Below are 72089 nucleotides of genomic sequence, written 5' to 3'. Positions count from 1 at the left end.
CCGGCCCCTCACCCCAGCCTGACCAATGGGTCCTGGTCAGAGCCAGGGTTACCTCCTTCCCCGGCAGCTGTCCTCCCAGCCTGGGAGGTGGCAGTCCAGGCCCGGTTTGTCCCAGCCCACCCAAAGAGCGGCTGCACCTTTCCAGTTCACTCCCCCCAGTTCCCCTCTTCTGGCCTCTGTCCTGACCTTTCCATCTTCCTGGAATGCTCATCCCTTCCCCTCTTCTGACTACCTCCTGGACCCTCAGGGACCACCTCCCCAAGGCCTCCCCACTCCCAGCCCAGGTCATGCAGTCCCCTGTGCCTGCCCCCACTGCACTTACTGCCCTGAAGCATCAAGTGACTGAGTCCCTAGGGACAGGGTTCTGGCCTGATTCACCCCCCAAGTGCCCCCAGGAGACAGGCCTGGCCCTGCGGAACCACTTGCTCACTGAGAGTGAGCTGGTGCCTAGAGGGCAGGATCAATACCAGTCTCTCATGCCAGATGGGGCCCAGGCTGCTCCACAGCCACACACAGAGTCTATGGCTCATTGAGAAGAAGCAGAGGTGGGGGTGATTCTCAGCCTCCCTCATTCTTCCATCTGCTCCAGAGGCTTAGCCCCAGGGCAGTCACAAAAGCAGCAGAGGAGTGAACCCAGGGCACAGGAACTGGGAGAATCCCTAAGAAACGGTCCTGCCCTCCCGCCCTGCCCCCACCTCGGGGGTAGTCAGCGCAGAGCCGGACCCATGGGGTCTGCTGGTGCCTGGGGCCCTGTGCTTTCACAACGACACATGGTGAAACAGCCGTCATGAAACGCCAGCACTTATATGAGGGCTCGCTGTGTTGCGGAGGCTGTCCTCAGTGCTTTGTATGGACTAACTCATTTCATCTTCCCAACGACCCTGAGACTAGGGGCTAGTGCCACTGCATTTCACAAATAAGGAAACCAAGGCACAGAATGGCTAAGTAGTTTGTCCAAAGTCACAGCAGAGCTAGGATTTGAACCATGTGGTGTGGCTAAAGAGCCTCCACCCCCATGACTGATACAGAACGAAACCAGTGTAGCCATCTCCTGGAGGTCCTTACTCAACAGGGACTTCCCAGTGCAGAAGCAGATGCCCAAGGGAGGACGTCAACTCCGGAGAAAAGGACCCAGAGTGTTTCCTGAATAGCACCCACTCTGTTATCTTTGCAGTGTTCCTGTGTATCAACCATATCCATGATTTGCCCTCATCTACTGCCTCATCGCTTACAAGTCATTAAAATATTCTGGTTTTTCCCCACCAGTTGTGATAACTGCTGAAAAGAAAGACCAGCAGACATTTGAAAGAAGAAGGCCTGGGTTCTGATGCCATCTCTGCTCCCTTTATGAGCTGTGTGACCCTGGCTGACTTACTGAACCTCTCTGAACCTCTCAGATACCTTTGTTCTGACAGCACTGAGCAGAATGTAGGCCGTGCTCTGTGCCCAGGCTAGCCAAGGAGGCAGACGAGGACCAAAACCATCACAGTGCCCTAAGTGACACATGAAGAAAGGAGCACTTGGGCTACATGAGAGGAGATCAGATATCTGCCTACCCGGGAGGAAAGATGTCCTCACTGAAGAAAACTGAGCGGTGACTTGGAAGGCAAATCGGGGATCACCAGGTGGGAAGGGCATGGAAACAGGTGGAGCAGGCTCAGCACAGGCAAGTGTGAAGCAGGCATGTCAGGAGAATGACCAGTGCTTCTCAGAGGAGCTCCTGTGTGGAGGGGTGGAATGGGTTGGGGAGTGAGGCAAGGACCATGAAAGCACTTTGTCATATGACAGCTGGAAAGACCCTTAGAGTGCATCCACCCAGGGGCTGCAAACTCAGATGGCTCTATGGCTCTGGCAGGTAATATAAATAAGTGTGGGACAGTAGGGATGGGTGGGGTGTGTGGCAGTTAAAGGGTAGGATCTGCCTAAAGATATCCAAATATTTTGACCCCATGAAATATGTCTACACATTGAACTTGAGTTTTTAACTCCTGCTCTGTTCTGTTCCTTTGTCATGACTGTTACAAAGACAGTTCATGGCCAGCTGAGTACCCCCTCCACAGCTATATTTATAATCCACAGGTCCTTAGATGTCTTCTCCTCTGGCCACATAGAGATCACACCATCATGCTCCAAGTCCTCCTCCCAAGGTCTCTCCCTCTGTCCTGCTCTCAGAATCTCATCTGCACTGGGACCCAGCTCAGTGCCCTGTGCTTCCTACCCCCTCTCCTGGGGCCGCTGAACCATCTGCTGCCCACTGCTCCCCTGCCCTAGGCCTAGACACGCTTGATGCCCCTCTGTTCTTGCTGCATCATCCCCACTGCAGAGTAGCTAAGACATGCAAGCTCTCTCTCCACTGATCCTCATACACCCAGATGGGCCCCACAGCTGGGCTGCTTGAGCCCCTGGCAGTTACAGCACTTTTTAACAACAGCCTCTTTCTTCCTGGGGTTTACACAAGTTGCTATGGTGACTAGGTCAACAGGTGAGGATGTAGGCAGGCTTCCAACTAACAGCCACCATAGTGTTTCCCTGAACAGTCTTTCTCTTGAGGAGCACTCTTCAACCTGTTAGAGTTTTCCTGGGTCCCTTTGCCATCTTGGAGGAGGGGGACTGGAGACCCAGCCCAGGCTCACTAGACACACACATAATGTCTGAACACCAGTGAAACAGCTGGTCTGCAGAACTCCTATGGAGATCAGTGATTGTAAACCGATACCTGGGAGAGAGATACCCAAATCTCCCACCTCCAGCCATCAGAGATACCCAAACCTGAGCTCCTTCTGCTACATGTTTATAATTGTAAAAAAATAATGCAAGACAATCATGGAAAATTTGGGAACATGTTTAAAATCACCCACAAATCTCCTTCCAGAGAAAAAGCACTGCAAACATTTGACATGGCTCCATCTTGCCCTTTTTTTCTAAGATTATGTAGAGATTTTTAAAAGAAACAAAGAGAGGAAAATATATATAGATAAAATAGTTGAAATATATGCATAGACAGTTGTATACCCTACTTTTTTCATTTGACATTCTATCGTAAGCATTTCTTATATCATTAGAATTCTTCACACTATTTTTAAATGATTCATAAAAATTTACCAAATGGATATACTGCAGTTTACCATTGTATCTTAATGGCAGGATATTAAAATTGAGTCTAATTTAATATTGCTATAAACAGCTTTGTCTCTTTCTCTGATCATTTACTTAGGATATGCTTCTAGAAATGGAAGTCTTAAGACAAAGACTGTAACTATTTTAAGACTTTCATAGACACTTGCCAAATGTCCTCTAAAAAATTGCTCTTCCATCACTTATGTTTGAGAATTCCTGTCCTGCCACATTCTGCATATTACACCATTAAAAAAAATAAATATATCTGTAATTTTTTTACACACGCACAATTGCAAGGCTTGGAGTTACAATTAACATAAATTGAAAAGCTCTGATTGTAAATGCAAGTTAGATTAAAAGGATGCTCTTTGCCTAGCCCTGGCATTGAGGACAAACAGGCCTCATGTTTGACGTCCTGGTCCACCCTGGGTGGTTGTCTCTGCCAGTAATGAGTTGGAGAGCCCATGGTTTTACACCCCACTGCTCTCTCTTACTCCCCCCACTGCTGGCCTAGTTGCTGACTGGGAGGTGGATAAATGGCTCCATTGGCTGCCCTTGTTCCAGAACCCACTTCCTAGCAATGCAAGGGAGCCGTTCGTCATTCTGCCACAGTGCTCGGCTCTGCCAGACATCTCATTCCACGTCCCCTGCCAAGAACGTGGGCCGGCTCAAATCCTGGGCTCCATGGAGCAATGGACAGAGCACCCAACCACAGCTGGAAGGCCCAGTGTGTAACTCGCTGTGTGACCCTGAGCCAGCTGCTGAGTTTCTCTGGGTCGTCATATCTAAAGGATGGAGCTGGACTCTACTATTGCCAAGGCCCCCACCTCCACTGTCTCTAGGTCCCATCTTGGTCCTGTGGATGGCCAGAGCCTGCCCGGCCCCTCCAGAGCCATAAATGAGCAGAGCTGAAATAATCGTCCTGGTCATGCGGAGGCAAGCAGTGCAGCGTGAGGATGGAGCACAGGCTGGAGACGTTGGAGACGATCAGAAGCTCCAAGACCACTTCTCTCTGTCCTGCCAAGAGCATGCAGATCTGGGGGGGACGTCAGCATGTGGAACAGTGCGACATAAAGAGAAAGAGCTGGAAGGCAGAGGAGGCTCCCAGCGCTGCGGTGACCCCAACGGTGGCTCCCTGTCATCATCAGAAAGGCGTGTCTCCATCAGCTGGAGAAGAGAACAGAGCCTGGCCTGCTGTCTTTTCTATGGGAACCTATGTTTGCAGATGTTCCTTTCCTGCTCTCTGTTTCCCAAAGAAAAGGAGTAGGCGAAGGGCTCAGAGGACGGGAGTGGGGTGTCTGCAGATTGAAGAAAGAGGAACAGCTAGCTTCAGAGACTTCTGGAAGGAGAAGAGAAGCTTTTGTTCTCTTTTCCCCTGTGCTCCTGGGTTTAAATGAAATGGCTGGCTGACTGATCAGCGGTGTCTCCTTAAAAGGACGGTAAACTAAGGGCTTTCAAACCAGTGCGTGGGTGTGCCTCCACCGTCTTGACGCCGAATGAAAAATGCAATTCTATTTATTTCATTGCTTTTTGAATCTGACTAGAGATTTGATTTTGTTCTAGTAAATTGCTGCTTGCAAGAGCCTCGGGTGCCAACACAGTTCCTGGAAATGAGGGATAAGGCTGCCTCACAGGAGACTCAGAAATAACCGGTGCTCTTCCAAGGGGTTTGTCCTGGGTAAGGACGAAAATCCCAGGGCCCTGAATGTGATTCCCAGTTTGGGGCTAATCTGTGGGATCCCAGACTCTGAACTCTGCCAACGCTGCTGGAGACGGGCAGTGGAGGGGACTGGTTCTGGTCACCATGCCATGGAAGGGCCCCTCTGTAGACGCTGAAGGACCGAGCTAGGACAAAAATAAGTACGTAAGACGAAAGTCCCCGGAAGCGGCATGTTGGTGGAATGGTAAACGTGTGCGCCAACCTCAGTTTATCTGTGCCCCAGAGGTGACCCTGTTGCAGCTGCCCCTCATGGCCCACTGCGGATGTGTCCCCCACCCCTCCACCAGGGGATCCCAGCCTGGCCCACCTCTTCTGGCACTGCCTCCGTCTTCCTTCTGGCCTTGTGTCCCTAGGAATATTGTACTGGGAGGGTTGGGTGATTGTCCCCGAGTCTGATGAGAGTGGCGTGGTGGGGGGAGGTAGAGGGAGGCAGGGGAGGACCCCCCGTGGTGTAGGCAGCAGGGGAGGGCCCACACAGCAGCTCCTAGGCCAGGCACTCCTGCTGGTCCCCAGGGGCCCCTCCTCCTCCCTGTCCCTGCAGCCATCTTCCTCTACCCTTCCCCGCTTGGGTGTGTCCACCCCCTTCCCTCTTCCCCAGGAGCTGAAACCCCTCCACGCAGAAAAAAAGCAAACCTCAGCACCCCAACCGTCTCAGCTGGTGTCTTGGAAACTTTGTAGCCTGAGAGCCTGAAAGCGGTGGCTTTTTCACATCACAAGGCAATGAGTTCTCCCTAACGGGAAGAGGGAGGCCTCAACTCGCCTCAGTGCTTCCTCAGCCCACGGTGTCCCTGGCTTTGTTCCAGTGGTGGATCTCACGGCCCCCAGAGGGCCCGGTGCCGCTACACCAGTGAGAGCATGCATTCTGTCAGCCCACAAATGGTTCCCAAGGGTCTACCACGTGCCAGGCACTGTGCTGGGAGCAGTGAGTGAGACAAAGATTGTTCCTGCTCTTGTGAGTGATAGACCTTAAATTAAATAATTACATCACTAATTCCTGCTGTGATAACTGTTACAGAGGAGAATGGAGCTCTGTGAGGGTGTATAAGACAGATCAATTTGCTTAGAGGCTCTGCAGAGGTTTCTCAGAGGAAATGACAGTTAAGCTGAAAATTGCAGGATCGGTAGAGACTGGCCAGAAGAAAAAGAAGAGTGTTCTAAGCAGAAGAAACTGCGTGTACTGAGGCCCTGAAGCTGGAGGCGGGGGCAGTGCACACAAGAAATTTTAGAAGGTTGATAGAGATGGCACGTGGTGAGCAGTGGGTCCATGGATGTAAGATGAGTCTGTCACATGCCAAGGGCCATGTGAGCAGGGCCACAGAGGCCACGTTAAGGATAACTGTCTTTCTCCTAAGGGTGGAAAAGTAAAACTAAAAGGTGGTCAGCAGGAAGGGATGTGAACAGTTTTCACCTACATGGAATAAAAATCTGATTCCTGATGAGTTACAGTACTGGGCTCCATTCTACCCTTCGGGGCCCCAGAATGGAAAGTACTCAGGGCGTGTGCTGAGCTCTGGCCGCCACTGTAAGGGCTTTCTGCCAGCAACCTGATGAGTGTTGTCTTTATGTCCATTTTATAGGAGGGACACCGAGAGATAATTTCCCACAATCTTGCAACTACAGCTGACCCTTGGACAATGCAAAGATCGAGGCACTGACCCCCATGCAGTCAAAAATCCAGGTACAACTTTTGATGCCCCAAAAACATAACTAACAGCCTACTGTTGACAGGAAGCCTTACCAACACCATAAATAATCAGTTAACACATATTTTGTTGTTACACGTATTATATACTGCAGTCTTACCAAAAAGCAAGCTAGAGAAAAGAAAATGTTTTTTCAAATTGTTGCAAACCTCCAAAGAATTTCCAATATATTTATTGAAAAGAAATCTGTGTGTAAGTGGACCCACACAATTCAAACCTGTGGGATGCCCGCCTGGGTCAGCTGCAGTGTGCAGGGGAAGGGGGAATGTGAATTCAGGCGGTCAGGTTCCAGGGTCGGAGCTGTGGCCGCCAGGGAACGGATAGGCCAGCACCCTCCTTAGTAGGATGGAGCTTCAAACAGTGGAAGACAGCCATTTGTCCCTTCTTTGGCAGAGAGAATGAAGGAGAGGGGAGGAGATTTAAGGAGCCATCTGCTCCCATTAAGTATTTTGCTTGAGACCCCTCGGCTGCTCTGACTCCACCACCCAGGCCTTTTCCCACATATCACACACTCTCAGTTGTCTCCTACTGAGTCCTCCCACCCAGTGTATGAGCTGTCCCTCCCAGCACGCGGCATCAGGGAGCCTCATCACCACTGCTCTGTCTCATGGAAGTAGTCCCTGTACAAAAGGGCCTTGGTGGGTATACACCAGAGAACACTGCCTTCAGCCATTAAATAGCCAAGGGCCCTGAAGTTCAGCCCGCCACACCTCCCGTCACACTGGTGACACATCTCTATCTGGGGCTCAAGGAGGTGGTGCAGACTGTCACATACTTTGCGAATCAGCACAGGCTGTGCAGAATCCTAGACAGGGTCCTGAAGCAGAGCTAGAAGAGGTGAGTGGGGGTCTACATCCCATAACCTAGCTGTGCGATCCTGGGTAAATCCCATCTCCTCTCTCCACTTTCCCATCTGAAAAATGGGGATGTTATATCTCTCTGCCCATCTCCCAGGATTGTGGGGGTGGGGGAGAGATAATAGTAAAGGAAAATGCCTGAAAAACTGAAAGTGGTGTCCAACTGAGATCTTTCTACATGGTTTCCCACTAGAATGGGCTACTGATGCTCTCAGGGAAATTGTTCAGCATGATTTGTTTCTGGTGAACCCATGTTGACTCCCTAGCTTCACTATTTGCTTGTTTCCCTACTTCCAACTCAGCTGTTTAGCTAAAGGTTGTCATCCAACTCACTAGCCTGGCGTCTTTAATCTACATTTCCACTTAGGTTCCCATTTCGAATTGCAGCATTTCAGAGTATTTCAGAGTGAGAAGAGATGCCACAGGGGAGGTCACTGCATCTCCCAGTGGGCCTTTACCACCCACCTCCAACTGTGAGTCAGAGGGGAGCCATCAGGAGCCGCACTTGGCCCAGTATCAAGCAGGTAGAGAGAGAACAATATCATGAGAGAGAACTGGTGTGTAGGGGGGAGTGACCAAGTCAGACAGGGCCTGGGTGTCTGATGAGGGCCACACGCAAATGTTCTCAGGAGAAGCAGAGGACCTGTCCAGGAAGACCCAAACACTGAAAAGCAGGCAGGGTTGCTACCCTCTGGAGTCCTGCCAGGGGACCCTGGGCTTCCTCACCACCCCACATGAGTCACAGGCACCTTAGAGATGTACCTCAGCCCCATCTGTATGGAGACCACCTCACCCTCTCCTTTCTGAGCCAACATTTTCAAAGCTCTTCAGAGGAAAGTCTCTTTCCTCTGTCTCCAGCCCCAGTCCTCTCCCCAGGCCAAGCATCTTGGCTGCTCCTGGTACTCAGGGGAGGCCTGCCTCAGCTGTCAGCGCTTGAACCCCTCCAACAGAAGCCTCTCCTGTGATGGCTGGTTGTGTTTTGAAGGGTGGAAGTGACTCCGTTATGGAAACAGCCCACAGCACGTCACCCAGCAATCAGACGTCCTGGGAATGACAGAATGGCAGCTCGTACCAGCTCTGCTCTCTTGTTACAGCCAGCATGTCTGAACCCTCCCAGAACTACGGTAAATGGGGAAATTGGCCTGCCTCAGAGGGCCGTGGAGCATGGCATTTGTGAGCCCTGCTGCAAGGGCCACACTGCCTGGGTTCCCATCCCAACACCACCATGTACCGGTTGTATGAAGGTAAGAAAGCAAATTTATCTGTGCCTCCATTTCCTTGTCTATAACATTGGAATCATAACAGCACTGAGGCAGCCTTCTGCTGTTGGGAGACCCCAGCCTCATGAGAAACAGGGCTGTCTGCCCTCATATTTATCTGAAGCAGCCGAGGGACTGGATCGTTGTTTTACAGTCAAGTTGAGTCAGAGAAGAGAATGCACATATATTTATTCTGAAATAGGAACAGACTTCATTGAAGAGTCCACTAAAGCCAGCAAAAAAGAGCAATGTGTTAGGTGTTTGGAAGAGGGGAAGAAAGGAAGCAGGAGGCAAGAGGCATTTTAATGTTCCTGGTAACTGATTTATAAATTCCGTGCAAGGCTCTGCACATTTGATTCTTTGCCGTGAAAGCAGCGTCTCCATTTCTCCATTTTATAGTCTTGGCGGGAAATGACCTTTTTCAGAGCCACCACTTAAAGCACTTAACAGGTCCATGGGGCATCCTGGGAGCAGGTGGATGGTAAGGGTCCCCGGGTCCCCTGGGGAGCAGTTTTGCCTCCCCCTGCTGAGCCAGGCACCCCTCTCCCCTCCTGTTCCACCTCTTACCCCTTCACCTCCTCAGCTCGAGTCTGAAAACTCCTTGAAACAGTGGTGGTCCTTGGCTTCTTGGGGGTCCCTGAACAATCAGAATATTGTTCTCCCTTTTGGGAAACAGCCTTTCAGGCCATGTTGTAGTTATTGTTTAATTTATACGCAAGGAATAAGCCCAAGCCAATGATAGATATTTGGAGGGCTTTTTGTTTATTATTCTTTCTGATGCTCCTTGGGTCTGAGTGATGGCAGATGAGTGGTTTTCCATAACCCTTTCCTGGAAGGGGTGCTTCCCTAAGCATGCTTCTCTTCTGAGTGGAGCGTAGACAGACCTGGCTCCAAACTCACTTTTGGGTACAGACTTCTCTGAGACTCAGTTTCCTGGTCTGTAAAATGGGGATAAGATTACCAGATGCCTCATAAAGTGAGTATTCCATAATTAGCCTCTGTGAGGAAGGCAAGGCCAGCACACCATGGTTGTCTCCATCATGGCTAGCTTGACCGAGGCTACACAGGGCTCCTGAGACTAGCCAGGCATCCGCCCTGTAGCTCAGCACTGCTCACAGTCAGGGTCCACCCATCTCATGCTGGGACCCAAGTCAGCATTTGTCCCAAGCCTGAGCATGAGGGAAGCCCGCTTCCCACCTGACTGCGGCTGGTGGTGCAGGAAGCACATGGATATCTATCCATAGGACCCCGGGTCTTACTAAAAACAAAAATAAATACAATGAAGACGAGCAATCCGCATGTCAGCATTACGTCCCCCGACCCTTCCTCTCTCCCCCTCTCATTCTCACTCTGAAAGGGTCATGGCATTGCTGTCAGAATCCAATCAGATAATGGCTATACAGGGGCCTTGTCACCTCTAAAGCACTTTTCAAATATTTACTTTTATGGAAGCATCCCAGAGCAGTTGTGAGTGGAAAAGCCTGGCTCCAACCCAATAAGAGTTGCTAACTTCTCTCATCTCCTCTCCACAGGGTAGCTTGGAGCTCCACCGCATGGGAAAAGACCATCAGGGGAGGCTGGAGCCGAAGCCCTGTCAGCATGGGACACAGCTGCTCGGCCGGGCTTGTCCTGTCCTTTCAGACTTGAATGAGATTGGCCCGAGCACAGAGTCCCTGAGTTCTCAGAGGCACAGGCTCTCCTGGTTACTTTCAACTCCTCAGTGTAGCTTCGAACCCCAGCTATGTTTAATCTCAAAAACAGCAGCTAACACATATGGAGCTGTTCAAAGTGCTTGGTGCATAGAGGACCGTTTACTTCTCACTACCCCTGTGAGGTAGGAATTACTATCCGCATTCTGTAGGTGATGGAACTGGGGCACAGACATTCAGCAACTTGCCCAAGAACTCAGAGCTAAGATTCTAACTGAGGAGGCAATCATGCGCCAGAGCCCACGCTCCTAACCTCTGGTATTTCTCTGTCTTGCTCACATTTCAACTCCCATGCCTACTCCCCTCCTCCTCCTCCTCCCTGACCCAGATGCAGAGCCCCACCTGCTTGGACCCCTAAACGATGCCCTCAGAAGACCTGGCCAAATGTTTGCTGGTGATGGAGAGCTTTCATGTTCCTAAAACCATGAAAGAACAACGCAGGGCCTCGACCCCTTCCCAAGTCATCGACATGTTCACTGTTGTGGGAATGCAAAACCACGCAGTCACTGTGGGAAACAGTAGGACAGGTCCTCAGAAAATGAAAACTAGAATTGCCATGTGATCCAGCAAGTCCACTTCTGGGCATATACACAGAATAGTTGAAAACAAGGTCTTATACACCCATGGTCACAGCAGCCTAATTCACAATAGGCAAGAGGGAGAAGCACCCCAAGTGTCCGTCGCTGGATGAGTGGGTAAAGAAAATGTGGTTCGTTCATTCAATGGAATATTATCAAGCCTTTAAGAGGAAGGAGATTCTGACTCATGATATAATGTGGATGAACCTGGAGGACATGATGCCAAGTGAAATAAGCCAGATGCAAAAGGAACACATACTGCATGACTCCACTAGTATGAGCTACCAAGAGTGATCATATTTAGAGAGAGAAAGCATAATGGTGGTTGCCAGGGCTAGGGGCGGCAAGACAGGAGTCAGTGTTTAATGGGTATGGAGATTTAGTTCTGCAAGGTGAACAGCTGATCTCCTGTTCAGCAACATGAATGAACCACTGGACTGTACTTAGAAACACTTAGCTGATAAATGTTATGTTATGTCATGTCATGTCATGTTATATTATGTTATGTTATGTGTATTTCACCACAATTAAAAACAAAACGGACAGGCGGAGCCAAGATGGCAGCGTGAGTAGAGTAGCAGAAATCTCCTCCCAAAACCACATATATCTATGAAAATATAACAAAGACAACTCTTCCTAAAATAGAGACCAGAGGACACAGGACAACATCCAGACCACATCCACACCTGCGAGAACCCAGCCCCTAACGAAGGGGGTAAGATACAAGCCCCAACCTGGCGTGACCCGAGTGCCCCTCCCCCCAGCTCCTGGCGGGAGGAGAGGACTCAGCAGGGAGGGAGAGGGAGCCCAGGACTGCTGAACACCCAGCCCAAGCCATCCGGACCAGAGCGCAGACACAGTGCATGCATGGGGTCCTGGATAATAGGGAAACAGGGCAACAAGACCGGTGAGCGGGTACCTGAGACCGGTGCCTGAGGACAAAGAAAATCGTGCGTTTTCTTTTTTTTTTAATTATTTATTTAATTTGTTTTTTTGTTTTTTTGTTGCTGTTGTTGTTTTGGTTTGGAGAGTGCTTTTTGGAAGTCTTAAAGGGGCAGAACAGGACACTTAGACCAGAGGCAGGGAATCTGGGGATCTCTGGGCACTCTAACCCCCTGGACAGCAGGGAGCAGAGAGGCCCCTTACGGAGATAAATAGCCTCCCGGCCACTCCCCCTCCAACGGGGCTCCACCATTTTGGAGCAGCAGCCCCAGCCAGGCCACGCCCACTGCACCAGCGGAGATAAACTCCATAGCAGGTGGGCAGGAAGCAGAAGCCCTGTCTGCACACAGGTGCCCAGCACAAGCCACTAGAGGTCACGATTCTCCCAGGAGAGGAAGGCCACAAACAACAAGAAGGAAAGCTCTTCCAGCCGTCACTCGTACCAGCTCTGCAAACTATCTCTATCACCATGAAAAAGTAAAAATACAGGCAGACAAAGATCACAGAGTCAACACCTGAGAAGGAGACAGACCTAACCAGTCTTCCTGAAAAAGAATTCAAAATAAAAACCATGAACATGCTGATGGAGATGCAGAGAAAAATGCAAGAGCAATGGGATGAAGTCCACAGGGAGATCACAGATGTCACGAAGGAGATCACAGAAGTGAAACGATCCCTGGAAGGATTTATAAGCAGAATGGATAAGATGCAAGAGGCCATTGAAGGAATAGAAACCAGAGAACAGGAACGTATAGAAGCTGACATAGAGAGAGATAAAAGGATCTCCAGGAACGAAACAGTACTAAGAGAACTATGTGACCAATCCAAAAGGAACAATATCCATATTATAGGGGTACCAGAAGAAGAAGAGAGAGGAAAAGGGATAGAGAGTGTCTTTGAAGAAATAATTGCTGAAAACTTCCCTAAACTGGGGGAGGAAATAATCAAACACACCACGGATATACACAGAACCCCCAACAGAAAGGATCCAAGGAGGACGACACCAAGACACATAATAATTAAAATGGCAAGGATCAAGGACAAGGAAAGAGTTTTTAAAGGCAGCTAGAGAGAAAAAGGTCACCTATAAAGGAAAACCCATCAGGCTATGATCAGACTACTCAACACAAACCCTACAGGCCAGAAGAGAATGGCATGATATATTTAATACAGTGAAACAGAAGGGCCTTGAACCAAGGATACTGTATCCAGCATGACTATCATTTAAATATGATGGCGGAATTAAACAATTCCCAGACAAGCAAAAGCTGAGGGAATTTGCTTCCAACAAACCACCTCTACAGAGCATCTTACAAGGACTGCTTTAGATGGGAGCACTCCTAAAAAGAGCACAGAATAAAACACACAACATATGAAGAATGGAGGAGGAGGAATAAGAAGGGATAGAAGAAAAGAATCTCCAGACAATGTATATAACAGGTCAATAAGCGAGCTAAGTTAGGCAGTAAAATACTAAAGAGGCTAACCTTGAACCTTTGGTAACCACGAATTTAAAGCCTGCAATGGGAATAAGTACATATCTCTCAAGAGTCACCCTAAATGTAAATGGACTGAATGCACCAATCAAAACACACAGAGTAATAGAATGGATAAAAAAGCAAGACCCATCTATATGCTGCTTACAAGAAACTCACCTCAAACCCAAAGACATGCACAGACTAAAAGTTGAAGGATGGAAAAACATATTTCAGGCAAACAACAGCGAGAAGAACGCAGAGGTTGCAGTACTAACATCAGACAAAATAGATTTCAAAACAAAGAAAGTAACAAAAGATAAACAAAGACACTACATAATGATAAAGGGCTCAGTCCAACAAGAGGATATAACCATTCTAAATATATATGCACCCAACACAGGAGCACCAGCATATGTGAAACAAATACTAACAGAACTAAAGAGGGAAATAGACTGCAATGTATTCATTTTAGGAGACTTCAACACACCACTCACCCCAAAGGATAGATCCACCAGGCAGAAAAGAAGTAAGGACACAGAGGCACTGAACAACACCCTAGAACAGATGGACCTAATAGACATCTATAGAACTCTACATACAAAAGTAACAGGATATACATTCATCTCAAGTGTACATGGAACATTCTCCAGAATAGACCACATACTAGCTCACAAAAAGAGCCTCAGTAAATTCCAAAATATTGAAATTCTACCAACCAATTTTTCAGACCACAAAGGTATAAAACTAGAAATAAATTCTACAAAGAAAACAAAAAGGCTCACAAACACATGGAGGCTTAACAACATTCTTCTAAATAATCAATGGATCAACGAACAAATCAAAATAGAGATCAAGGAATATAAAAAACAAATAACAACAACAAGACAAAGCCCCAACTTCTGTGGGACGCAGCGAAAGCAGTCTTAAGAGGAAAGTATATAGCAAGCCAGGCACACTTGAAGAAGGAAGAACAATCCCAAATGAATAGTCTAACATCACAATTATTAAAACTGGAAAAAGAAGAACAAATGAGGCCTAAAGTCAGCAGAAGGAGGGACATAATAAAGATCAGAGAAGAAATAAATCAAATTGGGAAGAATAAAACAATAGCAAAAATCAGTGAAACCAAGAGCTGGTTCTTTGAGAAAATAAACAAAATAGATAAGCCTCTAGCCCAACTTATTAAGAGAAAAAGAGAATAAACACAAATCAACAGAAACAGAAATCAGAATGGAAAAATCACAACAGACTCCACAGAAATACAAAGAATTATTAAAGACTACTATGAAAACCTATATGCCAACAAACTGGAAAATCTAGAAGAAATGGACAACTTCCTAGAAAAACACAACCTCCCAAGACTGACCAAGGAAGAAACACAAAAGTTAAACAAACCAATTACGAGAAAAGAAATTGAAAAGGTAATCAAAAAACTACCCAAGAACAAAACCCCCGGGCCGGATGGATTTACCTCAGAATTTTATCAGACACATAGAGAAGACATAATACCCATTCTCCTTAAAGTTTTCCAAAAAATAGAAGAGGAGGGAATACTCCCAAACTCTTTCTATGAAGCCAACATCACCCTAATACCAAAACCAGGCAAAGATCCCACCAAAAAAGAAAATTACAGACCAATATCCCTGATAAATGTAGATGCAAAAATACTCAATAAAATATTAGCAAACAAAATTCAACAGCATATCAAAAGGATCATACACCATGACCAAGTGGGTTTCATCCCAGGGATGCAAGGATGGTACAACATTCGAAAATCCATCAACATCAAACACCACATCAACAAAAAGAAAGACAAAAACCACATGATCATCTCCATAGATGCTGAAAAAGCATTTGACAAAATTCAACATCCATTCATGATAAAAACTCTCAGCAAAATGGGAATAGAGGGCAAGTACCTCAACATAATAAAGGCCATATATGATAAACCCACAGCCAGCATTATACTGAACAGCGAGAAGCTGAAAGCATTTCCTCTGAGATCGGGAACCAGACAGTGATGCCCACTCTCCCCACTGTTATTTAACATAGTACTGGAGGTCCTAGCCACGGCAATCAGACAAAACAAAGAAATACAAGGAATCCAGATTGGTAAAGAAGAAGTTAAACTGTCACTATTTGCAGATGACATGATATTGTACATAAAAAACCCTAAAGACTCCACTCCAAAACTACTAGAACTGATATCGGAATACAGCAAAGTTGCAGGATACAAAATTAACACATAGAAATCTGTAGCTTTCCTATACACTAACAATGAACCAATAGAAAGAGAAATCAGGAAAACAATTCCATTCACCATTGCATCAAAAAGAATAAAATACCTAGGAATAAACCTAACCAAAGAAGTGAAAGACCTATACCCTGAAAACTACAAGTCACTCTTAAGAGAAATTAAAGGGGACACTAACAAATGGAAACTCATCCCGTGCTCATGGCTAGGAAGAATTAATATCATCAAAATGGCCATCCTGCCCAAAGCAATGTACAGATTTGATGCAATCCCTCTCAAATTACCAGCAACATTCTTCAATGAATTGGAACAAATAATTCAAAAATTCATATGGAAACACCAAAGACCCCGAATAGCCAAAGCAATTCTGAAAAAGAAGAATAAAATAAGGGGGATCTCACTCCCCAACTTCAAGCTCTACTACAAAGCCATAGTAATCAAGACAATTTGGTACTGGCACAAGAACAGAGCCACAGACCAGTGGAACAGATTAGAGACTCCAGACATTAACCCAAACATATATGGTCAATTAATATTTGATAAAGGAGCCATGGACATACAATGGCAAAATGACAGTCTCTTCAACAGATGGTGCTGGCAAAACTGGACAGCTACATGTAGGAGAATGAAACTGGACCATTGTCTAACCCCATACACAAAAGTAAATTCAAAATGGATCAAAGACCTGAACGTAAGTCATGAAACCATTAAACTCTTAGAAAAAAACATAGCCAAAAATCTCTTAGACATAAACATGAGTGACCTCTTCTTGAACATATCTCCCTGGGCAAGGAAAACAACAGCAAAAATGAACAAGGGGGACTATATTAAGCTGAAAAGCTTCTGTACAGCAAAAGACACCATCAATAGAACAAAAAGGAACCCTACAGTATGGGAGAATATATTTGTAAATGACAGATCCGATAAAGGCTTGATGTCCAAAATATATAAAGAGCTCACACGCCTCAACAAACAAAAACAAATAACCGAATTAAAAAATGGGCAGAGGAACTGAACAGACAGTTCTCCAAAAAAGAAATACAGATGGCCAAGAGACACATGAAAAGATGCTCCACATCACTAATTATCAGAGAAATGCAAATTAAAACTACAATGAGGTATCACCTCACACCAGTAAGGATAGCTGCCATCCAAAAGACAAACAACAACAAATGTTGGCGAGGCTGTGGAGAAAGGGGAACCCTCCTACACTGCTGGTGGGAATGTAAATTAGTTCAACCATTGTGGAAAGCAGTATGGAGTTTCATCAAAATGCTCAAAACAGACCTACCATTTGACCCAGGAATTCCACTCCTAGGAATTTACCCTAAGAACGCAGCAATCAAGTTTGAGAAAGACAGATGCACCCCTATATTTATCGCAACACTATTTACAATAGCCAAGAATTGGAAGCAACCTAAATGTCCATCGGTAGATGAATGGATAAAGAATATGTGGTACATATACACAATGGAATACTACTCAGCCATAAGAAGTAGAAAAATCCAACCATTTGAAGCAACATGGATGGAGCTGGAGAGTATTATGTTCAGTGAAATAAGCCAAGCGGAGAAAGAGAAATACCAAATGATTTCACTCATCTGAGGAGTATAGGAACAAAGGAAAAACTGAAGGAACAAAACAGCAGTGGAATTACAGAACCCAAAAATGGACTAACAGGTACCAAAGGGAAAGGAACTGGGGAGGATGGGTGGGCAGGGAGGGATAAGGGGGGGGGAGAAGAAGGGGGGTATTAAGATTAGCATGCATGGTGGGGAGGGAGAAAGGGGAGGGTGGGCTGCACAACACAGAGAGGACAAGTAGTGACTCTACAACATTTTGCTAAGCTGATGGACAGTAACCGTAATGTGGTTGTTAGGGGGGACCTGATATAGGGGAGAGCATAGTAAACATAGTATTCTTCATCTAAGTGTAGATTAAAGATTTAAAAAAAAAAGAAAGAAAGAAAGAAAAGGAGGATTACTCCTTGATAGGATAAAACTATTGGTAAATCAAAGATCAATGCATGCTTTAAATATCCTTAATGTTGATCACTTAAAGGGTGTCACAGGATCAGCTATGGAGGTACTCTTTTCTGATAATATTCCTTTCTCTTAATAAAAAAAAAAAAAAACAGTTCCTGTGTGCTGACCTCCAATGAGTTATGCACAGTGGTATAGAGGGCATGTCAAAGTGTGGGCAAAGGGTCTGTTTGTTTCTATGCAGAAGATCAAGGCCTGGCTTGGATACCCAGAAAATGAACTAAGATACGATATGAGGAGGAGCTTCCGGCATCAGCACTCTCTGGAGGACTTGTGCCAGGGGGATGATCATCAAAAAGCCTCCACAGGGATCTGGGCGATGCTGCGATCGTGGCTGCGTCCACCCCACCGTTTCCTGGACTTGCCATTGGAATGGGGAGGGAGATGTCTAGGCTGGCATGTGCATACAGTGAGACAACGAATTTGACCGGATCTGTACTGTTGGAACTCAACCAGGAGTTGGGAGGGGTGCAAGTTGTAGCACTCCAAAATCTCATGACTATAGACTATCTATGGTTAAAAGAACTTATGGGATGTGAACAGATCCCAGAAATGGGCTGCTTTAATTTGTCTGATGGTTCAAGTACAGTTGGACAATATCCATCATATCATAGATAAATTTTCACAAATGCCTAGGGTGCCTAAATGGTTTTCTTGGCTTCACTGGAGATGGATGGTAATTATAGATTTGCTTTGTTTATGTCACCGTATTCCTATTATGTTAATATGTATGTGCAAATTAGTTAGTAGTTTAAAACCTATACATACTTAAGGTACTCTACAAGAAGAGATGTCAAAGAAATAATCAATCCTCCCATGTTTCCTTCATATGCTACATCTATAGCTTTTCTTCTTCCTTCCTAATTACAACCCTTAAATAGAATTTGTGCCTCATATCGAATTTACCGAGTATCATAATTCCTCCAGGTGGTAAAGATACCTCGAGACAAGTGCTGGGCATAGAAGCCACAGGGCATAAATCTGCAAAGAAGTAAAAAGCTAACCTTTGCAAACAATATGGCTTCTCTCTCACTTACCAACTTTACATTTCCCTGTATGGCCCCGGAAGATGACTGGTTAGCCAGAGACGGGTAAGATTCCTCAAGGGAGGAACAACCTAAGACAGGCACAGTCGCAGGGGGGCCATCAGGTGAGAATTTGGGGATCAACAGAGGTGAGGCTCAGAACCTCACCCCCCCTGCTTTGAGAGAAATCTTCTGCATCCGTGGATGTCTTGCTGCCCTTGTCTAGCCTGGATTAATACTTGGTCCATAGGCACACACCTGATCATCTGATCATCTACATTTGCCCTCTTACAGCACTAAACTATGTTTTCTACCTTTATCTTGCATCTACCTACCACTTCAGCATTTTATTAAAAATAATAATAATAATAATAATAGGAGAAATGTGGGATCACCGTATAAATCAAGTACAAAAATCAAACGAATATTCATATTTGACCTGATTGTTTATAGGTCATAATGCGTGATCAAAACCGAAAGTTTCTGTGATGAATGCCCTTGTACTGTTCACCATGTAAGAATTTATTCACTATGTAAGAATTCGTTCACCATGTAAGAACTTGTTCGTTATGCTTCAGAAGATTGGAGACTGACGAGAATTAGGCTTGAGATGGATTAATGATTGTACATTGAGCGTTGACCCCCCTATACTGAATTTTATTGTTGTTAACAACCATTTGATCAAAAAATATGAGAGATGCCCTCTCAAAAAAAAAAAATAAATAAAAATAAAAATAAAAATAAAAGTAATAATAATAATAAGGGAGAAATGTGGGATTCACACATAAATCAAGTATAAAAATCAAATGAATATTCATATTTTACCTGATTGTCTGTAGTTCATAATGCGTGATCAAAACCGAAAGTTTCTGTGATGACTGCCCTTGTACTGTTCGCCATGTAAGAACTTATTCACTGTAAGAATTTGTTCACCATGTAAGAACTTGTTTGTTATGTTTCAGAAGATTGGAGACTGTTGAGAATTAGGTTTGGAGTGGATTAATGATTGTGCATTGAGTCCCCTATACAGAATTTTATTGTTGTTAACAACCATTTGATCAATAAATATGAGAGATGCCCTCTCAAAAAAAAAAATCAAATGAATATTCATATTTGACCTGATTGTTTATAGCTCATAATGCATGATCAAAACCAAAGGTTTCTGTGACGACTGCCCTTGTACTGTTCACCATGTAAGAACTTATTCACTATGTAAGAATTTGTTCACCATGTAAGAACTTGTTCATTATGCTTCAGAAGATTGGAGAATGACAAGAATTAGGCTTGGGGTGGATTAATGATTGTGCATTGAGCATTGACTCCCCTATACAGAATTTTACTTTTGTTAACAACCATTTGATCAATAAATATGAGCGATGCCCTCTCAAAAAAAAAAAAATCATGAAGATATTGTACCTGTATTTTCTTCCAAAATGTTTGTTTTGCCTTTCACAAATGTCTTCAATAACCAAGAATTTATTTTTACATAAGGTTTAAGGTAGAGATCGCATTTTTTCCCCTGTATGGATGACAGATTTTCTCCACATTATTTATTGAATAATCTATACTTTACCCAGTGATCTTTAATGTCACTTTTATTGTGTATCATTTTCAAATATGCATGGTCTGTTTCTGGGTTTATTCTACACCACTATTATATTTTGTTTACTCCTGCATCCTTAATACATTTATCACTATAGACTTTTTTTGTCTTGCCAACTGGCAGAGCAAGACCTCCATCTTATTCTCCCTCTTCACAAGCATATTTAGTCTTGGACCCCTGCTTATCAATACATCTTTAGAAACAAGTTGTCCAGTTGCCCCCATAATCTTTTGGGAATTCTTACTTGTTTCCATCTATAACAATTTGGAGAGGGTTATCATCTTTACTTTATTGATGCTTCCAATAAATATGGTGTATCAGTGTAAAAAACATCATGGGCAGGTCCTCTCCTGAGATTTCTCCCTGGCAAGTAGGCCGGCTCCAGTCCGTGGTTACCTCCCCCTTTCCCAAGACCTTCCACTCCTCTCACCTCTGGTCGCTCTTTATTATGTATGTGGAGTGTTCGACTGCATCCGAATCCAGGCCTGACCCTTTCAGTCCAAAAAACTGCCAGACTCTCTGCCAGCGCAGGGCCTAGCAGAGGGTTCCCAAGTCCATTCTTCTCGCATCCCGGCCTGTCTCTCTAAATGGAAGAACCGGGATTTATTTCCTGCTGACAAGGGCTGTGCCAACCCCATTAGAAGGCAGAAGTCCCTACAGTGAGTTCTGGTGTTAAGTAACACATTTTTTCATCCTGCGACAGGATGCCATGTCTGACTACAAGACTGTCTCCAGATTGGGGGGAAAAAATACATTACATCAATAGGACATGAACAACCCAAGGAATAATGTGGCAAGAAAAATACCAGAACATTTATATTTTTATATAAAAATAGGAAATGAAAGTATATGTGAAATAGTACACTAACATTATAGTAATATGATGCTAATATTTAATCTATAGATTGGTAGTAGTATGACTTATAAATAAATACACCTGTATTGAGAATAGATGCTAAAAAGTTCTTTACTAGGAGGGGATGCAATCTAAGTGCTTGGTGGCCATGAACCAGGTGATCGCACGGGCAGGTTGCCGTCAAGCAGGTGAGCAGGTGATCCCGAGGGAGAGGCCTTCCTGAAGCCCAGGCTCCAGTGATCTGCCTCAGGGCTCTGTCTGCTGCCCTGAGTCGTTTCAGGAAAGTCAACGCTTTGAGAATATGGGAGTTAAACAGTTGCTGTGCTCCCCTATATTTCCTGGTATGTCCTAACACTGCCCGATTGTCTGCATTTCCAAACTGAGTTCCTTACTTCCAGCTGTGCACAACTGAATCACCCACTCCTTTTGAAAAAGAATAAAAGGAAATACTCCAAAATACTAACAGGATTTGTATTTAAATAGTGACTATGGACTACGTGAGTAATTTTCCTTCTTTTCTCTCTTTTCTGTATTTTCAGTACGTGGACATATTATTTTCACAAGGAGCAAAAATGCAGTTGTTCCTTCAGTTTTTTCAGCATTTTTCCCTGCCCTTCAAAGTAGTATGTTTTCGGAGAGCCTGCTGAGAATCAGGCAGGGAACCGAGGCTGCAGGCCACCCTGATGCCCCCTTCCTCTCAAGGGCATCAGCAGAAGTGGACGGCAAGCCTTGGGTTCAAGGAGAACTGATAATTTCCCTTCACATCCCAAAGAACATATTAGTAACAACATTTCACCTATGATTGTGTCCTCTGCAAAGCACTTGGGCCCACTCAGAGGCTCATGCCAGCTCAGACTGCCTGCCTGGACTGTGCTGCGGTGGTTAGGATGGCAACTGTGGGAGCCACACTGCCTGGGTTCACATCCTGGGACGTGAGCAAGTCACTTAACTCTGTGCCTCGGTTTCGCCTTCTGGAAATGGGGCGTGATGACACTAGTGCTCACCTTGCAGTGTGTAGTGAGAATTAAATGAGTGAATCCAGGCAAAGCCCTTAAAACACTGCCTGACACCTCGTGCGTGTACAGAATATAGTGATTATTTCCCATGGATCCCACATAGCTTACCACCCCCCATGTCATCCACTCAAATGCCACCTCCTCTGTGAAGCCTTCCCTGACTATCCAGTGTGGCCCCCCACCCCACTGCACCCTACCACCCTTTAGCCCTGCTTGATTTCTCATCACAGCACCTAAATCTGTGACCCTACTAATGTGCAAGCCCCATGAGAGCAGGGACTTTATCTTCCTTACACTCTAGAATAATCCACAGTGCTTAGAATAGCATCTGGCCCATAGCCACCACTCAGGGAATACTGATTTGAATGGATGAATACATTCCATCTTTTGGTATCACCTGAAACCCCACTTTACAGGAAAGGAAATGGACTCAGAAAGGTTAAGTGACATGTCCAGGGCACACAGCTGAAGAGTGACCCAGCACAGCCTTCTAGCTGGGTCTTCTAACTCCAGGAGGATTCGGCCCTCCCAGTTAGCCTCATCAGAATGATCCAGAGCTACTTCTACTCTCTTAGGGAGTCATCCACTCTTCCCTCGTGGCTCAGCACTTCCCTGTGGTGCTCTATGCCCCCACCACACTGAGTACCCTGCAGTCTCTCCCTCCTGCAGAGCCAACTCACCTCCAGGCCTTTACCCACACCATTTCCTGACCCAGAGCTCACTCCCTGATCCTCTTCACCTGGCTATCAACTTTCAGCCATCCTCTGAATCTCATCATAAAGGCCCCCTTTTTCAGGAAGTCTGTCCTGATTCATTTGCTGCGTCAGGCTGTCCCCCTCTGTTCCCAGAGACCAGTGTGCCTCTATCCTCCCCTTACCCCCCTTGATTCCAAAGCCTGTTTAATCATCTCTCTTCCTGGGACACACCCTCATATTTAAGCTCCTTAAGGACAGAGATATATCATATAGCTCACAAACACCACTGAGGGTGGGTGTCACTACCCCCCTTTTACAGAGGCTCAACTTACCAGGGCTGCACAACTTTTGCTGAGCTTTGGGTTCAAGCCAGTCTCACTCCAGAGCCCACGAGGGCCCCAACCCAGTCCCACATGGCATCCCCAACAGAGACACAGCCACCCACTTCTCAACTGCACACTTCCCCCCTCCTCTGGAAGGTCAACAGGTGGGCTCTGTCACAGGCTCTTCAGAACCCCTTTCCCTGTGGATCTCCCACCTGCAGGCCCCGGGACTCAGGCCCTATCTCTTCCATTTGACTGCTGGGACCTCCGGGTCAGCTCCTGGGTTGCCAGGGAACCACTCTGCCCTGAGGGGAGGTCCTCTCTCGGGACCACCCAGCTGGGCCACCTTCCCAGAGTAGATCCTGCCCTAGAAATCCGCACTTCCTTTGCACCCCCAAACTCTGTAAGTGGGGTCAGAGTGTCAACTCCTTACCTTGACATTCAGGCCTTTGATTACCTTTTCCTGCCTCCTTTTCCTGTTTCTACTCAAGCCTCACTAAACTGGAACTAACAGGCTATAGCAACAGATATTTCCTACACACCAGGCACTGTTCTGGGCTCCTTATATATATCAAACCAATGAATCCTTACAATACCCCAGAAAGGGAGTTACAACCTTTCTCCCCATTTTACAGGTGGTCATATAGCAAGGAGAGACAAGGCTGGGATTTGAATGGAGAGCACAGGCATGTATCCTCTGCACTGCTTGCCTGGTAGAGCCGGAGAACGCCATGCCCTCACCCCCTCATCCCTTCACCCCCTCCCAAGATCACCTTCTTCACCCTCACCTGGTCGGTTCTTCCTTCCTCCCCGACCACTGCAGCTCCGCATCCCCATGTGCTTTGTGCCCAGCACTTACCCTGAAGATTGCAACCTCCAAGAGGGCAGGTACTGTGTCCTCTTACATGGGCTCTGCGCCCCCGGCCCCAGCCCCAGGCCTGGCTGCAGCAGGTGCTGGGGAACCATTTAGTGAGTGAGCCACAGAATGAGTGAGCCAAAAGAGAGGGACTCTTTTCCCGTTTAGAAGCCTCTCTCCTCTCTGAAACAAAGACTTCACATTACTCATGGATATAAATCGACAGTTTCAAAGGCTTAATCCTTCCATACTTACTGCAAACCCGTACACACAAGGAAATAAATACGTTTCTTTTTTAGGAGGAAAAAGAAGGCTTTTCATGGCATCATAAAAACAACGCTTTATTTTTCATCTCACAGAGCCTGTCTGGGCTTAGTTATGCTCAGGAGCCCTAGAAAGACTCTGAGCTAACACTCACATGAAAAATTGCCATCTCCACAGCTGCCTGAGGCTCGCAGAAGGAGTGGAAATTTCTTTCTGTGTCCATCTGTGTGTGTCCAGTGGTCATCCATCAGCCCTGCAATGGGGCCTGTGTGAGTAGCGTGGGCCCACTGCCCACAGTAAACGGCAAAGAGATTTGGTGAGAGAGAGAGAACATGCAGGCATGGGAGGCTGTAAATGATGGACAGGGAAACAACACTAGTACATTTTGATGATTTTTAGACCTATTAGTAGGACCAGCAGAGCCCCAATACCCTTATGCTGGACTAGCTTCAAGTCAACATTACTCTTTCCTGGGCCCATCAACAGCTGCCAAACTCAGATGGGGATTCATTCATTCATTCATTCATTCTGGCATAGGCATTAAAGCTGCTCAGTATTTCCCCTCTCTGTCTTCTGGGCCCATGTAGGACAAACACCTTGGCTCCCCTGTACTTGGTAGGGGCTACGTAACTAATTCTGGCCAATGACTATGAGCAGAACTGATGAATGCCACTTCTGAGTTGGAGCATTTTATTGCCAGTATGAGACCCTCCAGGACTCCAGAAATATTGGAGATGGTGGCCATTCCATCCGCCTGGGTTCCAAGTGGGGTGAGAAGAGCAGCATCACCAGCCGCCTGTGAACAACTAGTGTGCAAAAAAGCTTTTGTTGCTGTAATCTGCTAAGATCTGGGTTTCATTGTAGTTGCTATTGCAGCTAAACATAGCTTATCCAGACTGACACGATGCAATCAGCAGATTCAGAAGCCAGAAGCCTTCAGTTTCAGTCCTGGGTCTACAACTTAGAGTTAAGCCACTTTGGGCAAGTCTCCCCTTCTGTAAAACAGGGATAATAGCAAAACCTTCCTTTGATCCCCTTCATAAAATAGAGAAGTCTTCTGCCATCCTTCTTCACCTGTATCCTCACCCCTCCTTACCTTTCCATGCCTGAGTCTCCAGCACAGGAGTGATCCACAGTCCTGGGTCATGAGACAAATGATAAAAAGTAACTCTCACCTCCCCTCAAGCACCAGCCCCAAGGCACACACACAGGTACTACATATTTTTCACTGGAAGAGCCTGTCACCCAGCCCAGCCCAGGCATACATGCTTGCCAAAGAGCCAGTCTTTCAGAAATCCTAGTTTTTGAAGGCATGTGGTATGTGTGCCCATGAAGTTCTGCACACAGAAGCAGGGTAACGTGTCGTACCACTCTGTCTTAGTCTGCTCCAGCTGCTATAACAAAATACCATAAACTGGACAGCTTAAACAACAGACATTTCTCACAGGTCTGGAGGCTGAATGTCCAAGATTGAGATGCTGGCCGGTTCAGGTCCTGGTGAGGGCCCTCTTGCTGGCTTGCAGACGGCCGTCTTCTTGCTGTGTCATCACATGGTGGGAGAAAGGGAGAGCAAGCTCAGTGGCATCTCTTCTTATCAGGACACTGATCCTATCAGACCCGGGCCTCTTCCTCATTACTTCATCTAACCCTAATTACCTCCCAAGGGCTTCATCTCCAAATACCATCACATTGGCAGGGTTTGGTGTTAAGCTATGAGTTTTGAGTGTATATTCAGTTACCTGCTAATGCAATATACAACTCACAAAATCACTGAAACAATTACCATTTTCCCAGCACTTGACAGGTTACAAAGCATGTTCCCACACCATGTCATAGTGGCGATGTCCAATCAGCCCATGAAGAAGGCCTTGCAGAATCTAAGGCACTGGTCCACATTTACTCAGCAGGGGGCCAAGAACCCAGGGTTCAAACCAGACCTTCTGCCTCCCAAGGCCTTTGTCTGTCCTTTATCCCAAACTGCAAAGCCAAAGACAGTCATTTCCAATAACCCAGATTGTTCCAATCTGGGAGATGGGGCATGAATGACCTAACAACCTCATGACTTAAACATGATGGGAGGGGGGCATAATTCAGCCCACAACAGTACTCACTGCATGTTAGCTGTTACTGGGAAAGCTGGAGTGGAACTCTGTCTCCTTCACACTGCCTTTGGGAGTGCAAATTTGTCCAATCACACTAATTGGCAATATCAACTCAAGGTGAACAAGCACATACACACCTATGACCCAGAAATTCCACCCCCACCAGAAATATATCCATATATTCACCCTAAGACAGGCACCAGAATGTTCTTAGCAGCACTGTTCATAATAGCCACAGCTGAGAGCTGCCCAAACACCTCAGCAGGTGAATGGACTGATAATGTGCAGTGTAGTCACACAATGGAATACCCCAACCCCACATTGCAGTGAGAATGAAGCAGCCACAACCACACACAATGGCCTTGGTGAAGCTCACAAACATAACTGGAGTGGAAGAGGGCAGACACAGAAAAGAACATGCTTTGATTCCACTTATATACAGCTTACCAACAGGCAAAACTAGGGAATGGATTCACAAGATGTCAGAAGTACAGATAACGTTGACTCTAGGAAGATAAGGGTGGGGACTGGGTAAGGACTGGAAGGGGACACAGGGAGTGTCTTGCCAAGGGGTTTCAGCCCCAGGCAAGTTCACTATAGTTTCAGTGAGAACAAGAAATGACAATGGAACATTCTTGGGATAAAAGGATTTATTACCTGGCTTGTTCTCCTGGCGATAGGTCTAACACTAGAATTACATCTGCATCCAACAGTCTGCAGGTCTGTAATCCTTCTTCATCTCTGCCTCTGCCCAGAGCACTGGGCAGAGCTGAGAGTGACTCAGCTAATAATAGCTTATTACCTATGGGAGTGGAAGTAGTAGCCTAGCAGCAGGCCAGTTACATCATCAAGTAGTTTTGGTTTAGGTGAGGATCCTGGCCATGGGAACTTCAATTTTCCCCACAGCGGGTCTCCTGGGGTGCTGGAAATGTTCCATTTTTTTGGTCTGTGGCTGCTTATACCTGTGTGGTATGGACTAAATATTGTCCCCATCCCCAGATTCATATGTTGAAGTCCTAACTCCCAATATGATGGAATTAGATGTGGTGGGGGGAGCTTTGGGAGGTAATTAAGTTTAGATGAGGTCATGAGGGTGGGGCCCTCAGAATGGGATTAGTGACCTTATAAGAAGGGGCAGCTGGGAGCTTGCTCTGTCTCTACCTGGTAAGAACACAATGAGCCTTCTGTAAGCTGGGAAGAGGATCTCACCAGAATCCAACCATGCTGGCACCTGATCTCAGACTTCCAGCCTCCAGAACAGTGAGAAATCAATGTCTGTATTTAAGCCATGCAGTCTGTGGTATTTTGTTATGGCAGCTGGAGCTGACTAAGGTGCTGTGTAAACTCTGTGGAGCTATGCACTAATGGTCTGTACAACTGTCTATAAGTTATTCTGCAATTAATAGTTCCAGGGAGCAGGTGGTGGATGGAGAGTAATTCTTTCTGGAGAAAAAAGTCTTACTCTAGAAAGACTTCCTCAAATGACCCAGGTAAAAATGACTCCCCCTCCTTCTGTTCTGAGAGCCCCACCCTGGCCTCTGCTCTGCCTTACCCCACCCTTGGAAGCCCCTGCCCCCACCTATGCTCAGCTGCCCACAGCCCCCACCAGTAGCGGCCTCCACTTCCCCAAGTTTGCAGGTGCTCCTGCCCCCAGCTCAGCTTTATTGTCTGTTCTCAGTAAGTTCTCGCCTGCTTGACCTGCACTGATTCTGAACAACAGCCTCATCCCAGCTCCAAGCCAGGAGGCAAGTTGTGTGCTTCTGCCCCTCCTGACCTCTTTTCTAATTTGTAGGCCTGACACCTGCTCCTTGACCCCACTCCTTGGGAAAAAAAGCAAATTTTCTGCTGACCCAGATTCTACTCCTTTGATGATGAATAAGAAGTTGGACTTCCCCCAGAGACTGAAGTTCTGCAAAATGCTTGCGCAGATCAGATAAGAAAAAGAAAACAGTTCATCTCAGGGTCTGGGGCCTCTTTTTGTGGAAAGAGTATCAGCAAGGGGGTCAGAAGGGAGAGGGACTTGTCCCCAGACAGCCTCAGTAAGTGAGAAGTAGAAGAACAGTGCACCTTATCTTGTCCTGAGGTTCAAGGTGACTTCGCTTTATTAAGCTTTATGGAGGTATAATTTTTTTTTTTTAGAGGGCATCTCTCATATTTATTGATCAAATGGTTGTTAACAACAATAAAATTCAGTATAGGGGGGTCAACGCTCAATGTACAATCATTAATCCATCTCAAGCCTAATTCTCGTCAGTCTCCAATCTTCTGAAGCATAACGAACAAGTTCTTACATGGTGAACGAATTCTTACATAGTGAATAAATTCTTACATGGTGAACAGTACAAGGGCATTCATCACAGAAACTTTCGGTTTGATCACGCATTATGACCTATAAACAATCAGGTCAAATATGAATATTCGTTTGATTTTTGTACTTGATTTATACGGTGATCCCACATTTCTCCTATTATTATTATTATTTTTATTTTTAATAAAATGCTGAAGTGGTAGGTAGATGCAAGATAAAGGTAGAAAACATAGTTTAGTGCTGTAAGAGGGCAAATGTAGATGATCAGATGATCAGGTGTGTGCCTATGGACCAAGTATTAATCCAGGCTAGACAAGGGCAGCAAGACATCCACGGATGCAGAAGATTTCTCTCAAAGCAGGGGGGGTGAGGTTCTGAGCCTCACCTCTGTTGATCCCCAAATTCTCACCTGATGGCCCCCCTGCGACTGTGCCTGTCTTAGGTTGTTCCTCCCTTGAGGAATCTTACCCGTCTCTGGCTAACCAGTCATCTTCCGGGGCCATACAGGGAAATGTAAAGTTGGTAAGTGAGAGAGAAGCCATATTGTTTGCAAAGGTTAGCTTTTTACTTCTTTGCAGATTTATGCCCTGTGGCTTCTATGCCCAGCACTTGTCTCGAGGTATCTTTACCACCTGGAGGAATTATGATACTCGGTAAATTCGATATGAGGCACAAATTCTATTTAAGGGTTGTAATTAGGAAGGAAGAAGAAAAGCTATAGATGTAGCATATGAAGGAAACATGGGAGGATTGATTATTTCTTTGACATCTCTTCTTGTAGAGTACCTTAAGTATGTATAGGTTTTAAACTACTAACTAATTTGCACATACATATTAACATAATAGGAATACGGTGACATAAACAAAGCAAATCTATAATTACCATCCATCTCCAGTGAAGCCAAGAAAACCATTTAGGCACCCTAGGCATTTGTGAAAATTTATCTATGATATGATGGATATTGTCCAACTGTACTTGAACCATCAGACAAATTAAAGCAGCCCATTTCTGGGATCTGTTCACATCCCATAAGTTCTTTTAACCATAGATAGTCTATAGTCATGAGATTTTGGAGTGCTACAACTTGCACCCCTCCCAACTCCTGGTTGAGTTCCAACAGTACAGATCCGGTCAAATTCGTTGTCTCACTGTATGCACATGCCAGCCTAGACATCTCCCTCCCCATTCCAATGGCAAGTCCAGGAAACGGTGGGGTGGACGCAGCCACGACCGCAGCATCGCCCAGATCCCTGTGGAGGCTTTTTGATGATCATCCCCCTGGCACAAGTCCTCCAGAGAGTGCTGATGCCGGAAGCTCCTCCTCATATCGTATCTTAGTTCATTTTCTGGGTATCCAAGCCAGGCCTTGATCTTCTGCATAGAAACAAACAGACCCTTTGCCCACACTTTGACATGCCCTCTATACCACTGTGCATAACTCATTGGAGGTCAGCACACAGGAACTGTTTTTTTTTTTTTTTATTAAGAGAAAGGAATATTATCAGAAAAGAGTACCTCCATAGCTGATCCTGTGACACCCTTTAAGTGATCAACATTAAGGATATTTAAAGCATGCATTGATCTTTGATTTACCAATAGTTTTATCCTATCAAGGAGTAATCCTCCTTTTCTTTCTTTCTTTCTTTTTTTTTTAAATCTTTAATCTACACTTAGATGAAGAATACTATGTTTACTATGCTCTCCCCTATATCAGGTCACCCCTAACAACCACATTACGGTTACTGTCCATCAGCTTAGCAAAATGTTGTAGAGTCACTACTTGTCCTCTCTGTGTTGTGCAGCCCACCCTCCCCTTTCTCCCTCCCCCCGATGCATGCTAATCTTAATACCCCCCTTCTTCTCCCCCCCCCCTTATCCCTCCCTGCCCACCCATCCTCCCCAGTTCCTTTCCCTTTGGTACCTGTTAGTCCATTTTTGGGTTCTGTAATTCCACTGCTGTTTTGTTCCTTCAGTTTTTCCTTTGTTCCTATACTCCTCAGATGAGTGAAATCATTTGGTATTTCTCTTTCTCCGCTTGGCTTATTTCACTGAGCATAATACTCTCCAGCTCCATCCATGTTGCTGCAAATGGTTGGATTTTTCCACTTCTTATGGCTGAGTAGTATTCCATTGTGCATATGTACCACATCTTCTTTATCCATTCATCTACCGATGGACATTTAGGTTGCTTCCAATTCTTGGCTATTGTAAATAGTGTTGCGATAAACATAGGAGTGCATCTGTCTTTCTCAAACTTGATTGCTGCGTTCTTAGGGTAAATTTCTAGGAGTGGAATTCCTGGGTCAAATGGTAGGTCTGTTTTGAGCATTTTGATGCACCTCCATACTGCTTTCCACAATGGTTGAACTAATTTACATTCCCACCAGCAGTGTAGGAGGGTTCCCCTTTCTCCACAGCCTCACCAACATTTGTTGTTGTTTGTCTTTTGGATGGCAGCTATCCTTACTGGTGTGAGGTGAAACCTCATTGTAGTTTTAATTTGCATTTCTCTGATAATTAGTGATGTGGAGCATCTTTTCATGTGTCTCTTGGCCATCTGTATTTCTTTTTTGGAGAACTGTCTGTTCAGTTCCTCTGCCCATTTTTTAATTGGGTTATTTGTTTTTTGTTTGTTGAGGTGTGTGAGCTCTTTATATATTCTGGACGTCAAGCCTTTATCGGATCTGTCATTTTCAAATATATTCTCCCATACTGTAGGGTTCCTTTTTGTTCTATTGATGGTGTCTTTCGCTGTACAGAAGCTTTTCAGCTTAATGTAGTCCCACTTGCTCATTTTTGCTGTTGTTTTCCTTGCCCGGGGAGATATGTTCATGAAGAGATCACTCATGTTTATGTCTAAGAGGTTTTTGCCTATGTTTTTTTCCAAGAGTTTAATGGTTTCATGACTTACATTCAGGTCTTTCATCCATTTTCAGTTTACCTTTGTATATGGGGTTAGACAATGGTCCAGTTTCATTCTCCTACATGTAGCTGTCCAGTTTTGCCAGCACCATCTGTTGAAGAGACTGTCATTTTGCCATTGTATGTCCATGGCTCCTTTATCAAATATTAATTGACCATATATGTTTGGGTTAATTTCTGGGGTCTCTAATCTGTTCCACTGGTCTGTGGCTCTGTTCTTGTGCCAGTACCAAATTGTCTTGATTACTATGGCTTTGTAGTAGAGCTTGAAGTTGGGGAGTGAGATCCCCCCTACTTTATTCTTCTTTTTCAGGATTGCTTTGGCTATTCGGGGTCTTTGGTGTTTCCATATGAATTTTTGAATTATTTGTTCCAATTCATTGAAGAATGTTGCTGGTAATTTGAGAGGGATTGCATCAAGTCTGTATATTGCTTTGGGAAGGATGGCCATTTTGACGATATTAATTCTTCCTAGCCATGAGCATGGGATGAGTTTCCATTTATTAGTGTCCCCTTTAATTTCTCTTAAGAGTGACTTGTAGTTTTCAGAGTATAAGTCTTTCACTTCTTTGGTTAGGTTTATTCCTAGGTATTTTATTCTTTTTGATGCAATGGTGAATGGAATTGTTTTCCTGATTTCTCTTTCTATTGATTCGTTGTTAGTGTATAGGAAAGCTACAGATTTCTGTGTGTTAATTTTGTATCCTGCAACTTTGCTGTATTCTGATATCAGTTCTAGTAGTTTTGGAGTGGAGTCTTTAGGGTTTTTTATGTACAGTATCATATCATCTGCAAATAGTGACAGTTTAACTTCTTCTTTACCAATCTGGATTCCTTGTATTTCTTTGTTTTGTCTGATTGCCGTGGCTAGGACCTCCAGTACTATGTTAAATAACAGTGGGGAGAGTGGGCATCCCTGTCTGGTTCCCAATCTCAGAGGAAATGTTTTCAGCTTCTCGCTGTTCAGTATAATGCTGGCTGTGGGTTTATCATATATGGCCTTTATTATGTTGAGGTACTTGCCCTCTATTCCCATTTTGCTGAGAGTTTTTATCATGAATGGATGTTGAATTTTGTCAAATGCTTTTTCAGCATCTATGGAGATGATCATGTGGTTTTTGTCTTTCCTTTTGTTGATCTGGTGGATGATGTTGATGGATTTTCGAATGTTGTACCATCCTTGCATCCCTGGGATGAATCCCACTTGGTCATGGTGTATGATCCTTTTGATATACTGTTGAATTCTGTTTGCTAATATTTTATTGAGTATTTTTGCATCTACATTCATCAGGGATATTGGTCTGTAATTTTCTTTTTTGGTGTGGTCTTTGCCTGGTTTTGGTATTAGGGTGATGTTGGCCTCCTAGAATGAGTTTGGGAGTATTCCCTCTTCTTCTATTTTGTGGAACACTTTAAGGAGAACGGGTATTATGTCTTCTCTGTGTGTCTGATAAAATTCCGAGGTAAATCCATCCGGCCCCGGGATTTTGTTCTTGGGTAGTTTTTTGATTACTGTTTCAATTTCTTTGCTCGTAATTGGTTTGTTTAACTTTTGTGTTTCTTCCTTGGTCAGTCTTGGGAGATTGTATTTTTCTAGGAAGTTGTCCATTTCTTCTAGGTTTTCCAGCTTCTTGGCATATAGGTTTTCATAGTAGTCTTTAATAATTCTTTGTATTTCTGTGGAGTCTGTCGTGATTTTTCCATTCTCATTTCTGATTATGTTGATTTGTGTTGACTCTCTTTTTCTCTTAATAAGTTGGGCTAGTGGCTTATCTATTTTGTTTATTTTCTCAAAGAACCAGCTCTTGGTTTCATTGATTTTTGCTATTGTTTTATTCTTCTCAATTTTGTTTATTTCTTCTCTGATCTTTATTATGTCCCTCCTTCTGCTGACTTTAGGCCTCATTTGTTCTTCTTTTTCCAGTTTTAATAATTGTGATGTTAGACTATTCATTTGGGATTGTTCTTCCTTCTTCAAGTGTGCCTGGATTGCTATATACTTTCCTCTTAAGACTGCTTTCGCTGCATCCCACAGAAGTTGGGGCTTAGTGTTGTTGTTGTCATTTGTTTCTATATATTCCTTGATCTCTATTTTGATTTGTTCATTGATCCATTGATTATTTAGTAGCATGTTGTTAAGCCTCCATGTGTTTGTGAGCCTTTTTGTTTTCTTTGTAGAATTTATTTCTACTTTCATACCTTTGTGGTCTGAAAAATTGGTTGGTAGAATTTCAATATTTTGGAATTTACTGAGGCTCTTTTTGTGAGCTAGTATGTGGTCTATTCTGGAGAATGTTCCATGTGCACTTGAGAAGAATGTATATCATGTTGCTTTTGGATGTAGAGTTCTATAGATGTCTATTAGGTCCATCTGTTCTAGTGTGTTGTTCAGTGCCTGTGTGTCTTTACTTATTTTCTGCCCAGTGGATCTATCCTTTGGGGTGAGTGGTGTGTTGATGTCTCCTACAATGAATGCATTGCAGTCTATTTCCGTCTTTAGTTCTGTTAGTATTTGCTTCACATATGCTGGTGCTCCTGTATTGGGTGCATATATATTTAGAATGGTTATATCCTCTTGTTGGACTGAGCCCTTTATCATTATGTAGTATCCTTCTTTATCTCTTATTACTTTCCTTGTTTTGAAGTCTATTTTGTCTGATATTAGTACTGCAACCCCTGCTTTCTTCTCACTGTTGTTTGCCTGAAATATGTTTTCCCATCCCTTGACTTTTAGTCTATGCTTATCTTTGGGTTTAAGGTGAGTTTCTTGTAAGCAGCATATAGATGGGTCTTGCTTTTTTATCCATTCTATTACTCTATGTCTTTTGATTGGTGCATTAAGTCCATTTACATTTAGGGTGACTATTGAGAGATACGTACTTATTGCCATTGCAGGCTTTAGATTCGTGGTTACCAAAGGTTCAAGGTTAGCTTCTTTATTATCTTACTGCCTAACTTAGCTCGCTTATTGAGCTGTTATATACACTGTCTGGAGATTCTTTTCTTCTCTCCCTTCTTATTCCTCCTCCTCCATTCTTCATATGTTGTGTGTTTTGTTCTGTGCTCTTTTTAGGGGTGCTCCCATCTAGAGGAGTCCCTGTAGGATGCCCTGTAGAGGTGGTTTGTGGGAAGCAAATTCCCTCAGCTTTTGCTTGTCTGGGAATTGTTTAATCCCACCATCATATTTAAATGATAGTCGTGCTGGTTACAGTAGCCTTGGTTCAAGGCCCTTCTGTTTCATTGCATTAAGTATATCATGCCATTCTCTTCTGGCCTGTAGGGTTTCTGTCGAGAAGTCTGATGTTAGCCTGATGGGTTTTCCTTTATAGGTGACCTTTTTCTCTCTAGCTGCCTTTAAAACTCTTTCCTTGTCCTTGATCCTTGCCATTTTAATTACTATGTGTCTTGGTGTTGTCCTCCTTGGATCCTTTCTGTTGGGAGTTCTGTGTAATTCCATGGTCTGTTCGATTATTTCCTCCCCCAGTTTGGGAAAGTTTTCAGCAATTATTTCTTCAAAGAGACTTTCTATCCCTTTTCCTCTTTCTTCCTCTTCTGGTATCCCTATAATATGAATATTATTCCTTTTGTATTGGTCACATATTTCTCTTAGTGTTGTTTCATTCCTGGAGATCCTTTTATCTCTCTCTATGTCAGCTTCTATACGTTCCTGTTCTCTGGCTTCTATTCCTTCAATGGCCTCTTGCATCTTATCCATTCTGCTTATAAATCCTTCCAGGGATTGTTTCACTTCTGTGATCTCCGTCCTGACATCTGTGATCTCCTTCCGGACTTCATCCCACTGCTCTTGCATTTTTCTCTGCATCTCATCCCACTGCTCTTGCATTTTTCTCTGCATCTCATCCCATTGCTCTTGCATTTTTCTCTGCATCTCCGTCAGCATGTTCATGACTTTTATTTTGAATTCTTTTTCAGGAGGACTGGTTAGGTCTGTCTCCCTCTCAGGTGTTGTCTCTGTGATCTTTGTCTGCGTGTAGTTTTGCCTTTTCATGGTGATAGAGATAGTTTGCAGATCTGGTACAAGTGACCGCTGGAAGAGCTTCCCTTCTTGTTGGTTTGTGGCCTTCTCCTGGGAGAATAGCGACCTCTAGTGGCTTATGCTTGTCAGCTGTGTGCAGACAGGGCTTCTGCTTCCTGCCCAGTTGCTTTGGGGTTTATCTCCGCTGTTGCTGTGGGCTTGGCCTGGCTGGGGCTGCTCCTCCAAAATGGTGGAGCCCCGTTGGAGGGGGAGCGGCCGGGAGGCTATTTATCTCTGTAAGGGGCCTCTGTGCTCCCTGCTGCCCAGGGGGTTAGAGTGCCCAGAGATCCCCAGATTCCCTGCCTCTGGTCTAAGTGACCTGTCCTGCCCCTTTAAGACTTCCAAAAAGCACTCTCCAAACCAAAAGAACAACAGCAGCAATGAGAGAGGGAACAGAAAGGAAAAAAAAAAGGAAAAAACACGCGATTTTTTTTTTTGTTTGTTTGTCCTCAGGTGCCAGTCCCAGGCACCCGCTCACTGGTCCTGCTGCCGTGTCTCCCTAGCACCAGGGTCCCTGTCCTTTCAAGGCTTCCAAAAAGCACCCACCCACCGGTCCCGCAGGGAAGGAACGCTCGATATTCTTTGTCCTCAGGCGCTGGTCCCAGGCACCTGCTCACCAGTCCCACCGCCCTGCCTCCCTAGCACTGGGGTCCCTGTCCCTTTAAGGCTTCCAAAAAGCACTCGCCAAAAAAGAGAGAAAAAAAGGGGAAAAACGCGCGATTTCCTCCGTCCTCAGGTGCCGGTCTCAGGCACCGGCCCACCAGTTCCACGGGGAAAAACGCGCGATAGTCTTTGTCCTCAGGCACCGGTCCCAGGCACCTGCTCACCAGTCCTGCCGCCCTGCCTCCCTAGCACCGGGGTCCCTGTCCCTTTTAGGCTTCCAAAAAGCACTCGCAAAAAAGAGGAATAAAAAGGGGAAAAATGCGCGTTTTCCTCCGTCCTCAAGCGCCGGTCTCAGGCACCCGCCCGCCGGTCCCGCAGGGAGAAACGCGGGATATTCTTTGTCCTCAGGCGCCGGTTCCAGGCACCCGCTCACCGGTCCCGCCACCCTGCCTCCCTAGCAACGGGGCCCGTCCCTTTAAGGCTTCCAAAAAGCACTTGCCAAAAAAAAACCGCTCCGGTTTCTCTCCACCCGCCGGGAGCCGGGGGGAGGGGCGCTCGGGTCCCGCCGGGCCGGGGCTTGTATTTTACCCCCTTCGCATGGTGCTGGGTTCTTGCAGGTGTGGATGTGGTCTGGATGTTGTCCTGTGTCCTGTGGTCTCTATTTTAGGAAGATTTTTCTTTGGTATATTTTCATAGCTCTATGTGTTTTTGGGAGGAGATTTCCACTGCTCTACTCACGCCGCCATCCTGGCTCCGCCCTATGGAGGTATAATTTTATGTGCTGTAAAATTTGTCTTTCTAAAAGTACAATTCACTGATTATTAGTTTACTTACAGTGTTGTGCAGAATCAAATTTTAGAACATTTCTATCACTCCAAAGAGAAGCAGATGTGCACACTAACAGCCACTCTCATTTCTCCCAGCCCCCCTCAAGTCCTAGGTGACCATTAATCTGCTTTCTATCTCCACAGATTTGCCCTATTCTAAATATTTCATGTAAATGGTATGTCTCACTTGAGGGGGACTACCCCCAGGCAAGTTCATTCTGGATTCAGCAAGACCAAATAACAACAACTGAACATTAGGGGTAAAAGAGTTTACACCGAGCTTTATTCTCACAGGTTGCATATCAAATGCTGGAACCATGTCTGCATCTGAGGTGTTTACAATCCATCTCTGTCTCTGCCTCCCAGCAGAGCACTGGGTGGAGCCCTTTATATAATAACACCTACAATAATAGCTCATTGCCAACAGGTACGTAACCATTACCCTGCACAGTAAGCCAATTACATCATCAAGAGGTTTAGGGTCAAGTGAGGCTCCTGGCCAAAGGAACTTTCATTTTCCCTACCCACTATCCCTCCAGGATTCTCACCTCACAATCTGCGTGCCCTCAGTCTTTCACAATGGTGCCTGTGTGAGAAAGCTGGAGCATTGTCATCAGATTCCACAACAGAAACAGAGGATAACAACAATATACAGATAACAATGAAAATTATGATACAGATAAGAACAAAAATTATGATAATCCTCAAGCCTGAGGAGATCAATTGCCACCAAGTGGTCATTCCAGCTGTATTCAAACCAGTCCCAGTTCATGATTCATACTTTCCATGGGAGGCCAGTAGTGGTACTGATAGGAAGCTTTGTGCACACCCAGGAAGTAGCAGTTTTGCTATTTTTTTGCTAGGGTGTGTGTCCAATCCACAAAGATATTAGAAGAGATTAACCTTAAGGACAATAAGACACATGTTTTAATGACACTGACATAGGCAAATCTTGCCCATCAGGTAGGATGCATGTAAGAGAGTGGTCCTATGAAAGGACCATAACAGAAAGAAGGTCTCATCTGGGTCTAGTATACCATACCTTTACCCCTCTCCCCATGAAGGTTACTGAGGGGTCAATGTATAGTGCTACTGGAGGTGCATGCACTGGCCATAAAGATAAAACAAAACTCCTCAGTAAGATACTCTTACCTTCTGGCCATTTAGGGTACACTACCATGATCTTTGGGGCCATTCTTCCATTACTCCAGAAACACATAGGATGCCAGCCTCCAGGCCTTGTCCCCAAGGTGCCAGGAGGTCCAGCCATCACTGGTCCATGTGTCAAAATGTTCAAGACCACATCCAGTGAATGAGGTCTACAGGGTTTGTTGCAGTCAGTGCTGGTAGCAAGATACTATTCTGGTGGCCAAACCCTAGCTTCAATAATTTCTCCTTTGCTTATACTTTTAGTTGTATAGGGGAGGCTGAATTGTATGTTACCATGTCCACAGGGCTCAATGCCCCTTTCTGGGGCTTTTCAGTCAAATGCTGTAGCACTGCCCATAAGCAGACTGACCAGCCCTGTAGACTACTGGTATATGACTTCAGGCCAGATTTTAACAAACCATCCTACCTCTCTATCATCCTGCCACAGTAGGATTTTATGGCACATGAAACTTCCACTTTATCCCTAATTTTTGCACCCATTCTTGTAGTGCATGTCCAGTAAAGTGGGTACCTTAATGATTCTCAGTTGCCTGAGGTAAGCCATAGGCTGCAAAGAAATGCTCAAGGTCTCTTATGGTCATCTGTTGGTCTGTGCAACGTGCAGGAAAAGCAACCAGAAGTCCAGTAACTGTGTCCACACCAGTCATGATATACTGATACCTCTCTGACACAGGCAGAGGCCCAAAATAGTCTATCTGCCATCTCACAAGGGGCACTGGCCCCTTAGCTATTGTCCCATGTTACTGTGGAACTCAGTGTAAGTCCCTTTTAGAGCACACAATACACTCCTGTCAAGCTCTGCAGACTTCCTCAAAGGTCAAAGGCAATCTCCACCAATGGGCTACAGATCACATTGTTTTCTGCCCCACATGCAACAAACATTAACGTAACCATTGGGCCACATCAGAGGCAGGTGTTCCTTCTAGCCAGCGCACCTGGGCCAATGTGTCTGCTTCATCATTTCCCAGGGATGCCAGCAGGAAACGACCTGTCAAATGATATACTGTAACTGTTTTAGTCTTACCACAGGCCAATAAATTTTGCCAGAATTCTTGCCCCCAGAGGGGTTGGTGACCAACCAACCAGTTGGCATAGTACCATGTTGGTAGCTACGGAGTCAAGCCTCAGTAGACGGCCCAGCTATCAGTGCAGACAACTGTTGGGGAGGGATCCTGGCTGATTACAAGCCACACTGCTCATAATTCTAACCATTGAATGCTCCTCCCCTCACCATCTTCCATCCCTATTGTCTCAGTCTTAGGATGGAAAGCTATGGCCCTCCATTTCAGGGGCTGCCCATGGCTGGAGCCATCTGTGTACCATGCATCTTCAGGTATAGGGGCTCTTCCCTCCTGATAGGACTCTCTGCTACTAATGACTCTAAAGCAAATTCTTTCTGCCTTTCACCAGTATATGTCACTGCCCCCAGAAAGCACTGAAGTTCTTCACTCAAGGGGCTAATAGAGAGGGCACTACACTGCTATAGGTATAAACCCCACTTGGCCAGTGTAGGTGTCTGTGCCACACCACTCCACAGCTTTTGGGTCCAGTCTCATACCCACTCCACAGTGGGATAAGTGGTTATTACCTTTATCAGGGCAGTTATGGTGATGGGCTCCATAGCCAGCAAGATGTGGTACACAGCAGCCAGTTGTTTCTCTATTAAGATTTACCATACCTTTTCTCCTTTCCAGAGTTGTGACCATAATCCAATAGGTTGGCAACTTTGTTCAAGCCACTGCCAGAGACACCAGCTATAACCATCTTTGGTCACAAGAACATCCAGCTCACAGGGCCTTGATGGGTCTATAACACTCAAGGCCTGCACAGCCTTGATTGTCCCTTTTGCAGCAGTAAAAACAGATGCACATGTCTCATCCCAGCCCACCTGATGCCCTTTTGTACCAAAAGGTATAAGGGATTCATAAATTGTACCAAATGCAGGGTGAACACTCTCCAGTAGCCTAAAAGACCCCAACACTCTTGTAAAAATGCCAAAGTTGGAGGGATACAGAAGGCCTAGACTTTATCTAAGAGTGCTTCTTGTATAACTTTATTCTTACCTGACCAGGTGACCCCCACGAATTTGACTGACAAACCAGGTCCCTGACGATTGGTACTGTTCACAGCCCATCCTTTCTACTATTAGATGTTGCAGCAGTCTAGGTGCTGCACCTTGTAGACCTGAAAGAGAATCAGATGTGAGCATGACATCATCAATATAATGGTACAGCTGCACTGTTGGTGGTTTCTCCCATGCTGCCAAGTCCTGGGCTGCAAATCCATGACAGATGGTGGGGCTGTGGAGGTATCCAGGTGGAAAGATGGTAAAGGCCCATTGCCTTCCTTCCCATGTGAAGGCAAACTGTTCCTGACTTTCCTGCTCTATGTCAATGGAAAAGAAGGCATTAGCAAGATCTACAACATAATGATATGTCCCTAGTTTATGAATGAGGGTGTCCATAAGACCTGTAATAGAGGGCATGGCAGCATGCATAGGGGGTATGACTTTATTCAGTTCTCTGTAATCCATGGTCATATGCCATGAGCTATCCAGCTTTTTTACTGCCACACCAGGGAATTAAAAGGAATCTGGGTGGGCTTTATAATACCCACATTCTCCAGTTCCTGGGAGGGTTCTCCAATTTCTTTATGCCCGCCAGACAATTTGTATTGCGTGGTATTAGTCATCCACCAAAGTACAGACAAAACTATGGGTAGGTGCCTAGCATGTCCCCTCAGAACTACCTTCACCACATGTATTCTCAGTCTGAACTCACCTACAGTGGTCTGCAACCATACACTCTGCAGGATATAAATCCCCAAAATATACTCAGAAATAGGAGATATATACACAGTATACTCTTTTCGGAGTAGATGCCCTATTCCTAATGGGCTTTGGGTTTGATTCACTTTGATAGCTTTACCCCTATATCCATCTATAAGAGTGGGGGTCCCAGGAAACTGCTCAGGGTTGCCATAAATCAATGAGCATTCCACTCCTGTATCTGCCAGAGCCAGACATGTACATTCACTGGGGATCAATGAATTGATATTTCAACATGTGGCCTACAGTCCCCACCCAGGCCCCGAAGGCAGGTGCCTCAACCCTCTCCTCAGTCAAACCATATCTCCCAATCATCTTCCTGTGCAAGTTCAGGTGAGGTCAGCTCACTTTCCAGCAGGAAGTCTTGCAGGTGCACAGGCCAGACTTGTGGCTGTCTCCAACCTGCACTTCTTGGTTCTCAGAAGCCAAAACCACCGCTCTAGCTTCAGTTGTTTCCACAGCTCCAGTAGATTCTATTTGACTTCCTACCCATATTTCTCTCTGTCTGCTCCTGCCCCTATTAAATCAACCCACATCTGGGTCTTCATGACCTTCACAGGGCCCTTTAGACCCTTCCTCTTGGTAGTGGATGGCATGCATTCCTTCCATGCCCACATCCCTTCAGCTTCCCCCAAATCTGCCACACTACTGGTAATCACATTCGTGGACTGCCCTAAGTGAGAGTCAAGAACAGCTACTAAGGGCCCAAAGAGGGATGAGGGAGCCACTTGCAGCACCATATCCCTCATCCCTGCTGTAAACAGCTCCTCATATGGGCCATAATTTACAGGGTTATAAATAGCATTTTTCATGCCTAACTCCCATAACACCTGTTGGATCTCTGTATACATCTGCCATCTAGTGGGAGAAGGTGGTAAGTCACCCTGATTGTGCCACACACTGTGAAGTGTGGCCATCACCCACTCAAGAAGTGAATGAATCCTGGGGGTCTGGTGTGCATTCTGCAGTCACTGCCACAAGGAAGGATGAGTTGTCAGGGAAGAAGCTTTCCCATCTCTGCAGAAGTCAGGCTGATATGGACTCTGAGGGTCTGTGCTGAAACTGGAAGCCCAAATCCCCCAGTTAGCCTGTGTATAGGGGCAAAGCATAATGTGCTCCATGACCTGGAGAGGGGGTTGCCCCTCTCCTAGAAGAACCCACAGTTGCTGCATCTTTATTTTCTCGACTACCAGACGGGATTTCAATAGAGGAGGGGTTGGTGGCTTGTTCTCCCCCAGTTCCTCTGGGGCTGATGGGAGCTCTTCCATCCACAGAGCACCTCCTCTGCTACCTCCTTTACCTTTTCCACAGTGTCCTCAGTGATGCTGTCTCCGTTTTCAGCAGCTCTCTTACCTTTTCCTTAATACCTTGCAGCTGACATTCTAGTGCTGCCTCTTGTGCTCTTTGCAGGGATACATCCTTCTCCTTCACAGCCCTTGCCTCTTCCAGAGTGCCTTACAGCACAACTGTCTCCTCTTCAAAGAATCTTTTGCCTCCTCCACAGCACCTCTCAGCCTGCGTTCCCGTGCTCTCTTCTTGTGTGACTATTACATCCTTTACCATCTCCATAGCTTCTCAATCATGGATGAATTTTCTTTCTTTGTGACCTTTGCCTCTTCTTGTGCTTCTCACAGGAGCACATTCTTGTCCTTTATGGCCCTTCTTAACACTGTGAGGAACAATCTGTCCATGGTTGTCACCACCTCGCAGACACTGTTTCCTTAAGGAATTCCCTATTTTGCAGACGCCTTCCTCTACTGCCTCAGGCATCACCTCCATCTCCCCCCAGTCTTGGGGAGGGGCCCACTCCTCTAGGAGGTGAGCCATCTCAGACCACATGCCCAGTGGGGGACCCCAAGTGCCTACTAATCCATAGAGGCAGCCCGCTGAAGTGTCCCACCCATGAAGGCAGCTTATTCCTTTTTTTTCCCCACTGGTCTTCAGTGAATCCTGCCCACTTCACCAACTGTCTCGCCTGAGGAGGACTGTCCCCAGGCAAGTTCACTCTGGATTCTGTGAGACCAAATAATAATAGAATGTTAAGGGTAAAAGAGTTTATACCAAGCTTTATTCTCACAGTGGCAGGTCCAGTGCTGCAATCACACCTGCCTGTGAGGCATTCGCAGTCCATCTCCATCTCTGCCTCCTGGCAGAGCACTGGGAAGAGCTCTTAATGTAGTAACACCAACAGTAATGGCTCATTGCCAGTGAGTGTGTAAGCATTAGCCTGCACAGTATATAGGGTCAGATGAGGATCCCAGCCATAGGAACTTTCGTTTTCCCTACAGTATCATACACCAAGTGGGTTTTTCTGTTTGGCTTCTTATATTTAACAAAATATGTTTGAGGCTCATGCATGTCAAAACATGTAATTGACCACAGAGCTCTCAACCCCAAGAAGGCCAAGATTGTCTATAATGTTCAAAATATGTCTCAGGGGTACAGTTCAAGGCTGGAGGACAGAAGGGCCCTAATCATAGTGGTTGACTGAGCAAAGAGGTCTGGAGTTGAATATGGAGGTCCTGGTGAGTGGCTTGAGCAAGTTATTCTCTCTGCCCTCCGGTTTCTCACCTCATAGGGCTATTTCATGGATTAAATGAGCCAGCAGATGTGAAACTTAGCACAATGCCTGGCACAATATAATCGCTCAGCTGATGCTAGTTATTATTATTAGGATCATTGATAACCATCAACAATGAGTGCTCAGAACAGGTTTGCATCCCATTAAGCAGTGAGAAACATCAACCTCCTGTTAAAGTTCTTGTTGATGTACGAAATTTCCTTTCTTCCCTTTATGCAAAAAGACAAAGGCATGTTCAATTTAGGCTGAGCAAAGAGCTCTGTATGAGACTACGGGAAGGTGAAAATGACTTCATTTTCATTCATCTTCCCTGGGCTCTTTCATCTGACACTGGCAACAGAGCTTTAAGCATTTGATATTGGCTTGTCCTGATTCATTACCCTAGCCTCCGGCTGCACACCCACCTCCACCAGCTGAGCAGCAAAGCTCCACTCCAGATGAACTCAATCAGAATTTGAAGGTTCACCCAGCGATTGGAAAGCCCCTGGTTTGCCTCTCTGCCGCTGCTTGCCTTGCCGAGCTATGCCCTTCCCTGATTTGCTTTTTCTTCCCCAGCCCCCAAGAAACACGACCAGCCCTCCACTGCCAAGTGAAAAGGACCTCCAGGTAATGGCTTTCAAAACACCAAATTGCATCAAGTACAAGGGCTGCTGTGAGTACCATCTTCAGCAAGGGATTTTTCCCGTTTGGTTTGGACGTCCAGTGGAGCATTAGACAGCAGTTTAATCATTCTTACCAGTGCTGCACTGCGACTCTCTGGAGAAGCACTAAACTGGAATGAAAAGGAACTGACATAATTAGTGTGACACAGTTCAATAGGGAACTATTACACCAAAGGTAATGAGCTCCGATGATATGTTAATGTTATTGTAAGAAATTATGCCAGCGCAACAAAGTGGCTTTGAGGTGGGGGAGAAACAAGTTTGGGATTTTCCCAGGCAATAGGCTAATGGGAAAAAAAAGTGAGAAGGCTCCTAAACCCCCCTATCTTTGCCCCTGAGTTGCCCATGGCCACTGGGAGCTGAGGTTCTATTTTCAACACCACAGGACACTGCAGGGGCCACACAGGCAATGCTGCTGCTGTCGATGTGCACAAGTAGCTGGATATTTGTTCAACTAGGAAAATAAAAAGCTCAAAAAATCACTCTGAATGCTAAAAATCAATGGAGGTACACAGTCCTTTCACTTATTCGACGCTGCCCAACTTACAATGTATTTTCATGGCCCTCATGAGAAGCAGAAGGGTAAAGTCAAAAGGTAAGGACTTTGCCACTTACTGGATTGTGTCCCTAGCCAAGTAACTTAATATCCGTGGGCCTCAGATTCCTCCTCTCCAAAATGGGAGCACAAATGCCTACCTTCAAAGTTGAAATAATGCCCCATTAGCGATCCCATCATATGGTAGGCCTGGAATAAAATGCAGTTAATACTGTACCAATTAATTATCTTTGTATTTGCACAAGGCTGATGGAGGCCAAATCTGATGGATGCCAGAATCCACTAGAAAGTATTGATTAACACTCAGTCTCAGAAGAGCGAATATGAGCAGCATTACCCCAAACCAGCAAATGACATTGCTAAAACCTGACTGGCCCTTTCGCACGCCCAAATAATGATCTGACTCTCCATCCTTTATGTGGGCTGGAGTCTTGGCTAAAGTTGGTGAGATGCCTGTTAGGATGGTCGTCTTCAAAAAGAAAAGAGGTAACAAGTGTTGTCAAGGATGAAGTGAAATAAGTCAGACACGGCAAGACAAATACTGAATGATCTCACTTATATGTAGAATCTAGAAACATGCAACACCTCTAAGAGTAGAATGGTGGTTACCAGGGGTGAGGAAAATAGGGCAAAAAGTTTCAGATATGCAGGAAGAATAATGTACAGCGAGGTCACTGTAATGAACAACACTGTATTGTCGAAATTTGCCAGGAGAGTAGATCTTCCTTTTTTTTTTTGACCATGTGAGGTGATGAACCCTCACCCCTAAAACCACCTGACCTGTGTCCTGACCTGTGTCCCAGTGGCAGAGACAGGCTGAGCTGGCCCGTCACACTCTCGCCGGCACCCTGACGGCCCAGGGGTCTGTCCATGGCAGGGCCAGTTCCCTGTGCTGTGTTTCTGCTGTACCACCATCAGCTTGGGGGCACCAGGGCCTCGTGCCTTCCTCAAAGGGCTCAATAGGCTCCCTGTGCTTAGGGCATGAGCCACTCAGAGCTGGGTCTGGGCCTCAGACAGGCACAGAGACCCCACCCTCAAACCTAGGCTGGGTCTGAACAACCAGGCTAGATCAGCTTACAGTAGGACTTAGAGAGAAGCAAGGCCCAATGCCTTCCCAAGACCCTGGGCTTTGTAAGACCCCAGAGGTGGTCCTTCACCCCACTCCCACCCCCACACCACCTCTCCAGGCCCTTGCCCTTAACATCATGTCCTTAAGACTCTTTAGGTTGCAAGTGATCAAATAATCTGACTTGAGTTGGCTTAAGTAAAAGAAGGAATGTACAGGTTTCTATGACCAGAGCTCAAAAACAGGGCTGGCTGCAGGTATGGCTGGATATGAGGGCTCAAAAATATATTATTTAACAAATACTTACCATACCTCTATGATCCAGGCAGTGTACTCAGCACAGGAACAAAGCCCTACCCTGGTGAAGACAAAGATGGACTGGGAATGTGACTTCTGACCCATCTCTGAGTGCGCAGCCAGGCACCCCTTCATGGTCACAGTGATTAGAACAGTAGCTCTTAAGGTTATCTCTGTCCAGGTTCAGATCCGTCAGAAAAGAGAGTCTCAGCCAAAGTCCTTGAAACACTGCTGGACATCCAGAGGTCAGGCTCCTGCCCCTAAACCAGTACCTGCGGCCAGGTGGGCGGGATGTGGCTATTGGCTCGGGCTTTGCTCTCATGACCCAGGCAGGCCACAGAAACAAGGGGGAGGATGGCCACCATCCAAAAGACAAGGAACAGCAAAGGCTGGTGAGGATGTGGAGAAAGGGGAACCCTTTCCAACCACTGTGGAAAGCAGTATGGAGGTTCCCCAAAAAACTAAGAACAGAAATACTATTTGACCCAGGAATTTCATTCCTAGGAATTTACCCAAAGGAAACAAGATCTCAGATTCAAAAGGACATGCATACCCTTATGTTTATTGCAGCACTATTTACAATAGCCAAGAAATGGAAGCAACCTAAGTGTCCATCAGTAGATGAATGGATAAAGAAGATGTGGTACATATGCACAATGGAATATTATTCAGCCATAAGAAAACAAATCCTACCATTTGCAACAACATGGATGGAGCTAGAGGATATTATGCTCAGTGAAATAAGCCAGGCAGAGAAAGACAAGTACCAAATTATTGGTGGGTGGTTGGGGAGAGAGGGAGAAGGGAATTAAGAGGTATTTTGATAAGCACACATAATATAGGAGGGTCATGGGGAAGGCAGTGTAGCACAGAGAAGACAAGTAGTAACTCTATAGGATCTTATTACGCTGATGGACAGTGACTGCAATGGGGTGTGGTGGGGAGGACTTGATAATATGGGTGAATGTAGTAACCACAATGTTGCTCATGTGATACCTTTGTAAGATTGCATATCAATGATACCTTAATAAAAAAAAAGAAAAAAAGAAAGAAATGAGGGGGAGGATGGGGCAGTCAGGCAAAGGAGTAAGTGGTAGGTAGCACAGAGCAAAAGTCCTCCCTGTTGCCCCTGCTCGGGGTCTCCCTCCCTGAGGCTCAGTCACCTCTCTAAGATGTAAACAAGCTGATCTCATAAGCTGAGCAGGCCGAGTTGTGTTCTTTCTCCTGACTTCCTCCCAAAGGTAAAAGATTAATAAAAGTACCTACATGTTCACAATCTACAGATTTCACTAATTTCACACCAGTCTCCTTCTCCCTACAGAAGCGATCTTTGTGTATATGCAGTCCAACCCCCTCAAACAATCCCTGTGAAATGGTAGGTTTCATGGACAGAATGCAGCCCCCTGCCCAAATTCCTGTGTTGAAGCCCTAACGCCCAGTGTGATGGTATTTGGTGGTGGGGCCTTCTGGAGGTAAGAAAGGTCAGATGAGGTCATGAGGGTAAGGCCCCTATGATGGGATTAGTGTCTTTATAGGAAGAGACCCCTGGGGGCTTCCTCTCCCCCACCCATGCTTACAAAGAGGCCATGTGAGGACACAATGAGCGGACAAGCTGCGAAGGATGCCCGCACCCTGATCTCAGACTTCCAGCCTCCAGATCTATGAGAAAATAAATTTCTGTAGTTCAAACCACCTAGTCTGTGGTATTTACTTACGGTAGCCCAAGCCAACTTAGTAGGGCTGGCTTGAACTTCCTGTCCCAGACCCCACGAGAACCATCTGGAAGGGCAGCAGGGAGGGCTTTGAGGCAAGGCCGCACTGCACTTGGCATCCTGGAGGAGGGACGTGGATGGAAGGGGAGGTAGGCGAAGGCCCTGGAGAGCGTCGCCGTGCCCATGTCCCCCCACACCCTGCACTACCCCAGACCCTGGACACATCACTGGAAGCTCAGATCCAAGGAGGGAGACTCACCCCCTCTCCTCTTCCCAGGCTCAGCATGAGAGAAAGAGGAGACGCAGCTGATTTAGGGGCCAGGACACCTGGTCTTAAGTCTCTGCTTTGCCCCTGACTTGCTGGAGGTCCCTGCAGGGGCCTTTCCCACTCTGGGCCTCAGTCTCCACATCTATAACATGGGGGATTGGCCGCATACATACCAAGATCCCTTCCAGCTCTGATGTGCTGGTCTCTCCCCTGGAGCTACTGAGAACCTAGGGGCGTGGGGCGAGGAGGACAGCTGGTACCCAGGGCATGGAGCCCCATCACTCCCTCCCTGCCTCCAGGGAGACCAGCATCCACTGTCACCTGTCTGTTCCCCAGCCTGGCCGAGGTCAAGCTGCTGATAGAATTTCAGGTGCTTAGTCATACTTTTTTGAGTAAATATCATGGTAAAAAGACATGACATTTCTGGGGCCAGTCTTCAGCATTAATGAAAGATTCCAAGAACAGGGTGACCTTTTCACAAAGGATTTGTAAATGCCAAAAACTACATAAAACCTCTCTTTCTGAAGCAGACAGGATTGTCACAGCTCAGCATTTATTCCCCAACATGTGAGACGGGCTCTTGTTTCTCCAGTTCCACACACTGGCTGGTGAGAAGCAGCAGGCAGACGCTGCCTGAGGGAAGGAGGGGGAGACAGAGGGAGGAGAAGGGAAGTGAGGGAGAAGAGCGGCCGGCTGCAGGGCAGGGCCAGCCTGGGAAACCAGTGTGGAGGGCGTGGAACCTCCTGAGGACAGGGCATGCAAACTGCCATCCCTTAGCAGAACTCTCTGCTTGCTGTTGGAGAATGGAATCAAAGAGCAAAGCCTGGAGGTCCACGTAAAGACCAAGCGAGAGAAGGTGGTGGCTTGGACTGGAGTAGTGGTGCTACGGATGGAGAAAAATACACAAATGAAAGAGATGCCAGGGCAGCGATTCAGACAGGGCTTGGCGATGGAAGAGGGCACTGCTGGGGCTGAGGAGGGGTCCTGATCAGTGATACACCCCATAAGCAAGAGCAAAGGGGTAGCTTTTAGCCCCAAAGTGCATAGGTCCAAGGTCAGGATCATGTCCATTTGAGTAAGTTTGAGGAGGGAGAACTAGGAGAACATTGAAACTAGGTCATCAAAGGGGTTTTAGGATGTGCGGAGGGAGAAGCCAGAAAGGGAACCAGGGAACTGGGGAAGTGAACCTATGGGAAGACGAAATGGAGCTGGGGACAGGCAGCATGCTTCCCGCTCGCCAACTGGGATCCTGCTGCCCTTTGGTGTGTGGGTCAGGTCCACAGTCAGAGGGCCAGCACTGATGGGCAGCTGACTCTACAGTCTACAGCCCTCGCCACAGGGTCCAAGAGCAAAGCTGCTGGCAGGTTTGGAAAGAAGGCATGGAAGTCTCAGGTTTGCAGCTGCTCCCGCGGAGCTGTCTGGGTGTCTCCATCGCAAGTCTGTGTGAACCGTCAACCGCAAGTGGCTGCCAAGAAAGCAATTGCCTTCTCTGACTACATTAATAGGGGTTTAGTGTCCGGATCAATGCGGCTGAGAGTCCCGCTGCACTCGGCACTTGTCAAGCTGTATCTGAAGCCCAAGCACCAGAAGGGGCCTGTGTGACTCAGATACTTCTCTGGGGGTTCCTCCAACCTCCGTCTGAAAAGCCTACACTGGCTTTTGGATGACAGCGCCCCACTGCCATGACCGTAGGGCCTGCCTCCCCTGGAAATGTCCCACCTCCAGCCAGAATTAAACAAGAGTGCGGGTCCAGCATAGCCGGACCACCTCAAGGTTTAAGGTTAAGTTAGAACATCAGATCTGTGTATGCAATGTAATGATTTTTAAAGGTTGATCCAAATGTTCTTAAAAACCAAGTATGGATCAAGAGTATCTATGGGCTGGATTAAGCTGCAGCCCCATCTGTGACTTCCTATCTAACCAAGTCCTCTGTGACGGTGAGCTGTATGTGTTCTCCTGACTGGCCATGGGGCGCCCAGATTAAACATCATTCCTGAGTGTGTCTGGGAGGTTGTTTCCAGGTGAGATGTGTGTTTGAGCCAGTGGACTCAGCAATGCAGACTGCCCTCTCTGCTGTGGGTGGGCCTCGTCCCACCTGTTGGGAACCTGAGAAGAACAAAAGGCAGAAGAAAGAGGAATTCACCCCCTTTCCTGACTCACTTGCTTGAGCTGGGGCATCTCATTGCATCTCCTCTGGCCCTCGGGCTGGGATTCCCACCATCAGCTCCCCTGATTCTCAGGCCTTCACAGTTGGGCTGAACTACCCACTGGCTCTCCTGGGCCTCCAACTTGCAGATAGACAGCAGATGGTAGGGCTTCTCCGCCTCCGGATGCACATGAACCAATGCTTCATAACAAATAAATAAATAAATAAATACATTTTATTAAATAAATACATATATATTTATATATTTTATGGCTCATTTACATGGCTCAGCACCAAGGTAACTAGTTAGAACTGGCCTTTCCTTGTTTTTTTTCCCCCAACCCCAAGTGTCAATCTTCATCCCTAATATACAAGTGCCTGTCTTTGTGCCTAGGATCCCAGCATCCGTGAAACTCTGTCCTCCAAGGCTGCCTAGCCTTGTCCTGGCCCCAGCCCCATGTGGCAGCCCTCCCCGCTGCCAGCTCTGTCACCTCACATGTCTCAAGGAACACGGAGAGCCAGGCGTCCACCTGCCCCATGCCTGGGCCTTCCTGACTCCTACATGAGTTTCCTATTGCTGCTGTAACAAATTACCACAAACTTATGGCTTAAAACCACACAAATGTATTATTTTACAGTTCTGGAGGTCAGAAGTCCTGAACAGATCGATGACTAGCTCCGTCTGAATCCACAATTTGATCTCTGACCACTCTACGCACATGCTGCCCTAGTCATGGGGTTCAGCTCATGTATCTGGGCCGTTGGCCAAGTGGCCCCACCTTGAGCTCCTGGGTGTGTGTGGGATGGGGGAGGGGCAGCGCCCCAGGTCCTGTCACCTGTTGATGTCAATTGTTATTGCTTCTGACAGTCTCAACTTCTGAGCATCCTCTGATTCCTGGTTCTCTGGACTCAGGGTCCAGGCTCTTGGCGCCCATTCATCTCCTGATAGGTGGTGTTGCCTATTCAAATCCTTGACTCTCTCTGGGTTGAATGAACTCCCAGGCCCTCTTCCGCGCTGATGCTTGGTTCTGAGATTCTCAGTAGCAGAGTCCCCTGGCCTAACACAGAGGTTACACAGAAAGCTTGCAGGAAGGAGTCTTTGCACGTTAGCACACTAAGAGGAATACCTTCCCAGAAAGGCAAACATCTCTTATTTTCTTCCAGTAAATCAAGGCTGGGAGGTTCATTTGTTTAATGGGCTCTAGTTAATCCAATCTGGTAAGTGGCTCGGGGGTGGGAAGGATGCCGACCTGACATTTTGCAGAGGGGCTCTCCTCAGGCAGCAATGCACGTGGGACCTGCCTGCGGGCTGGGGTCTACTGCCCCTTCCGCTGTGACACTTGCAAACACACCTGCACTGGAACGCCTTCATGTAGACCCACATGCACACGCATACACAAGCATGCAAGTAGACAGCACTAAAGGAAGATATTCAGGACAAGAACTGTATCCGCTGGTGACAAGGCCGCAGGAGACAGGGGCAGGTCTGTGACTACACCAGGGCCCAGCCTGGCCCTTGGAGCCCCACGACTGTGGCTTGAAATCTTATCTCCACCATCCATGTTCCCTTGGGTAAGTCATTTAGCCTTTCTAAGCCTCAGTTTCCTCTTCTGTAAAATGGGAATAATTAGAGCTAATCTTATCAGTGTGTTGTGAAGTGTAAAGGGCTAGGAAGGGAAAACAGACCCTCAGTTCACATGACTTTGTTTCTGGTCCCTGAGCCTACAGGCCCCATTATGGGACTGGGGTCCAAGGATGGGTTACGGCCCCTGAGAGGAGGCAGCCAGCAAGGGCAAGGAGGGTTTCAGCCTGCACACGGTCGCAGGTCCCAAAGGTGACCAGAAGAAGCAGAGCCAGGAATGGCCCCAAGCTGTCACTGATGGGAACTGATGGCAGATGGGGGCGGCTGGAGCTTGGGATGGAGGCCCAGGTCTGGTTAGCATAACTCCACCCCAGCATCAAGATCTGATAAGCTGACAGCAGGACCCTGTGCTGAGCCCAGAGAGGGAGGCTGGAACCATGGGACATCTCCAGCCTCAAGTCAGGCTCGGTCCTGGTCCCTGGGCTCCAGGCAAGCTGACAAGCCAGGTCTGCTGGCCAAGCTTCGGGAGAGGAGGGTCTCACAGGGCCGCCACCCAGGATGGCAGTGTTGCTGGGGGAGAAGGCAAGGGTAGGCACTGTGTCCACATCCTGTTTCCCACTTTTGCCCACAATGGGTGGCGATGGGACTGTTTGTTTCCAAAAGTGGCCATTGTCATTACCACCTAGTCCTGTACACAAGCAGCTGTTACCTGAGGCGCTATCTGACTCTGAAAACAGAGGACCTTGGCCACAGCCTTGAAAAAAGTCAAGTTGCCTTTTAGTTCCTTCTCTCGGATACCACAGGCTACCGGGTCCTCCGTTCACAGCAGCTCAGCTGCCCTGCCACTCAGCGGATGAGAGTGCTAATGGAGAAGACATCACCACACACAAGCATAGACCCGCGCGTGTCCTCTTCCCTACACCCTGGCTGACCCCATGGGCCAGAGGCCTCCTTTAAGGAAAAATCACCAACACGGCCAGCAGATGGCTGCAAACCCTGAGCCTGCGCCACCCTCCACAGCCCCAGGTCCCCAGCCATGGAAGGGCAGCCATGCAAGGGCAGAAGAGGGTCCCCCACTGCATGGGGACTCAGGGACATCAGAGCCTCAAAGCTCTTCTATGGACACTGGTACAGCCCTACGGGCTTGCCAAGCACGTCCATGCTTCCAGTCTTATTAAATCCTCACAACAGCTCTGATAAGCAGAGAGATGACTGTAGTCCACATGGCTCACACAGGGCAGCTGAAGCTCAGACAGGCCAGGTCACCAACACAAGGCCACCCAGCTAGTAAGTGCGAGGAATGAGATGGAAAACCCAGGCCTTCCAGCCTCAAGAAAGATGCTTTCTCCTCTCTGCCTCAGCTGCACCTGTCAAGGAGTCAAGTTCCCCATCAGTCAGATGGCCAAGCTGAGGCTGCAGAGGGTCCTTCGCAGAGGTTGCACAGAGGAGACTGCCCAAAGCCCTGGGTCCAGTCATACACAGAATTGTCACGAGTTCTCTTGACAAAAAAAAAAATCACTCTCAGTCCTCCAGGCAACATCAACTGCAGTCCTTCAAATGTTCACCACTTCCCCTCCCTCATCACATGCTGGGAAAAACACCACAAATGGGCAAAGGCCACTTTCACTTCTCCCTCAGCTTAAACAGGGAAAGAGCACTTGCTCAGCACCGAGCCCCAGGTAGGGTCCCAGTTCTACCACTGACGCCATGTGGCTTTGGGTAAAGATGCTCAGCTCCCCGACCTCCATGATTCGTCCTGATAATGGGGATGATGCCACCGCCACCCACCCCATCCTTGAGCTCCCTGCTTCAGTCCTGGGGGTTTCAGGTTCTCATCTGTGCTTCTCAGCCCCTCCTAGAAGAGAAGTCTCATTTGGGGCCCTCTGCCTGGCCTTCCTGATCTCCCCGTTCCAGTTCCCAGCCTCATTTCAAACCCCATTTGCCAGGAGCCAAAACAAGGAGCTCAGTTCATTGGAAAAATCAGCCTAAGCAATTGTTTCACTAAATTGACTTGTCAGTCACCCTGCCCAGACCGGGCCCTGGAGAATCACCTGATTTCCAAGCAGGAAGAATGATTTGTAAGCTTTGAGGCCAGGAGGAAAAACACTCAGGAAAGGCCTATCACAGAGAAAGACTGGGTCTAGGTTTCCATAGCAATCCCGGGGGAAACAGAACGAGCACGTGCCAGCAACCTCATTCAGAGGCAGCCACTGTAATCACCTCCTCAACCACAGGCCATCTGTCCCCACATCTCCAGAGCAATAAGGACCCTCTCCAAAGAGAAACCGTCTCCATCCATCCCAGACCTTGAATGCAAGCAAGCAGCCACTGGAATCCCTCACACCCTCTCCGCATGGTCTCTGCAATTGTTTGGGAGAGGAATTCTAAAATCTTACTTGTATAATACATTGAAAATATGTATAATTGCTTCATCAAGTCACTATTCTTCTCTAAGCCTCTTTAAAATAAGAATAAAAATAGCTCTTCTGTGCAGCCTTGTTGTTGTGAGAGGTAAATAATATAATGCAATGTTTAACAAATGGGAACATAATTATTTTTCTTCCAATTTACATAGCATTTCACACTTTGCAAAGAGCTTCACCTCCATTATCTCAGGCAATTCTCCAAATGATCTTGTAAAGTGTTGCAAACCATCATCATCCCCATTTGGCTCTGAGAGAAGTGGGGCTTAGAGTTCACTGATTTTTCCACGGTCCTGCCAATAGCGTGGGTGGGGTTTACACCAGTGACCGGGGGCTTTTAGTCCAGCGGCCTTCCAAACTATCATTTAGAGGTTGGGGGAAAAAATAAAACATCGCAAACATGAAAAATCTTATTATGGAGAATAGAGGAGACATCAAGAGAATCCAGTGTGTTTGACAAAGGAAGGGCATATGACAGAGAGCAGATAGATGCCAGGAGAAATCCTCACTTTCTGGGCTGAACCCAGAGTGGGCAGAAGCATGAGGGGGGAAAGCAGACAATAAACAATAAACAATTGTTCTCTGCAGTGGACACCGTGCAGAGTGTTTACACTGGCAGATCCCACTTAACCCTTAAAACAATCTTATGACACAGGTGTTTCTATCAAGATGTTTTAGGTTGCAAGTAATAATAATATTTTATAAAAACCTAAAAATGGTTTAAACACTGAAAGAGCCTCAAGCCAAGCTGGTAGTGTAAGTTCATACTGTGGGCTTTCCCTCTGGTCCCAACACATGGCGTTTCAAAGCAAAATAAGTATCTTTCCAGACTCAGTATAGTAGAAAAAAAACAAAGGGGAAAGGCTGGCTGAGCTGCAGGTGTGCTGGGATTGGAGCCAAGAGGCAGGCAGAGGGGGCTTGAACCTTGATCCCATGGGGTAAAAAGGACTTAAAATACCACGCATGAGGTAGGGATTCTGACCCAGACTCACTGGGGCTGGCATGGGGGTTTCCCTGACAGGGAGAGAAGTTAAAAACAAACTGCAGCATCCCCCAGCCCAGGGTCGGGGTTTGTACATGAGGCTCTGTGATTAGGAAGGCAGGGGAAGGGCTGTGCAGCCATCCAGCCAGGACATGGGCAAACCAGCCAAGCTCTTGGGTCTGCATCCTTCTCCACCTCCTCAAAGAACTGGAGCCTAAGCTACCCAAATGGATCAGGCTCTGGGGTGGAGCCTCAGGGACTGGGCTGGAGTAATTCCATGGAGTAATTCCACAAAGCTAAATTCCATGACATGTAAGAAAGTCCAAGGCTCACAAAACCAATACCCAGGAAGCTGACTCACCCAGACCAACAGAGGACAATAAAGTGATGAGAAAATACCAGTTCTGATTATTTAGGATCCATAATGGATAAGGAATGAAATACCATAAAGAATAGCAGTAAGAAATTGTAAAACCAAAACAAGCAGAAATGAAACTAACTCAGGGGTATTCTTAAAAGAAGAATCTGTTAGAAGTACTACGTACCAAATAGGCACTTGACTTAAAATTTTTTGAAAGAAGGGACAAATCCTAAAGGATACAGTCAAAGAGAGAATAAGTACATTGGATGATGCTGCTTGGTATCATCACTCAGAGCAAAACTCAGGGAAATGAGTAGTAATAATAATGTCTAGACCAAAAGATGCAGGAGTTCCATGAGTAAAATGTGCAAATGTCTTATCTGAAGGAGAATAGAAATAATGCATAAACTTTGACTTTATTAGAAAAATTAATAGTAAATAACAAGGCTGAAAATAGAAAAGTCATTGTTAAAAGAATGGTAATACATCTATAGCTTCTGAGTCAGCAGGAGTAGGAAGAAATGGGGGGGGATTATCAATCTAGCAACAGCTTAAGAATTAGAAAAAGAGAAATAAAGAAAGACACACAATAAGATGATAGGCATAACACACTAGTAATCACCAAAAATAAATGTTCACAGCTCAAACACATCTGTTCAAGAACAAACCATCAGGTTGGATTTATTTAAATCCAACTATATGTTGCTTACAAGTGACAGAAAAAATCTGAAATACAGGAACAAGAAAAAGCTTACCTACCAGGTAAATATTAAAAGAAAGCTGGTATAGAAATACAATATGAGACAAAATGTCAGGGAAAAAGCAACAAGAGAAAAAAAGAGGGACAAAAATAATAATAAAAATAAAACACACTCCAAACAGAACTTTTAGGACAATCACAAACCTCTGTGCATCTAAATACCCTGTCTCAAAAGGTAGAAAGCAAAAACTAGAAGAGTTACCAGAAGATATTGACAAATACCCAATCACAAAAGAGGAATTTAGTGCACCTCCCCAGTACCAAATAGATCAAGTAGTAAGGACATAGATTATTTGAACCACATATTTATGAAATTAATTTAATACATAAATCTTGAAACCTGTTCACAATAACCATGGAATATTAACACCTTTCAGGCACACAAAGCATATTATAAAAATGGACTATCAACTACATCATATAGTATCGATAAAGTGGAAAGAATCCACGTCACACAGACTATGTTCTCCCACCAATGTGATTATATTAGAATTCAACAATAAAAGTCATTTTAAAATGCATTTGGAAAAGAAAAACATGCTTCTGAATAACATGGATTAAAAAGAGATTCATAATAGAAATTTATGAAATATTTAGAAGCAAATGACAATGACTATACTTCATGTAAATTTTGTGAGACATGATTACAGTAGTACCTACTGGAAAAATCTAGCCTTCAATATACTTAATAAAAACCAAGAAAGATTAAAAGTGAGTGAGTTCCTTCTCTCACTCAAGAAGCTAAGAAAAGAAAATCAGGATAGAATAAAGGAAATAATAAAGATGACAGCAAAAATCAATGTAATGGAGAAAGCATCAGAGATGATTAAGCCAAAACTTACTTCACTCTTGGAAAGATTAAAAAAATAGACAAATTCAAACCAGAAAAATGATGCAATAAAAATCTGAAATCATAAAAAAATGAACATTAAAACAATGAAGGTGGACGATTTTCTATAAAAACATAAATTATGAAAACTGGTTGAAAAATAAATAGAAAACTTGAATAAACTAAAAGGTTTTAAATATATAATAGGTAGTCAAAAATCTTCCCCTCCCGAAGGCATCAAATCTAATTACAGAAGCGAGGTTCAGAAAACTCACAAGAGACAGGTAATTCCTCTTTACACAAGCTGTTTCAGAGAACTGGGGTTTAGGTGGGGAATTGACCTCATAAGGCTGGTGTGATCTTGCTACCAAAGCTGGACAAGAAGAGTATTAAAAAGAAAACCAGGAGATTAAAGACGGCGCATGAGAGGAGAGACAGAGGCTTCCTCCTAAAACTGGATACAATTAAAAAATGTAATAGGCACAACTAATCCTGAGAGAGCAGCAGGAAAGAGGACAGCTCAGACTGCACACACCTGGAGAAAAGAGCAGACCTCACCGAATGGGGTAATATACCAGAGCTGTGGTTTCACTGGACCTGAGCCCTTCCCCCACCCCAGCTCACCTACGGGAGGAAGAGAAACAGCAGGGAGGGAGTGGAAGGCCTGGGACTGCTGAATACCTAGCTCTGGTGATCGGCACTGGGGGCACAAACATACATTTCATGGTGCTTTCATGAGACTCGCATGACTACTGCGTTGGAAAGTTAATACAGGCAGAGTTCCTGGGGAGACTGGGATTCCAGCCACTTGTGGAAAGCAGGGAGCCATACCCAGCTGCTCTGGGACAAAAACTTACACCTGTGTGACCGGCCGTTCAGGCAGTGGAGACAGGCACAGCAGCCAGGAGGCAGGAAACAGCTCTTTCCTACCCCCAGGCACCAGTACCGCTCCCTTGCAACCCCCGACATTGCTTCAGGGGCTGAGCAGCTCCAGAATAGAGCTTCTGGACACTAGAGGGCGCCATATACAAACATGAAATGCCAAAGGAACCTTGTCCAGAGTAAAATTATTAATACAACTCCTGAGAAAGATTTAAATGATATGGACCTCGTGACTCTTCCTGAAAGGGAGTTCAAAATAAAAATCATCAACTTTCTAATGGAGGTACGGAAAGACATCCAAGAACTCAGGAATGAATTCAGGTCAGAGATCCAATTGTTGAAGAGCATGATAGAGGGTATTAAAAGCAGGTTGGATATGGTGGAGGAGACAATAAATGAAATAGAAACTAGAGAAGATAGAGAAGAGGAATATAAAGAAGCTGAGGCACAGAGAGAAAAAAGGATCTCTAAAAATGAAAGAATATTGAGAGAACTGTGTGACCAATCCAAGCAGGACAATATTCACATTATAGGGATACCAAAAGAAGAAGAATATAGAGAGAAAGGGATAGAAAGTGTCTTTGAGGAGGTAGTTGCTGAAAACTTCCCCAATCTGGGGAAGGAGATAGTCTCTCAGGCCATGAAGATCCACAGATCTCCCAACACAAGGGACCCAAGGAAGACAACACCAAGACATATAGTAATTAAAATGGGAAAGATCAAGGATAAGGACAGACTGTTAAAAGCAGCCAGAGAGGGAAATAAGATCACATACAAAGGAAAGCCCATCAGGCTAACATCATACTTCTCAGCAGAAACCTTACAGGCCAGAAGGGAGTGGCATGATGTATTTAATCCCATGAAGCGAAGGGCCTGGAACCAAGATTACTTTACCCAGCAAGATTATCATTTAAATATGAAGGAGGAATTAAACAATTTCCAGATAAGCAAAAGCTGAGAGAATTTACCTCCCACAAACCATCTCTGCAGTCTATTTTGGAGGGAATGCTATAGATGTAAGTGTTCCTATGGTTGGATAGCTGTCACCAGAGGTAGTAAAACCACGGTAGGGAGGGTGGAGCAGCTGATTGCGAGGCAAATGCAAAATTAAATTGACTATACCCAAATCATTCAAGGGATAGACAAAAAGTACAGAATTTGATACCTAATATATAAAGAATGAAGGAGGAAAAGTAGAAAAGAACCTTTAGATTGTATTTGTAACAGCATACTAACTGAGTTAAGTTAGACTCTTAGATAGTAAGGAAAGTAACCTGGAACCTTTGGTAACCATGAATCTAAAGCCTGAAATGGCAATAAGTACATACCTATCTATAATCACCCTAAATGTAAATGGACTGAATGCACCAATCAAAAGACACAGAGTCACTGAATGGATAAAAAAACAAGAGCCATCTATATGCTGTTTACAAGAGACTCACTTCAAACCCAAAGACATGCACAGACTAAAAGTCAAGCAATGGAAAAAAAGATATTTCATGCAAACAATAGGGAGAAAAAAGCAGGTGTTGCAGTACTAGTATCAGACAAAATAAACTTCAAAACAAAGAAAGTAACAAAGATAAAGAAGGACATTACATAATGATAAAGGGCTCAGTCCAACAAGAGGATATAACCATTATAAATATATATGCACCCAACACAGGAGCACCAGCATATGTGAATCTAATACTAACAGAATTAAAGGAGGAAATAGAATGCAATGCATTCATTTTAGGAGATGTCAACACACTATTCACTCCAAAGGACAGATCCACCAGACAGAAAATAAGTAAGGACACAGAGGCACTGAACAACACCCTAGAACAGATGGACCTAATAGACATCTATAGAACTCTACATCCAAATGTAACGGGATACATATTCTTCTCAAGTGCACATGGAACATTCTCCAGAATAGACCACATACTAGGCCACAAAAAGAGACTCAGCAAATTCAAAAAGATTGAAATCCTACCAACCAACTTTTCAGACCACAAAGGTATAAAACTACAAATAAATTGTACAAAGAAAGCAAAAAGGCTCACAAACACATGGAGGCTTAACAACATGCTCCTAAATAGTCAATGGATCAACGACCAAATTAAAATGGAGATCCAATGATATATGGATATAAATGACGACAACAACAACACAAAGCCCCAACTTCTGTGGGACACAGGGAAAGCAGTCTTAAGAGGAAAGTATATAGCAATCCAGGCATATTTAAAGAAGGAAGAACAAACCCAAATGAATAGTCCAACGTCACAATTATCAAAATTAGAAAAAGAAGAACAAATGAGGCCTAAAGTCAGCAGAAGGAGGGACATAATAAAGACCAGAGAAGAAATAAACAAAATTGAGAAGAATAAAACAATAGAAAAAAATCAATGAAACCAAGAGCTGGTTCTTTGAGAAAATAAACAAAATAGATAAGCCTCTAGCCAGACTTTTTAAGAGAAAAAAGAGAATCAACACACATCAACAGAATCAGAAATGAGAAAGGAAACATCACGATGGACCCAACAGAAATACAAAGAATTATTAGAGAATACTACAAAAACCTATATGCTAAGAAGCTGGAAAACCTAGAAGAAATGGACTGCTTCCTAGAAAAATACAACCTTCCAAGACTGACCAAGGAAGAAACACAAAATCTAAACAAACCAATTACCAGCAAAGAAATTGAAATGGTCATCAATATACTACCCAAGAACAAAACCCCCGGGCCAGATGGATTTACCTCGGAATTTTATCAGACATACAGAGAAGATATAATACCGATTTTCCTTAAAGTTTTCCAAAAAATAGAAGAGGAGGGAATACTCCCAAACTCATTCTATGAAGCCAACATCACCCTAATACCAAAACCAGGCAAAGATCCCACCAAAAAAGAAAATTACAGACCAATATCCCTGATGAAAGTAGATGCAAAAATACTCAACAAATATTAGCAAACCGAATTCAAAAACACATCAAAAGGATCATATACCATGACCAAGTGGGATTCACCCCAGGGATGCAAGGATGGTAAAACATCTGAAAATTCATCAACGTCATCCACCACATAAACAAAAAGAAGGACAAAAACCACAGGATCATCTCCATAGATGCTGAAAAAGCATTCGACAAAATTCAACATCCATTCATAATAAAAACTCCCAACAAAATGGGTATAGAGGGCAGGTACCTCAACATAATAAATGCCATATATGATAAACCTACCACCAACATCATACTGAACAGTGAAAAGCTGAAGGCTTTTCCTCAAGATCGGGAACAAGACAGGGATGCCCACTCTCCCCACTGTTATTCAACATAGTACTGGAGGTCCTTGCCACAACAATTAGACAAAACAAAGAAATACAAGGAATCCAGATTGGTAAAGAAGAAGTTAAACTGTCACTATTTGCAGATGACATGATATTGTACATAAAAAATGCTAAAGACTCCACTCCAAAACTACTAGAACTGATATCGGAATACAGCAAAGTTGCAGGATACAAAATTAACACACAGAAATCGGTGACTTTCCTATACATTAACAATGAACTAATAGAAAGAGAAATCAGGAAAACAATTTCATTCACAATTGCATCAAAAAGAATAAAATACCTAGGAATAAAACTAACCAAAGAAGTGAAAGACCTATACCCTGAAAACTACAAGTCACTCTTAAGAGAAATTAAAGGGGACACTAACAAATGAAAACTCATCCAATGCTCTTGGCTAGGAAGAATTAATATCGTCAAAATGGCTATCCTGCCCAAAGCAATATACAGATTTGATGCAATCCCTATCAAATTACCAACAACATTCTTCAATGAACTAGAACAAATAGTTCAAAAATTCATATGGAAACACCAAAGACCCTGAATAGCCAAAGCAATCCTGAGAAGGAAGAATAAAGCGGGGGAGATCTCACTCCCCAACTTCAAGCTCTACTACAAAGCCACAGTAATCAAGACAGTTTGGTACTGGCACAAGAACAGAGCCACAGATCAGTGGAACAGAATAGAGACCCCAGATATTAACCCAAATATATATGGTCAATTAATATATGATAAAGGAGCCATGGACATACAATGGTGAAATGACAGTCTCTTCAACAGATGGTGCTGGCAAAACTGGACAGCTACATGTAAGAGAATGAAACTGGATCATTGTCTAACAAAAGTAAATTTGAAATGGATCAAAGACCTGAATGTAAGTCATGAAACCATAAAACTCTTAGAAAAAAACATAGGCAAAAATCTCTTGGACATAAACATGAGCAACTTCTTCATGAACATATCTCCCCAGGCAAGGGAAACAAAAGCAAAAATGAACAAGTGGGACTACATAAAGCTGAAAAGCTTCTGTACAGCAAAGGACACCATCAATAAAACAAAAAGGTACCCTACAGTATGGGAGAATATATTCATAAATGACATATCTGATAAAGGGTTGACATCCAAAATATATAATGAGCTCATGCACCTCAACAAACAAAAAGTGAACAATCCAATTAAAAAATGGGCAGAGGAGCTGAACAGACAGTTCTCCAAAGAAGAAATTCGGATGGCCAACAGACACATGAAAAGATGATCCACATTGCTTGTCATCAGAGAAATGCAAATTAAAACCACAATGAGATATCACCTCACACCAGTAAGGATCGCCACCATCCAAAAGACCAACCACAACAAATGTTGGTGAGGTTGTGGAGAAAGGGGAACCCTCCTACACTGCTGGTGGGAATGTAAATTAGTTCAACCATTGTGGAAAGCAGTATGGAGGTTCCTCAAAACGCTTAAAATAGAAATACCATTTGACCCAGGAATTCCACTTCTAGGAATTTACCCTAAAAATGCAGCAGCCCAGTTTGAAAAAGACAGATGCACCCCTATGTTTATCGCAGTACTATTTACAGTAGCCAAGAAATGGCAGCAACCTAAGTGTCCATCAATAGATGAATGGATAAAGAAGATGTGGTACATATACACAATGGAATATTATTCAGCCATGAGAAAACAAATCCTACCATTTGCAACAACATGGATGGAGCTAGAGGGTATTATGCTCAGTGAAATAAGCCAGGCAGCGAAAGACAAGTACCAAATGATTTCACTCATATGTGGAATATAAGAAGAAAAAAAACTGAAGGAACAAAACAGCAGCAGAATCACAGAACCCAAGAATGGACTAACAGTTACCAAAGGAAAAGGGACTGGGGAGGATGAGTGGGAAGGGAGGGATAAGGGTAGGGGGAGGGGGGAAAGGCAGAGGACATTAAAGGCCAAAGGTAAAAAACCTCCTTAAGAGGACTGAAGAGCTTGATGCCACAAAGCTGTTTTATTGTTTCAAGGCTGATATTGGAATGTGGAGATAATAACTATTTGTTGATGATCTAATATGTGCTTTAGATACATTATTTTAATCCTCACAATAACCTTGCAAAGGTAAGAAAGAGTTCAGGAGGCTGAGAAAAAATGCCCAAAGTCATAAAGCTAGTAAGTGGTGGCTGTTGGAATAGTAACAACAGATAGCATTGTTTTGGGCATTTACTTGTGCCACAGTTCTAAGTGCTTCACAGGATTTAACTCACTTAATCCTCACTATAACCTTGTGAGTTAGGTACTATCCCCCATTCTACAGATGGGAAAACTGAGGCACTGAAAGACACGTGGGTCACACAATAAGCAGTTAAACAAAGGCAGGCAGTCCAATTCCAGAGTCAATGTTCTTAGTCATCGTATCAGACAGGATTTGAGCTGTCTTTCTAACTGCAAAATTTATGCACTTTTTCCTACCCCATATTATGACCTGGTAAAAGTAACTTTCTCTACCACCCATAAATGGATTCAATTCTATTCAGGGACATCTCACTTCTAAGGCCAAGCCATGGGGAGTCTGAGGTACACCACAGCTGTTAAGTCCCTGCATCCCCAGCCCACACCTGAATCACCCATCTAGGGAGAGAAGCCCAGTTCCCTGGGGCTGGCGAAGTCCACAGATGCAAGAGGCCCCTGGAGACAAGACCTGGAGAGAGCCGGTGGGTGTATTCTTGGATGGCTTGGGTCAGACCCAACTTATTGGGTTTCTGGGTTCCCTCAAGAGGCCCAGTCCAATTATGTGTGCCGGGAAACAGGCATATTAAAATCTACACTTTTCAAAGACTGAACGTCTAGAGACTCGATAAGAAACACTGCCTTCTGCTCCCCAAGCCCATGAAAACCTGTTCCCCTCATCCAGCCCTGCATTTCTCCACTGACCTCAGACCAGCAGGAGAACAATCCTTGACTGAAAACCCACAATCCACACCCGAGGTGCCACCAGTCCAGAGAGGAAGCCCCAACCACCCCCCACACACATCTCCAGGGGTCCGAGAACCCCGCGACATGTAGCAGTTTGGTTCCCATGGTAACTCCTTATCGCGCCGCATTGTGCTTCCATGTCCGCGAGCTGAGCGCTTCTGTGATGTCACGGGGCCACTTCCCAGCCGGTGGCAGAGTCGGACCGTGGTTGCGGTGACTGGGGCGCCATGGAGGCCACTGGCGACGTCGAGCAGCCGCGGGGACCCAGCAGAGCTGAGTGGGGCAGCCCCGAGCTGGGAGACGCGGGCGCAGCGGGGCAGCTGGTTCTCACGAACCCTTGGAATGTAATGATAAAGCACCGGCAGGTGCAGCGAAGGGACCATCGCCCACAGATTACGACAAGTTTCACAGGCCCTTCCATCTCCATGGACCTCCTCCGAGCTGTCTTGCAGCCTAGCATCAATGAGGAGGTCTGGACTGTCTCCAACAAGTACATGAAGTTCTTCCAGAAGGGAAGACATGGGTGCAGAGCCGCTGACCCAGGAGGCCTGTCAGAGCTGCCTAGAACAGGCTAAACTACTGTTTCCTCATGGAGAAAAAGTAATGCCCAGGTCCATCCATGAGCTCCCAGGAATAAAGCGTGCCAGGCAGGCAGAAGAGGAATGTGCCCATCGCAAAAGCCCCATTCCCAAAAAGAGGAAGGAACAGCCTCTTGGATACATGATCTCAAATGACCGGGCAGCTGCTGGCAAGGTACGGAAACCAAAATCCTGTGAACCAAATCACAGAGAAGGCCCCAAGTGGGAGCCAGCTCAGCTGAATGAATCTACCACCTTTGTGTTGGGATCTCAAGTCAACAAGGCCCTGGGGCTGGGGGGCACCAGAAGGAGAATCTACATCAAGCACCCATACCTCTTTAAGTATGCAGCTGACCCCCAGGACAAGCACTGGCTGGTTGAGCAGCATCACATATGGGCCACAGAGGGGAAGATGGCCTGCCTCCTCATCGAGGAGGACATCCGGGACCTCACTGCCAGCGATGACTACAGAGGGTGCCTGGACCTGAAGTTAGAGGAGCTGAAGTCCTTTGTCCTACCCTCCTGGATAGTTGAGAAGATGAAAAAGTACATGGAGACACTACGCAGAGAATGAGCATCGTGCTGTTGGAGCATCTTCACAAACCTGAAGCCCACTCCCCTGGGGACACTTGGCAGCTCCCCTCCACGGCCCTCATACCCACATGGGTGAGGCCACGGCTGGGACTGCTCCTAGGTGATCTCAGCAGCAGTAAGCTGTGCCTGGGCTAGTTTGTAGTGACTCACGTCAGAGCACCCCCAGACTGGCATGTAGTTATACTTTTGTAAAGTTATTGGGATAAGATAGTTTGTAAATAGTTTGTAACAAAAACACAGATGGTGAAAAAAAAAGCCTAAACATAATTTGTTGAACGAAATAAAGCTTGAATAAGTGGGGGAAAAAAAACAAACCATACTTTAAATATATTCATTAAAATGGATTTAGAAATCTTAAAAAAAATAGTTTACTTTTATTAAACTATTTTAATAAAACTATAAATCTACTTAAACTACAAATCTATTCCAGCAGTATATAAAATATAATATGACCAAAAAGAACATATCCCAGGAATACAAAGGTAGCTCAAGATTAGAAAATCTGTTGGTATAATTCAACATATTAGCAGATTAAAAAGAAAGTATTATGAGCCTATCAAAAGATGAGCAAAAAGCAGTCAGTAAATTTCGACACTCATTTGTGACTCCAAAAAAGAAGAAACCCCTACCAATATACAAATAGAATGTAATTTCCACAACCTAATAACATTACATACCAAAAACTTCCAGTAAATACTATCCTTGATGAAATTTTAGCTTCCTTCCCAATCAAACTAGGAAAAAGACAAGGGTGTCTGCTATTGGCAGCACTATTTGAGATTATACTGGAAGTCTGGCTACTCCAGGAGAGAGGAAGAGAGAAAGGGGAAAAGAAAGGACTGGAAAGGAAGCTATAAAAATAAATTTGTCATTCTTTTCAGATGACATGTTTTCTCTGCACAGGAAAATACTCCACAGATGTTCATTAAGGGAGTGAACAAATGAGTGAAATGCAGTTTGGTTTCACTGGATCAGGCAGAAGCAGATGGGAGCATGTCACAGTTCCCTGGCAACTCAGAGATGGGGAAGGCTAGCTGACTTGCTCATTGGACCACTAAGAAGTTTTGCCCCTAAGAAGTCAAGAAAAGCCTTTCTGTCCTACTGATCCCGTCTTGATTTAAAATGTTGACATTTTTTCATCATGGATATTTTGCATTAGCCTTGGTTTTCAAATAGGGCATTAGGCGATCATTTATCTTGATTACTAAGTTTTGGCTGCCCACTTATATTTTGTATGTGCCTCACTCCCCTCCCGCTACTCCCAGCCCACAGAGGCTGCCAAGTTCTCCTGCATTGACGCTGTCCCCACAAAAAGGGGATATCACCCCTCAGGGCTGCGAGGCGCCTGATCTATTAAGGGATCCCCTGCTTCAGTGCCTCCCACATGCATGTCATTGCTGTCATTCAGTCAGACGTGACAGTCTTCCTGTGTGAGTCTGAGGAGGTGGGAGGGTGAGTTATGCCTGGGAGCCATTTTCACACCAGATGCAGCGGGGCTAGTTCCTTTCAACAGCTCCCACATGTCTTGTTTGCCATTCAGCTGAACAGCCTTCTGGCTGATACGCTTAGAAAGGCTCAGCGCTCTCTGGGGGCCACGACCCACAGGATTCCCATCTTAACCCCCTCCTGAAAAACAGCCACACTCACAAAGACCTCCTGCTTCCCCTCCAATCTTAGCCCAGGGAAGTGGCAGTCATGGACTCCCTAGTTACGCTCAACAGGCAGGCAATATGTCTGAGACGTTAAGAAGGCCTCACTGCCTGTTCCAGCTCTGCCGCCTACTAGCCGTGTGACCTTGGGAAATAACAAGGAACTTCCTGAGCTCACGTTTCCTCGGCTGTGTGGAGATTAGAACACCTGCTTCCAGGGTTCGTGAAGGGATTAAAAGGAGATAATGCCCATAAAGTGCTTGGCATGGTGCCTGCCACAGGCAATGCCCTCTGTGCACAGGGGCTGTGCCATCAACAAACATGTTGTCAATGGTATTAAATAAAGATACAAGCCATATGATGTGGGACGGAACCAGAAAGGGCAGCTGTTCGGCTGAACAGGAGGGTTTTATGGAGAAGGCAGTGCTGTCACTGGGTCTGAGAAAATGAGAGGACCTCAGTGGGCAGAGGGGCAGAAAGGCCATGCTCGGCTGGGGGGGCAGGGGGCATGCAAGCACATAGGGCCTCAGAGAGCAAGGTGCCAGGGGGAGCACAGGACAGCGGAGGGACACTGGTGAGTACTTAGACAAGTGGCTGAGGGTCACGGAGGAGCTTCCTATGCCATGCAAAGGAGATGGGTGCTCCACGGGGGTCACCGCCATTGCTGGAGGATACAACATGACCTGGCGGCCTTTGGAGCACTGTCTGGAGGGGACCCTGCAGGCTATAATCTCTCTCTACTTCCCAGCCACACCTCTCTTTCTCCTTAGATTGTCAGCCCCCTGAAGGATGGTGAAGACTGACGAGATTCATCTCATGGCCTCCAGTGCCCAGCATGTGTCCCTGCTCAGTGCTTGGCAAATGAAAGGAATCTGGCTTCCAGAAGACCTACAGAGCCTCTCTCCTTATCCCTATCTTCTCACAAGAATGAATACAAATCAAATGCAAGAAGAAAGTCGCTCTCTTGGGGAAGAGGCATGGTCTCGTTAACTGGGTTTCAGGACACTGATTGGACTGATGGTACTTGGGGCAGGATTTTCATCGGATCGAAAAGCTGCTCTTTTCTATGGGCCAACTGGCTCTGCTCTTTAAAGTTTTTTTCCTACACAGCAGAGTGATGGTTAATGTCATGTGTCAATCTAGCGGGGCTACAGAGTACTCAGATTTTTTATCAAACATTCTTCTGGGTGTCTTCGTGAGTGTTTTTGAATGAGATGAATATTTAAATCAGTAGACTGAGTCAAGCAGATTGCCCTCCCCAGTGTGAATGGGCCTCATCCTCTGCTGGGCCTGCAGAGAACAAAAGGCTGACCCTCCCCAGAGTAAGACAGAATTCCTCCTCCAGCCAGCAGCAAACATGAGACACTTGAGTGAATGAGCCTTTGGCTGACCTTGGGAATCTTGAGGATAGAATTAATTTCCTGGGTCCTCTGACTGATAACCTTTCATGGCACTCCAGTCTCACCATCCACACATCTGCAGAAGAGGGAAGATGGCAGGAGGAAGGAAGGAAGGGAGCAGATAGGATTGCAGCCCAAGTAGCTGTATATAAAAGGGACTGTCCTTTGCCTTTGCAAAGGACATCCACTCCCTACCTTACCCCATCCTTGTGTGACAAATGAGTCCCTGCCTGCCGTCATGAGACAGTCAGCTTGGTCAGATAGAAGCACCAGGATTATCAGAAAGGTCTTTGTGTTCTTTGACCATCTTCCAGTAGCAAAGCCAAGCAGGGCTGAGAGGGCTGGCAGCCTGGCCCAGAAGGCTGTGCACAGAGCAGGCACCAGACGCCAAGCCCAAAGCCCATTAGGGGAAAGAAAGCTATTGCTGGAACCCCAAAACAAGGATCAGAACAAGAGGATGACAGTAGGTTGGAAGCCAAGTCATCCAGGGACATGGGTCATTGGCGGCAGGTCTGAGAAGAATGAGCTTGGCGGGCTGCAGATGATGCCTCTGCCCATGCTTCCAGCAGCCTCACTTCAACTGGCTCACATGGCCAAGCTGGTGCAGAAGCACCTGCCATGGGGCAAGCAACAAGTGCCTGTGTCACGTCACCACTTGAAGTGTGACATGGAAGTCTCAAGGACCACCAGAGGAAGTTTCTAGTTCACATCGAATGAAGAGGAAGGGGAGACACATCCAAGTCATGATCATGTTGGCTGGCTCAACCAATCCTTCCCGCCCCTTTTTGGCCCCCTCCAGGGCTCTTCCCCAGGAACTCTCTCACCCACCCCTGGCTTGGCCAGCTCAGACGCCAGCAAAGGGACCAGCCTGTGAAGATCAGCCTTGACTGAAGCCGCTCAGCTCAACCCCCTGTTCAGACACTAGAGCAGACATTGGCCTGTCTGACTATGCTCACAGCCAAGGAAATGAAGACCTTGGCCCTGAATCTGACACCCTCCTGCTTGGCAAGGCAGGCGGGGTCCATGGAAGTCTTGGCAGGTGCCAGCAAACAGTGTGGAAGCCAGCCTGTCAGGAGCATTCAAGGCACCAGCTCAGAGACCAGAGTGTCAACGTACTTCCATGAGCCCCCTGCCTCTTCCCTGATGAGTGGTACTCAGGTGGCCAACACGAGGGCCTGTGCCCCCCCATCCCAGGGCTGCCCACTGAAGGCAGTCCTTCATGACTTCCCCTTCCCAGCCCCTCCACCGATTCAGCTCAGACACTTTGCCATAGCTACCATGATAATTAACACATTGTACCCAGAAGGACTGTTTATATGCCCCTTAACACGGATCATTCCATTTGTTCCTACAGAAGCCTGGTTCCCAGAATGGTGCACCTCCAGGTCCTGGATCAGTGGTAAAGGCAGAGCATTGGCATAGCAGCTCATTCCACACAGGCCATCCCTGATCCTGGCTGTTGGATGTATGCATGTACCCAGCTGTATGCTGACAACAGCCACCCCTGGAACCCAATAGAACTAGAGACAGCTGTGCTGCCCAGTGAAGTCCACGCCCAAGCTTCATGTTATGTCTTGGAGACAGGAAAGCTGTGGGGCTGTCAACCTGGCTCAGTGAGAATTATAGTTCTCAGAATTCCCTCTCCTGCATGTTTCCAAGCTCAGAGCCACCCTATGGGAAATATGCTTAATATTTGGGAGAGAGCTTGAAACTCCAGCCATTAGTCCCTGAATATCAATGAAAGACTCTTGGCAGTGCTGCAGCTCCTACACAATGTCTCTCAACTTCTTGCTCACCTTGCTGATGTGGGGGAGCCCCTGGCTTACCTCCTCTTTCTCCTACTGGGTCTCTTCCTTCAATATTTCCAAGTCTTAGGCCAGGTGTATGTTCCACTCTGCAATAAAGGACACCAGCTTCTCCTCCAAGTCACTTGTGTCATCAGGATTGGAGGCCATGAGAAATAGACACTGTTGATAGTGTGCCACTAAGTATCTTGACAACCAGCTCTTGAGGTGCAGTTCCAAGATGAATGTTGGTTGATATTCTTGTCTACAAACAAGTGAGACAAAAGTGGAACAATGAAGATGTGTGTTGGAATTTTACCTGTCCATCAATGTAAGCTACTTCCTTGCTGAATAAAAAAAATAGTTTTGAATACCAGAAGAATATTTCCTTTATTCACATGTAACACTATAAATTCAAATGAAAAAACTATAAACATGAGACATTTTTTAACTTTACTTTATTAACATTTTCTCCATCACCTCCTTAAATCTAGACAATCAACAAAACAATAAATCAAGGACTGATTGAAGCATTTGCCAATTTCTGTGGTATACACACTCCCATTGGGGTTCATTCAAAGCTGCCAATGTGACATCAGTGAACATGGAGTTGGGAAGAGGCATACAGTAACTCACCATTATATTGTATTATATTACATTTCCACCATACAGATGCAATAGACATAAATGACCCCAAGAGTACAGAATAATAAGACATAACAAAATAATTAGGAAGTAATGAGTTTTTAGTATTTATTACCTTTGTTTCTAACGTAATTTATTTAATTGTAAGTTTATGTACTTTAATGTTTGATAGTGACTGTGTTCAACAGCTGGCTCACAAAATTCCTGTGTATTTAATAATCAGCTCTTACAGGTTGGCATGAGCCAGCTCCTGCACAGCACTGGATCCTTTTGTCTTCCTGGTTTCCAGCTTGTCTTTGCTCTCCATACGTTTTCCTTTCCACAACCAGCCCTGCTGAATAAAAGAGCCTTCAGACCCAATACCAGACACAGAAGCCACAACATTTCAGGGAAGTCTTAACTAGCTCCCACAGTTGTGTAACATCTACTTCTTATAATATATCCCTTACTCTATGTAATTCATAGTGTTTCTGTTTCTATGATTGAGCCCTGACTGATACAGAAATAAAGGGAATCCATGAGGTCAAAGGAGATGCTGGCCACCCCTACAGCAAGCTCCAGCAGCCCATGGTCATTCTCAATACTGCAAAGATGCACCCATATTCCAAGCTGCTCCAATGTCAGACACCCACACATCCACACGAATGGACACAACTTCTCTACCAGCATGGGATGGAAGGATGCAGAATCAGGGCTTGGACCATTATTCCAAGCCTGGCGGAGCAGCAAGGGTGATAGGGACAGGATGATCCAAAACAAGCACAGAAGGGCTGTCCCAGCAGCAGAGCTAACCAGGCCTCACGGGGTTGGACCTCACCAAACCCTAGGGGTGTCCCAGCATGTGAGGGGGACACAGCCATGAATCCTAGTAACAATCAGGGTGGAAGGGCTGTCCTCTGTTAACGCTTGTTCCTCATTCATTCATTCACATACTGCCCATTCT

General features: G+C 45.6%; 1 long non-coding RNA gene and 1 pseudogene across 2 annotated transcripts; one reads left to right on the top strand and one right to left on the bottom strand.

Moving 5' to 3' along the window:
- Positions 1 to 48832: 48832 nt before the first annotated feature.
- LOC140848747 (uncharacterized) lies at positions 48833 to 64593 on the bottom strand. 2 transcript variants are annotated; one of them, XR_012129865.1, is made up of 4 exons: positions 64455 to 64593; positions 51218 to 51439; positions 50396 to 50582; positions 48833 to 49118 (listed from the first exon to the last, which is right to left on the bottom strand). It is a non-coding gene; the product is annotated as an uncharacterized lncRNA (long non-coding RNA). The 2 variants fall into 2 exon arrangements; XR_012129866.1 differs by lacking the exon at positions 48833 to 49118 and adding an exon at positions 49602 to 49700.
- A 116-nt stretch (positions 64594 to 64709) lies between these two features.
- Positions 64710 to 65964, top strand: LOC108404753 (deoxynucleotidyltransferase terminal-interacting protein 1 pseudogene; annotated as a pseudogene).
- Positions 65965 to 72089: the final 6125 nt, after the last annotated feature.

Source organism: Manis javanica, chromosome 4 (assembly GCF_040802235.1).
Source record: "Manis javanica isolate MJ-LG chromosome 4, MJ_LKY, whole genome shotgun sequence".
Classification (NCBI taxonomy): Eukaryota; Metazoa; Chordata; class Mammalia; order Pholidota; family Manidae; genus Manis; species Manis javanica.
Note: the sequence above shows the minus strand (reverse complement) of the source record. Positions and strands in the feature narration are given on the sequence as shown.